Source organism: Pinus tabuliformis, chromosome 6, assembly GCF_031772625.1.
Source record: "Pinus tabuliformis cultivar Carrire ecotype Pingquan chromosome 6, CPIR1, whole genome shotgun sequence".
Lineage (NCBI taxonomy): Eukaryota > Viridiplantae > Streptophyta > Pinopsida > Pinales > Pinaceae > Pinus > Pinus tabuliformis.
The window spans coordinates 461534668-461606756 of NC_142292.1; the positions used below are offsets into that span (position 1 = coordinate 461534668).

The 72089-nt window shown below is 36.4% G+C and overlaps 1 pseudogene; it reads right to left on the bottom strand.

The window, feature by feature from the left end:
- Positions 1–2070: 2070 nt before the first annotated feature.
- LOC149259304 (uncharacterized) lies at positions 2071–59015 on the bottom strand (annotated as a pseudogene).
- Positions 59016–72089: the final 13074 nt, after the last annotated feature.

Sequence of the window (72089 nt, forward strand, 5' to 3'; positions counted from 1 at the left end):
CCCTATTTCCTTGTGTTGTTTCCTTAGGAATTATCCCCTATTAATTAGGGAAATCCTCAATTGGAATTGCGAAATACATCATATGCCTTCCTCTGACTGCATGCACCACCTGTATAATTTGGATTTTCTACACATTTGGACTCTACACATTTTCTACCTTGCTACTCAGTGCAGTGCAAGCATCCACCTCAAGTTTGTAGAGATTCTTCACTCTAAATCCAATCTATTTCACCTTCCTGTAGCTACATGCTTCATAAAAGCTTTGCCCTTGCTAAACACAATATTATAACCTCTATCCTCCAATACAACTATAGAAATCAAATTCTTCTTCAGCCCAAGTACATAAATAACATCTTTTAGTTGAATATGTGACCTTGAATCCCTCTCAAAGGTGATACTACCAATTCATTTATTACTATCCCATCATCTCCAAGTTATATGCACATATGGAGATCCTTCTCCTCTAGGCTATTGAAGAATTATTTGCATCCTTTCATATGGAATAAGGCACCAGAATCTAGATACCACACACTCCCTATTACAGTGATTTTCATGCATGCAATTAGGGTGAAGTCTAATTCTAATTCTGAGGCAAGTTCTTCACCTCATGCTGCCCCTGAGGTCTTCTTGTTAGACTTTTTGTGTGGACACTTTGTTGAATAGTGCCCATATTCGTGGTAGTGAAAACATTTTATCTTGCTGAGGTTCTTCTTCTTGCCATTGTTTTGGTTGGTCTCCAACTTGCCTTGGGACTTCTTGACCTTGGTCTTCTTTCCCTTTCCTTCCAAGGAAAAACTTTTTTCCTCCTCAACTTTGGATGTTACTCCATCTCTAGTGTTCCTTCAAATTTCTTCCTGAAACAAATCGGACCAAAGTATCTCCCAATTTGAAAATTTATCCCTTCCATTTACAAAGTCTCGGTATTTATGCCAAGAAAAGGCACATTGTAATCTTAAATTGTATACTAGTTGAGTGTGCAAGCTTGGCCTCTCACACCCTCCAAGGTGATCCTATTGGATTTTATGGTCCTTCTTCCACTAGGCTAACTGTTGTTTATCTGATGTTGTTGGTTTGGAATCTTAATTTAGGTGTATTCCAACACTCCATTATCATCAAGTACAACTTCCATATTTTCCTTCCAAGCTATGAAATTCGAGGCTCCCTCCAAGGCATACTCCAATCTCAATCTGTTGAAATACATTTTCCTAACAAGGAAGAAAAACCACTTATCTGAAGGAGAAGTTCTAATGATTGGCTTCTATTGTGATTTCAAGAGCTCTGATACCATGTAAAAATTAATATAAATTTGTTGCTACTGATGAATTCGAAATGAAAACAAGAGATTATAATTTTTCTCCACAAATTTTCAGAATGGAAATCACAATTTAGAAACACATGCAATAGCATGCAACCATCAAAATGACAAGCACACAATGATTTACAGGGGAACCCAACTAGGAAAAACCCCTATGTTGCTTTTCATTAATTATATGAGTCTTGCTTCAACTCTAAATCACACCTTTCTCTGTATACAATTGATGATTACAATGTGCCTTTTCCTCCACTCCAACTAGGAAATTGGAATTCCATGCATTTCTAAGCTATTTTTAGTTGATTGGCTAGTTTAACTGGGAGAAAAATGAGTTAACAATAGTTCTACTAGTAAACTAACCTTCAACTAACCCAACTAGTAACTATAACTAAGTTAACTGAGTTCAACTGAAAATAACTGATCTAGATTACTAAATTTTAGCAATCGTTACATGCACAACTTTATTCCAAGCCTACAAAAGTTGAATTTGTTGATCTAACTAAGTGACAGGGCCATGTCGCTCAATCTAAATGCAATCTGTGTCATCCAAATGATGTGGAAAATCAAATTACTCAATTTGACTAAGGCACAAGTCAAATCGAACCTGTCCTGATACAATTTCTAACAATCATCTAATTAAAATGTAGACAGCTCTATCAAACTCATGCAATTGCCCATTTTTTTTATTCCCCTAACATTATATAAGAAACAAATCCCTCCCATGACTCATCCAACAATACATATTTAGGCCTAGGGTTCTATGCTCTTCCACAACAAATGCCAGAAAATAATGTAGGAAAACTTCATCCCACTGATTGGTTTCCATGATCATGGGATTCTCTAATCAGAATCCTTCTTGAAACAAAATCCCCAGAGAAACATTTAGTTAACCAAGAATGGTTAGATTCATCCTGAATCATGTCAATGTTGGAAGGTTGTTGTCTGGAATGGGAAAAGTGAGGAGGGATAATTTGACCTTGATATAAGAGTAAATTTCGAGTTGCAAAATCATGGCCAACTGTAAAGTCATCATACATGATATTAATGTACATTACTTCTCCTATGTTTGATCAATTTTTTCTTCTTTCCTCTTCTAGGAATTGCTCAAGTGAAGGATTGATGTTTCTGTGGCAGTCATGGTTATCAGAATCTCTGCATAATCTGCACCAACTCTTAAGTTCCTTCGGCCTTGCAATCCGTGTACTCCTGGGTGCCTCAAATTCTCTATAGGGAATTTCTTGCCTGGGAACAACAACTCTTGGAGATATCACAACATCATATTTAAGAGCCATAAATATTCCTAAAGTGATTATCTTATCATAGAAGAAGCAACTTGTTGACTACAATACAAAACTGAAAATAGATTATGAATGTCTGAAATATGCATCTAAGTTGAATTCAAGGGAGAAGGATAATGTACACTAAATTTTTCCCTTGGGGACATCACTAATTGGAGGAAGGAAGAATGACCAATATCAAAAGAACATGATTTGGGTGATGAAATAATGGTGATCAATGATAAAATTATTTATCAGGGCTACTATTAAAATAAAACCCATCAAAAAAACCTTCAATATTCATAACTAATGAATAAAATCTCTATGAGTCTCACAAGAACAATGAAAAATCACAATCATAGGAAAAATATATCATTGTAATCCATCAATAACGATGTAAGTGACAAGAATCTACACATATTTCTCATCAATAACAACAACAATGAATCCCCATACCCAATAAACCTTCATCAACAACAATGAAATCACAAGAAATATATGAGAAAAATATTCATTTGGGTTATCATAAGTTCAATAAAAGAAGCATTTTAGCAATCATTAACCACAGTCAAGAAACACGATCAATAGGAATTCAAAAATGTCAGTGGGCAAGTTGGGTCACCTCATGGTATCCAAAAAATTGGGCTCTGCAACTATAAGATTCTCTATGACTCAACTCTCAAACTAGAGTGCTAGAAACCTAAAAAACCAAATCAAATTCCCACCATTGATATCAACCCATCAAATATGTTTTTTAGTCAATTTTTGTAGATCGCCAAATGACTGTTGGATATGCTCGATGGGCCTATTATTGGGGAATGTGTTGTGGAAGGAAATTTGGTTATCATTACACTATAAGTTATACATATTTTGAAGGACCTAGACTCTCTTGTTATGGAAGATCTGGTGCATTTGAAAAAAATTGTTTGGCTTCTTAATATCATAGCTGGGCTTGTCAAAGAACCCTGTCTCTGTCAGAATTTGAGGCTTTTCTATTCAAATTCCAATTCTTCTCTTTCAGATTTGTTATTTTTTTCTTGGGATTGAATTAATTTAAATTCCCATTTTATCCTTTTATGATTTTTTGTCTTCTCTTTTTCATTGTATGTGTTTTTCCACTCCCAGTTTACATGACATTTCTCATTAATTAACATTCAGTGTTTCACTTATAATTTTAGCTTATGTAGTTTGTGAGTCTTTTGAAAGTGGTGTTCCCATGTCTTAACAATCATAGGAGAAATGTCTGTTAAACATATAACAGATATTTGAAACCTACCTGACCATAAGAAAACATTTATCCCTCATATCTTGAATTTTATAAAAATTTATAAATTACTTTTTTTTAATTAATAAACAAAGTAAAATTTAAAAAATCATTTACACATTTTACAATTTTAATATATTATCAAATACTAAGAAAAAATCCTACCATTTGAAGTTTTAATTATTAACTATATTCTACATTTGTTTCTCTTATGACATTTGACTCAGAAGCAAACGAAGTTAATTGCTTTCCTTACATTAGAATTAGTCCATCAAAAACTAAACTTGAACATGGTAATTTGGACAAGAGGCATGAAAAACCTAGATTTTTGGTGCAATACATGAAGGATATCCATGCACCTTCTACGATATGGGTGGCACTGGGAGGAACCAATAACCTTCTACAAAGTTTCTTTTATTATTATTAAATCAAGAGAGGGGCATATTCTCTTAATCATGTGTTTTTTAATAATCATTAGTTGTTGATTATTCGACAGTTAAAATTTTAAGCAACCATCGGATATCTGACAATGATTTGAAGAAACCAACCATCGGATATCCGACAATGATCCGAAGAAACCAACCATCGTATCTATAAAAAATTTGTCACACTGAATTGCTAGTCGTTGTTGGATATCTAATGGTTGTAAGAAAGAACCAATATTTGGATCCATAAAACATTCACACGTGAAAATGCTATCTGACTTAACCAACCGTCAGATTTTTATATTCAAATTGTCTCTTTCTCATCCAAGTGAATACACCTCTAAATAGGTTAAACACATACCCACTTGTAGATATTCTCTGATCCATACCTCTAGCCCAATCTGCATCAACAAAGCCATGCATGTCCAACAATGTCCAATCTTGGTCTTCCTTGGTAGCAGAGACCATAATCATTGTTGCCACATAGATAACTAAAAACCCACTTTACTGTTGTCCAATGCTCCTTCCTTGGTTTTGACATAAACCTGCTCAATAATCCCATTGCATGTGCAATGTATGTTCTCATACAGATCATTTCATACATCAAATAACCAATTTCACTCACATATGGAACACATGACATGTCTCTTTTGTGGAGCACTTGGAAGGTATGCTTTTGACAAGCAATCTAGTGGTTTTTCAATAATAATTCTAACCTTTTCTGCATTATGAGTTCAAAGAAGATAAAGGGTTTTGATAAAATGTGCAACAATAGATAAAGGAAGCTCAAGTGCTAATAATTGATGTTTTCTATGCAGGAAGACATGGGAACAAAGGATCAGCGATTGAAAGCAAGAAGCAAAGGGAAAATAACTACTATCCCTCCAACGGGGAACCGGATGCGGACAAGATCAAGTAAAATTAGAGCCGAATAGCCCAGAGAAAGAATGCAGGATACTGAGTCGGAGAACGCAAGAAGGGAAAGAGAAGAATCGAACGATTAGCGAATCCCTCGGGATCTTTGATCCTGAGGGATCGCTGCTTTGACTTATCTTTTGATTATCTAGATACCTCCGTCATTTCTGTTATATAAATGCACCACGCCATTGAGCGGGAAAAAGGATTGTTTTTTGTAATTCTAAGTTTCAGAACCAACTGTGATCATTGAGTCTCGCTAAGACCTGACTTTGTTATACTTTTGTTGATGCGATTAATATAGAAGACTTGGTGTTCATTTCGTCTCTGCATCTGGAGTAACTTAAGGCAGTGTTACATTGGCAGCCAAGGGCCCAGCTCCGAAGGACACTTGCTTTTGTATTATTATACTGTGATTTGTGTGTGGTTTGTTTATTTCCATTATTTAAGTAATCTGATACATCTTTTATGTGATATACTATGCTTCATTATAATTGATATCTGAATGAGTTCTTTATCTCATGTCTCTGCATTGTATAAGTGGATCTATTCGAATTGCATCTCTCAGCTATTTCTGTAGCGGAATGTTGGTATGAATGTTATTGATATTAGATCCATGTGAAATAGTATTTGTAAGACTTGAAAGCGATATTACTTCGTTCAGAAACATAGTCATATCATCCATTACTCTCAGATTGCTATAGTAGTATAGAACGTGTACATACGGTTGAGGATTGCTGTTCCATTTCATTACTGTTGTTCCATTTCTAGACTGTTGTTCCATTTTACTTTCCGCTGTTTGATTTACCTGCCTTTGTTGTTCTTAGTGTGAGAGCAGGCCTAAGGCTGTAGTGAGCCTCAGCAAGACGCTGCTTAGCCCCAGACCTATAAGTCCATGCTCTGATTTCCTTTCTTTATCAGTTTCTAAAGGGATGGGTTATTGCTTCCGTACCCTTGACTGATCAACCGCCTTGTGTGATTCTATCTTTTGGGTTAGTTTAGTTACAGCTTAGCATCTGTTTCCTTTCAAATCATTAGAACACTATACTACCGAGCATTACTCGGACAAATAGCCTCGGATTGAGCTACTCCTTGCAATAACAAAACGTTCCCGGATTGACTTATTAATGTGGGATAATTAGTGGTGTGAGAGACCCTAGTTACAGCTCTACATTTTGGCGCCGTTGCCGGGGAGGAATAATAGCCATTTGCCCTTTACAGAGTAGTGCGCAAATCTGCTAGGGGGGAGTTGGATTTTAAAAACGGAAGGTAAGAACCTATGTACGGAGCATGTAAAAGCCCTGCTCCACCGTCCCCTCTCTTAGTAGAATTACTGGTTGATAGGATTTAGTAGTTTTTAGAGTGCATGACTAAGCAGAAAAAGCTAGAAAAGAATATCAAACCCCCAGCCAAACCTGAAAAAGCCAAAGGACCGGTGACCCTTGGCTGAACAACCTTCATAGACGAAATCTATAAGAAAACTGAATCTCAGCCGTCAGTAGGCCTCAGAAAGATTCATTCTAAGCAGCCTACTAGTTCCCTTCACGCTACAGCATCACCATCTGGAGCCTACGCTGAGGTGCATAGTCAGACTGATGAACAAGACTTCCAAGAAATTGAAAATCCTGTGTCAGAACGGCTGCAAGAAGGGAACTTAAGCAACCTTTGTGAAGGAGAAGGGGAAACAGGGGAAATAGAGGAACCAAAATCTCCTTCTAGGATAATCCAGCTGTTAAACAGCCCAGATAAGGGGAGCGCGGCTAGAATTAATACTGAAGGCACCCCATTCCTTCAGATAGAAATCCCAGATAAGGGAAGTGTCATTAAAACAGCCCCTGCCAAGGCCGCCCCTTCTCAACCTAGGAACACCCTCCTAGAAATTCCGGAAGGTTATTGGCACATATTCGATCCCATGGCGCAGAATCAGCCAAATACCCAAACTTCTACATTGCAATATCCTATAGTAGATTCTGCTGCAAATGCCCCCATGAAGGCGATTCCTCTTCAACACATCCCAACGTTTCACGGACTCACATCAGAAGACCCTGATGCATTCTTATTTGAATTCGATGTGTTATGTAGAGGGTATGATTACACCACTGACCCCCAGAAATTAAAGTTGTTCCCCTCTACTTTGAAGGGAGCAGCTGTGAAATGGTTTATGGGTCTAGGTGGTGGAGTCATAAACAATTGGGAGCAAATGAAAGAGTCCTTTCTCAAGAAATATCAGGATTACTGTAGGTCAAGAGAACTGAAAGATGAAATTTTCCAAATGACGGCCAGACCAAATGAAACTCTAGAGGAATATGTAGAACGCTTCCAGTATAATTTACAGAGATCCCCCTATGCATCATTACCTCTGCCTGATAATGTGTTGAAAACTGCATTAATTAGAGGTATGAAAGAACAGTGGATTGAAACATTGAATATCATGGGAAAAGGGGATATTTACCAAGAGAATTTGGCTGATATCATTAATTTATGCATTAGGAGTTCAAGAGGTAGCACAAGGATAAAACCAACAGAATATGATAGGTTTGTTAGAGATAACAAAATATCAACAGAAGGAGTAACACGTGTAGAACTTGGGAATTTATTAGAAAATTTTAAAACTGATATTCTAGGGACATTAACTACACAGCTTGATATTGTGCAGGCTAAACAAAAGCAAATGGAGACGGAGCAAAATCTGGCAATTTTCTGCCCCCGATGCAGAAGAAAACACAGCCACAAGGAATGTCCGCTAGATACAGTTCAAGCATGTGCTATCTGTACGAAAGACCACCTTACTGAGAGCTGCCCCTCACTTCCTGGATTGAAGGCAGTATACAAGGAAGCAGAAGAAGAATCAGAACCAGCATACTTTGTTAACCAACATCGCCAATGGCAACCTAGGCAATCAGGTATGTTTTCGGACCCAGCTTCTTCTTTTCAACCTCCACAGTATAATGCTCAGCAATATGGTATGTGGCAAAACCAATCTACACCCCCAGTCCCGAATTGGTCATCACAGCCGTTTCCTTCTTCGAATCCATGGATGAATCAGACAGGCCAATTCGGTTGGCCAAATTTTCCTTATACCCCACCATATTGGCAGAATAATTCATATCCTCCGCAATGGATTCCCCCTACTTCACAAGGTTCACCCTGGCAGACCAATTGGCCAAGATCGACATATCAGTCAACAGGAACTATTCCACTCCCTCAACCAACTCTGCCAGCCTTACAACAAAACCCCCAGTCTAATCTGAGACCGCAACTCCCAGCCCAACCCAATCCCAATCCTAATAATAGACCAGTCCAATCCATCCAAATCATAGACACATCAGAAATTAGACCTGACCTAAGGGAGTGCAATGATCTTCAGTTACGATCTGGACATATAATAGAAACAGAGGGAGACAAAACAGTTCACATTGAAGATCAGTTACCAATAGAACAACCGCTACAACAAAAGGATGAAAATAAAGAGCAGACCCATCAACAAGCAAGTACATCCTCTCCTCCTTTCCCAGAACGATTAGTCATACCACGACCAGTACAAACTCCAGACTTTGACATTCTGGGAGAGTTACAAAATCTGTACATAAAGATTCCATTCCTCCAAGCCATTCAAGATATTCCTATATACGCAAAAACTATAAAAGAACTGTGCATAAAAAAATCAAGGAGGAATATAACTACTAATCCTAGAGTCCAAGTAGTTGGTACTTTATCCGACCTGTTATCAGGAAAAGAGACACCTATCAAATACGAAGATCTCGGGAACCCAATTGTAACTGTCCAAATCTATGGTCAAACCCTGACTAACGCTTTAGTCGACTTGGGAGCTGCAATCAATATTTTGACAACTTCCACCTGCCAAAATCTTGGCATCACATCAGTAGAACCTACTTCTACTTTGTTAGAATTGGCAGATCGATCTGTAGTTCAACCCGAAGGTACTCTATATGATGTCATGGTTTCCGTAGATTCCTGGGAATATCCAACTGATTTCCTGGTAATTAATCCAAAAACCCGACTAGATGGACATCCGCTAATACTGGGAAGACCTTGGCTTGCTACTGCCGATGCCTACATTGGTTGCCGGCAGGGAAACATGACCATAACTAAAGGACCAGACGTTAAAAATCTAGTTCTACATCCTCCAACACAGCCAAGCCTGCCGATGATTAAAACTAGTCACTATCCCATGTCATATCTTACTAACAATATCAGATCTCCATTGACTGTACAGAAGGCTTTAGATTTTAAAGATCAAATAGAAGATGACGCCATCAACAACTTCATTAGTCAAACTGAATCTAGAACGCATATGCAATGTTTCATGATAGAAGCAGCGTTTGATAGCGAGCTAGAAGAAGACCCTTTAAAAGATCCACATGACCAAACAATACCAGTAACTGTTGTTGCCAATAGTAAAGTAGTGGAAATTGAACCTGGTAAGACTCTAAATATTAACGCCAACCTTACACCAGATCAAGAAATGAAGCTTGTTAATCTGTTACAAAAATATAAGGGAGCATTTGCGTGGGATTACCCTGACATGAAGGGGATTGATCCTCAATTATGCACCCACCACATTTATATAGAGAAGGATGCAAGACCTGTTCGTCAGCCACAAAGAAGACTCAACCCCCATCTAAAAGAAATAGTAAAAGCCGAACTTCAGAAACTTTTAGATGTTAATTTTATTTACCCCATCTCTGACAGTAAATGGGTCTCTCCCCTAGTGGTGGTACCCAAGAAAAATGGGAAATGGAGGATTTGCGTGGATTACAGGGAGTTAAATAAGGCCACACAGAAGGATCACTTTCCCCTCCCATTTATAGATCAAGTATTGGACACTTTGGCAGGGAAGAAATTTTTTTCTTTCCTGGATGGCTTCAGCGGATATAACCAAATCCAAATTGCCCCTGAAGACCAGGATAAAACTACCTTTACTTGCCCCTGGGGAACGTTTGCCTATCGAGTACTACCCTTCGGCCTATGCAATGCCCCTGCTACATTCCAAAGGGCTATTCTAAGCATCTTTGCAGACCTAATAAACGATGGACTTGAGGTGTACATGGATGACTTTACACCATATGGAGATGATTTTGACCCAGCTCTGGATACCCTGGAAAAAGTTCTACAACGTTGTATCGCTACCAGACTTTGCCTGAGCCACGAAAAATGTTACATGATGATGACGGAAGGGCTCATTCTAGGGCACTATATTTCAGCAGCTGGCATCCAGGTAGACCCTGCCAAAATTCAGATTCTTTTGCTCATCCCTACTCCCACTACTCAAACAGAGGTACGCAGTTTCCTTGGATTTTCTGGATATTACAGACGATTTATAGAACATTATTCACGCATTGTTGCACCTCTATATGCTCTAACTGGTAATGTTGATTTCTTGTGGACAGAGCAATGTGATCAGGCTTTTAAGGAATTGAAAAAGCTGGTATCAACAACCCCAGTCCTTCGAGGACCAAACTGGAATTTGCCATTTCAAATCTCATCTGATGCCTCGGATACAGCAATTGGTGCAGTCCTGGGGCAAGAAGAGGATAAGAAGCCATATGCTATTTACTATATCAACAAAAATTTATCCTCTGCCAAACTCAATTATACTGTTACTGAAAAGGAATTCCTGGCTGTAATACATGCTGTTAACAAATTTAGACATTATATTACAGGCTATCCTGTTGTGTTATATACAGATCATTCTGCTATCAAATATTTGGCAAATAAACCTGTTACGAATGCTAGAATAACCAGGTGGTTGATCTTATTGCAGGAGTTCGACATCATAATCAAGGATCGACCTGGCAAGGAGAACCCTGTAGCTGATTTCCTCTCACGAATACCGAAAGCAATTGAAACAGCAGCAGTGGAGGATCAATTTCCTGACGAGCACCTGTTTGCTGTTGCTATTCGAACACCCTGGTATGCTGATGTCGCCAATTACCTCGCAGTCGGTAAGCTACCAAAACACTTAACCCCTCAGGAGCGCAAGCAGATTGTTCAGAAGAGCACTCGGTTTTCATGGATTGGAGGCCATTTGTTCCATACAGGGGCAGACATGCAAATCAGAAGGTGTATTCGAGAAGACGAAATCTTCGACATTCTAAAAGCTTGCCGTGACGGGCCATGCGGGGGACATTTCGCTGAAAAACGAACAGCACATAAAGTATTGCAAACGGGATACTATTGGCCTACAATTTTCAAGGATGCGAAAAAATTTGCACAAGCTTGTGACAGCTGCCAGCGAGCAGGAAAACCTGGCCAAGCCGATGAAATGCCTCTGAGACCACAATTGGTCATTGAGCCATTTGAACGATGGGCTCTGGACTTCGTTGGGCCCATCAATCCATCATCAAATCAGAGGACATACATTCTGGTGGCGACAGACTATGTTACTAAATGGGTCGAGGCCGAATCATTACCTAGGGCTACAGAAGACTCTGTGATACAATTCTTGTTCCATTTGTTTATACGTTATGGACTTCCGAGAGAATTAATCACCGATGGTGGACCACAATTTGTTGGAAATAAATTAGCTGCAACACTTAACAATTATCATGTCCAACATAAGATCATTATCCCATACCATCCGCAGGCAAATGGGCAAGTAGAAAGTAGTAATAAGGTAATAGAATCAATTTTAACAAAGACCATTGCATCGCATAGGCGTAATTGGGCTACTCGACTACCCGAGGCACTGTGGGCCTACAGAACCACATGGAGAAGTACTACAGGCTATTCACCTTATCAATTAGTGTTTGGAAAGCAGCCAATTTTCCCCATAGAATTCGAAATCCGAACGCTACGAACTGCACAGGAAGTCGGCCTAGACCTGAGTGAGGCACAAATCAATCGATTACAGTAGATTAATGAATTGGACGAAATCAGGCTCTCTGCATTACAAAATACAGCATTGATTCAACAGCAGCGAGCTAAATGGCACGATGCACTTATCAAGAATAAAGTCTTTCATGAAGGAGACTGGGCTCTGTTATACGACTCTCGGTTTCAGGATTTCCCGGGGAAACTCCAGACTCGATGGTTAGGACCATACGAAATCCAGAAGGTACATGATAATGGGACCCTTACCCTGATCACAATTGACGGTTCTGGATATGCATTCAAAGTAAATGGCCACCGAGTTCGCCTTTATCGAAAGCCACTCACTCGGGAATCCTTCTGTCAGCAGCTGCGACAAGATACTGATATGGAAATCTTAGGAGAGGAAGCGAAATCTTCCTCACCTATAATTTAAGAAATTCATTTTTATAATTTGTACATAACATCTTGTATATATGTTTCCTTGATTTTATTTTTATTTTTTACTTGTATTCCAAGTGTTTTTGCTATTCCTTTGTGAAAAGGAACAGCACTTGGGTGTTTTTGTTGTTCCTTTGTGAAAAGGAACAGCAATTGTGCTTTTTGCTGTTCCTTTGCGAAAAGGAACAGCACTTGTGTGATTTTGCTGTTCCTTTTCAAAAGGAACAGCCTTTGAGTGTTTTTGTTGTTCCTTTGCGAAAAGGAACAACACTTGTGTGATTTTGCTGTTCCTTTTCAAAAGGAACAGCCTTTGAGTGTTTTTGCTGTTCCTTTGCGAAAAGGAACAGCACTTGTGTGTTTTTGTTGTTCCTTTGTGAAAAGGAACAGCACTTGTGCTTTTTGTTGTTCCTTTGTGAAAAGGAACAGCACTTGTGTGTTTTTGTTGTTCCTTTGCGAAAAGGAACAGCACTTGTGTGTTTTTGCTGTTCCTTTGCGAAAAGGAACAGCACTTGTGTGTTTTTGTTGTTCCTTTGTGAAAAGGAACAGCACTTGTGTGTTTTTGTTGTTCCTTTGCGAAAAGGAACAGCACTTGTGTGTCTTTGTTGTTCCTTTGCGAAAAGGAACAGCACTTGAGTGTGTCTGCTGTTCCTTTTCAAAAGGAACAGCATTTGAGTGTCTTTGTTGTTCCCTTCTCAAAAGGAATACCATTTGCGATTTTCCGTTGTTCCTCTCAAAGAAATGGTATCCTACGAATGAATTCTTCTCTCAGGAATGCCATTGACATGTTTTTGCCCTTATGGAGGATGCTTTGCGACCATGGTCTCCTCAATCTTTTAGATACAGCAATGAACTTATGCGGTGAACATAAACCATGATATACCGAAATCAGCACATCATAAATCGCTATCACTATGAAGCCAGTATGTATAAAAGGACAAGAGGAGGGACGTGAACTTTTCATCTTCGCTGTCATTATCATTTACCGGTGCCATTGTCATTGGTGATCTTTATCATGACGATTCCCCTAAAAATCTTTTTTGATCATTACTTGGGAGTAAGAACGAACAATTTATATCTATCTGTTGGGATCGTAAGACTTCTTCCACCATTCCCCGCTCTTAAGGAGTGTGGAACCACCCTTATGTGAAAATAAACAAGAGAGGTGCTCTGCAAAAGAAAACAAAAACAAAATATGAAAGTTGTCAAATGCAGGATAGGGGGTCTCATTAAGAGCCGGCCTACCATGATCATAAGGATGGAAGCGAAGTGGCATTCCCATAACGGCCACCACACCAGGGATATGGTCCGAAGGTAAATTAACAAGCAAACCTTGGAACAGGGGGTCTCATCGCGAGCCGGCTTGACCACGTTTCGCGCCTACCTTGTGAATGGCATTATGGCTATCTGGTCACCAAGCCAGCATAATGGCCTGCATTTTGACAAAGCACTCTTTCGAATATACACAAAGGATCATGGTTCCGGAGGGTGAAATAAACAACTCTGCCAAGGTTATGAACACCTGTTGGCAGCAGAGCTCTGTTAATGGCATAGAAGTCGTAATATTTACACCAACAGGTATGATATTAAATCTTTCTGTCTCTTATATCCTTTGCATGTATCGTATGTCACACCTCGATATATCTATTGCATGAATATTACCACCGATCATGGCAACGGAACTGACAATGACTACTGGAGACTTCGTACAGTTGACAGACGTCCAATCCCCCGGTTCCTCATTATATCACGCAGGCTTATATAAAACACGATCCACCTTTTTGCCTCGGTTTCAGCATTTCGTTGTTTTTTACAACATGGCATAATTTCATATGCTGTACTTGATGATTGCACTCCCGACTGGCTGCTGCTCCTCTCTTTGACGGCTGTGGGCAGCCTATCAGATCGCGGGGGGGGAAGTAACCTCATTACTCCATGGATTACGTGGCTGCATACCATTCGGGCAAAATAATGTACGAAGGAATGGCATGGTTTAACGGTATGATGATTCCATCCCACAGAGACTGCCGTCCACGATCTTTTCTTTTTGTTGCATGCTCTGTGTGATCCTTTCCAAAATTGGCATCGATCATCCTCTCTGCGTCGCAAATACCACAAACAGTTGCTGTTCCATTTCTGAGTTCCATTTCTGAGTTGAATCATGGGCGGAAAGACGGTCCGAAGCGAACCTCACAAGCTGACAGTTTCCGCTGCTGCTCGCAAAATCCTGGAAAACGCAGGATGGTTGAATTACTTCAACCGCCTGCAAGAATCAAACGAAGCAGTAGCGTTGGAATTCCTGCAGAATTTGCAGGAAAACTACTCCGTAGTAGGAGGAAAGCGGATAGAGGTTACAGAGGATATCATCGCAGAAGTCTCAGGATTACCAGCTGCTGGACCCATATGGACGCCGAAGAAGGAAAGATTACAAAAAGCTATGGAAATTTTCCAGGACGAAGGCCAAAGCTTGACAGTCAAAGGGAAAGGAGTTCTGCCGGCAACACTAGGGGAACCCTGGACCGAGCTAGCGAAGACAGTACAAAGCTATATCACCTGCGAAGGGAGAAAAGACGTGGTAAGACCTCGTCACCTGAAACTTTTAGCTGTTTTAAAAGGAAAATGTTCTGTAAATCTCCCTGCACTTTTAAATTCGCTACTACATGACGCGGCCCAAAGCCTGAAAAAGGCCCAGCACATAGATACAGTCGTTAGCCACCATGGGCTGATTCGGTTGATAGTGAGCCACGGTCTCACTCAACAGCAAAGCACTTGGGAGGAACTGGTCGCAATAGTCGAAGGAGGATCGGCTGCACCACCCCCAAAGCCTGAACAGTCCTCTAGCACGCCGGAACGATTAGAGAAACGCAAGAAGTCAGCAGCAGAGAGACATGCCGCTTCAAAACGGAAACAACCTCCCGATACGCCAGAACAACCAGAGGAACCCACAGAACCTGCTGGTACACCCGACCAACCTGAGAGGCCAAGGAAGTCAGCTCGGCTGGCCCGGATACGAGGAAGGTTGGAAAGAATTCAGGGAACAACGGCCCAGCCAATTGAAATTGCGGATGAACCTCCAGAATCAGAGGGAGGACCCTCCGAAGGAAATGCTGAGCAATCGGAGGCCGAGACTGACCAGCCGGAAGGAGAAATTGAAAAAGGACATGAGCACTCTGAGGAAGAAATGGCCACCGAACAAAGCAACCAAGGAGATGAACACTCTGAGGGAGAAGAGGCCACCAAGCAGGGCAATCAGGAAGAAGAAATTGCACAGCCAGGGGGTAGCCCGTTGCAAGACCCTCCAGGTGAGGAGGAATTGGCAGCAGTTCTGGCCAATATGGGAGAATATGGCCAGGCCTCCAGCACAGGAGGTGTCCCTGACGGTCCCACAGAAGAAGAATTACCCGAGGAAATGCATGCAGAAGAGGCAGGGGAAGAAAACCTGCCTGGTTATGATAATGAAATGGAAGATAACAATCTGGGACAATCTGTCCCCAAGATGCCGGAAGATATCCCAGATAAAGAAGAAGCAAGCTTGAGAACCAAACCCTCTGCCGAGACAAGGGAAATTGAGAAATTAAGAAAGAAGTAGCAGAGGTTGCTGGGCACTATAGCCAGACTCCGGCAGCAAATTCGAATGTTGAAAGCCAGTCTGAGAATACAAAAGACTGCAGGGAAAAGGAGGAGGACCACGGTAGCAAGAACCCTAAGGACAAGAATTCGTTTTGATGGTCGAAACCCCATCGGGAGACCTACTGCTGAGGAACAGTCTGCTGTTCCAAATAATAATGAGGAACAGGGTGCTGTTCCAAATGACATGGAGGAACAAACTGCTGTTCCAAATAGCGCAGAGGGACAGACTGCTGTTCCATCTGGCCTTGAAGAACGAATGGATATTCCAATGGAACAGCAAGAGGCTCCGATGGCAGGAAGACCACAGCAACCCTTCGTTCACATTAAGAAGGAAACAGAAAGCAAAGAAGTCCAAACAGAAGCACCACCTTCAGGCGTAATTCGGGTCCTAAACTCCAAGCAACGTAATAGGAAGGTCCAGGTTAAACTTCCAGCCTCTACGGCTTTGTGGAAGAAAGACCCAAAAACCAGAACCTTGCATAAAATGATGAAGGAAGCCCAGCAGGAAGCCGAGCAGTTGCGAGAACAGACAGTCCCCAAGGAAAGATACGAAGAGCTCCAACAGCAACTTCGAGACATCAGTCAGTCTGAGAGCCAGGCCTTTGAAGGATGGCAGAAGGAGCAGGAAAAGGTTGCTAAGGTAACTCGTCGATTAGATAGTGTTGTTAAGCAGATGGACACCGTGTGTTCCTTATATAATGACGTTTTGACTTGTAGGGCCCCTGCTAAAAATTATGCTTTATTTTTGCTTGAACGATATCTGAGATTAAAAATAAAAGCCGTTAGGGCAGGAGCACCTATCCATATCAACACTGTTAATAATTTTATAGACTGTTGCAAGCACTATGGAGTTAAATTTCAAAGGTTATTATGCGAGTTTTACCTGCACAATCTTGTGCTAGACCAGGAAACTGATTTAAATCCTGGCCCTTTTGTTGGCGATATACAATTCCAAGCCTTTATCTCATTTGGGGTTAATCAGCTGAAGTGGCTCAAAGCTTACAACACCTTCCAGAGGCAAGAGAATAGCTTAGATTTATGGGTACGAGCTGAACCTAGAGACCCAGTGACGCTATGGAGAGAGCATAGGAGTCTGATGAGGATCCCAGGTGTCAAGGAGATATTAGGTCCCATGCATGAAGACTTGATCCGAAATAGTCTGGAATATTTCCTGACTATTAAAGATCTTGCCCTCTATGCTGCAAAATTTCGATATCGGACCTCTAACCCAAATATCCAGCTCAGGGAACCCTTTAGATATGAGAATTTTGAGCTAGCTGCTAGCCGATTGAGTCTCTATGGGGAACGGATTCTGCGAGCAGGGCCATCCTGGTTGGGATATCGATTTCGCAGTCCAATTATTTGGCACCCTGCACCCGGATATCAGGCCTTATATGAGATGCCTGCAGATCAAATAGATCAGTTCTTTGACCATCTAGTTGCTCATCACGGTTGCCGGCCTCCTCGCGAGATCCCTTCTCCAGCCTATTCTCTCACCGCCTTGCATGTCAACTATAACGTTTTCATGAGGCCATGAAACAGGGTAAGCAGGGGGGTGTGTGGAGCACTTGGAAGGTATGCTTTTGACAAGCAATCTAGTGGTTTTTCAATAATAATTCTAACCTTTTCTGCATTATGAGTTCAAAGAAGATAAAGGGTTTTGATAAAATGTGCAACAATAGATAAAGGAAGCTCAAGTGCTAATAATTGACGTTTTCTATGCAGGAAGACATGGGAACAAAGGATCGATGATTGAAAGCAAGAAGCAAAGGGAAAATAACTACTGTCCCTCCAACGGGGAACCAGATGCGAACAAGATCAAGTAAAATTAGAGCCGAATAGCCCAGAGAAAGAATGCAAGATACTGAGTCGAAGAACGCAAGAAGGGAAAGAGAAGAATCGAACGATTAGCGAATCCCTCAGGATCAAAGATCCTGAGGGATCGCTGCTTTGACTTATCTTTTGATTATCTAGATACCTCCGTCATTTCTGTTATATAAAGGCACCACGCCATTGAGCAGGAAAAAGGACTGTTTTTTGTAATTCTAAGTTTCAGAACCAACTGTGATCATTGAGTCTCGCTGAGACCTGACTTTGTTATACTTTTGTTGATGCGATTAATATAGAAGACTTGGTGTTCATTTCGTCTCTGCATCTGGAGTAACTTAAGGCAGTGTTCCATTGGCAGCCAAGGGCCCAGCTCCGAAGGACACTTGCTTTTGTATTATTATACTGTGATTTGTGTGTGGTTTGTTTATTTCCATTATTTAAGTAATCTGATACATCTTTTATGTGATATACTATGCTTCATTATAATTGATATCTGAATGAGTTCTTTATCTCATGTCTCTGCATTGTATAAGTGGATCTATTCGAATTGCATCTCTCAGCTATTTCTGTAGCGGAATGTTGGTATGAATGTTATTGATATTAGATCCATGTGAAATAGTATTTGTAAGACTTGAAAGCGATATTACTTCATTCAGAAACATAGTCATATCATCCATTACTCTCAGATTGCTATAGTAGTATAGAACGTGTACATACGGTTGAGGATTGTTGTTCCATTTCATTACTACTGTTCCATTTCCAGACTACTGTTCCATTTTACTTTCCGCTGTTTGATTTACCTGCCTTTGTTGTTCTTAGTGTGAGAGTAGGCCTAAGGCTATAGTGAGCCTCAGTAAGACGCTGCTTAGCCCCAGACCTATAAGTCCATGCTCTGATTTCCTTTCTTTATCAGTTTCTAAAGGGATGGGTTATTGCTTCCGTACCCTTGACTGATCAACCGCCTTGTGTGATTCTATCTTTTGGGTTAGTTTAGTTACAGCTTAGCATCTGTTTCCTTTCAAATCATTAGAACACTATACTACCGAGCATTACTCGGACAAATAGCCTCGGATTGAGCTACTCCTTGCAATAACAAAACGTTCCCGGATTGACTTATTAATGTGGGATAATTAGTGGTGTGAGAGACCCTAGTTACAGCTCTACATCTTTCTCTTCCTATGTCTTGGGACAATGTTAATCAAATAAAATTTACACCTACATGAATGTAAACCTTCACCATTTTACTATCCTGCATATTAAACCTCTATAATATTGTCTTGACATACTTCCTCTAGTTTAACCAGGGCTTCCTCTTTTCCCAATCTCACTTAATTTCCATCCCCAAAATGAAGTTTACAATGCCAAGATCCTTCATGTCGATTTAGAGGACAATTAGGTCTTCACATACTGGATAATTTCTTTGTCATTTCTAATCAACGATATATCATCCACATACAAGACCAAATAAAGAACATGATCACCAACTAATTTATATATATGCATCAATTTTTAATACCACATCCTTAGTGATTGCTTTAACCCATACAAAGACTTCCTTAACCTATACACCAGTTCTTTCTTATGCTTCACTCTAACGCCTTCTAGTTGTTTCATGTAGATATCTTCTTCCAAAACCCATCTAAGAATGTTGTTTTCACATTCATATGTTATACCTCAAAATTGAAAGAAACAATAACATATGGGAGTAATCTAATAGAGGATAACTTGGAAAAAGGAGAAAAAATATCACCAAAATCAATTCCTGACACCTAGGAATAACCTTTTACTGGTAAACAAGGTTTTTATTTCTCCACTTTTCCTTTTGCATTCATATTCTTCTTAAACACCCATTTTCTACCAATGGGTTTTCTTCTAGCCGGTAATTCTACTAGATCCCAAGCTTCATTCTTGTTCAAGGTTTCCATTTCTTCAACAATCGCCTTTTTCCAAAGTTTTCCATCCTTTAAATCAATTGCTTCCGTGACAGTTCTAGGAGCATAATAAGTAATAGATAAAGATAAATTTGAACATAAATCAAATGGAATATACCTCTTTATCTTCCTTCTTTCTTGAACTGATCTCCTCAAAATCAGAGTGTGTTGTTCTTATCCTTCTGATTCATGTTATTTTTTAGAGTTTGATTCATCATCCTTCAGTTCAAACTCTATCTTCTTTGATTCCTTTTCTCTTGGTAGGAATTCTTGTTTCATGACATCTTTCACTTCTCTAAATACCACATCTTGAATGTACACTACCTTCGTTGTTTCTTGGTTCCAAATCTTGTAACCTTTTAAACCATCTTTATACCCAATAAATATGCACATTTTAGATTTACTATCCAACTTGGTTCTTTTGTCCTTTAGAAAATGTACATATGCATCACATCCAAATACCCTGATAATTGTGAGAGAGAGAGGGTTTCTTACCAATCCATACCTCATCTGGATTCTTATCCTCCAAGGCTAATGAAGGTGATATGTTAAACAGAAAACGTGGAAAATCCACTGCCTCTTCCTAGAATTCTTTCCTTAATCTAGCATCAATAAGCATGCTTCTTTCCTTTTCCATCAACATCATGTAATTCTTTCTACAACTCCATTATATTGAGGTGTGTATGGAGTAGTATTTTAATGTGATATACCACACTTCTTACGGAACTCTTTGAATTCTTTCTTGTAGAACTCTCCACTATTATCTGTCCTCAACACCTTAATCTTCTTCTTTGTTTGATTTCCCACTGGGGCCTTAAATTATTTAAGTCTATTAAATACTTCAAATTTCTTCCTGAGAAAATATATCCATTTATTCCTCGAGAATTCATATATAAAGGAAACGTAGTACCCACATTTTCCTAGCGATGGAATCGAGAAAGGTCCAAACACATCATTGTGCACAAGCTCTAATATTCCTTCTTCCCTCTTAGCAACACAGGAAAATCTCACCCAATTATACTTCCGGTATACATAATATTCACAAAAATCAAAATCCAGAGAGAAATTAGACATACCTTCTACCATGCCATTACCATGTAGTATCCATAGGCCCTTCTCTTCAATATGTCCCAGTCTTTGATGCCACAACATAGCCTTTTCACCAAAGACTACAAGATTTTCTGCTCCACTTTCAAGAACAAAAAAATTATTAAACCCATCAATAACGATGCTTCCCATAATCTTGTACAGAGTTCCAATTTAACTCCCCTCATCAATATGAGTGATCCTTGAACCATCTTGTAGTCTGTCTCTTTAGCAAACAATGTCTTTACACTTGCATCATCTATCTTGCTTATAGAAATTAGATTTATGCCCACTCCTGGAATGTGCAAAACTCCAAGAAGTGTTCACCTAGGAAGACATCACCACCATCATATTTATCATATTCATAGAATCACACCCTATGGGGAGTCATATGAAAGGATGCACCTGATTAAATCAACCATGCCTGATGATCTACATGTATACTCGAAAAACCCAAGTACACATCCCCACCTTCAACTGAGGTTGTTTTCACTTCTATAGAAGGAGCATCATTAGGTCCCTTTCCTTTCTTAAGAGTTTTAGATTTATAATATTTCTTGTAGTACCTTTCTTTTCACATTTCTAGCATACCTTTACAAATTTTCCTAGAGATTTAGATCTCTCTTTATATTTAGATCTCCCACTTGAGGACTTATTCTTATTTATAGTCTGAGAGCATCCTCTTATAGACGAGGCATCTCCATTTTGGTTCTCCATGTTTTTCCATTTCATCTCCTTTAACATCAAGGATGAGATTATTTCATCAAATTTAAAGGTAGTTATATTGTTACCTATGGTAACAACTAGATTATCCCCCGAGTCTGGTAGAGAACACAACAAATTGATACACTTATCTTCATCTAAAATTTTAATATCAACCAAAAATAACTAACTTACCACTATATTGTAGCCATTCTAAGCTCTATCATTGAGTCTCCATCCCTCATCCTTAGACTATATAGCTTCTTCTGCATGAACAATTTCTTTACCAGGGACTTAGACTAATACAAACTCCCTAACTTGTCCCAAAAATCTTTTGCTATAGCTTCTCTTGAAACATTCAATAACACTGAATATAATACACACAACCGTATTGTGCTCGTTGCCTTCCGATCCAACTTATTCCAATCCTCTGTCAACATTGTTGTTGGTTTGGTACTTGGATCCACCATGATCCATTGATCTTTATCCACCAACAAATCCTCCATCTTGAGCTTCCACAACTTAAAATTGTGTTCATTGAATTTCTCAATCTCTATCTTTCTATTGTTCGCCATTTCCTTTCACCACAAAAATTGATCCCATAGATCTCCCACTATAATATGGTCTACCACGGGCCCGAGAAAAACCCCTCTGCTGCAATGGTGTCCTCTTGAAGACAAAAAATACTCTGATACCAAGTGAAGATTTTAACTCTTTATAGAAATTATGGCAATGGAGAAAATGACAAGGCTATGGCATCCCTCTTTTCCTAGTCACACTTTTGCAAACTCCCATGCACTTTATTTTTTTTCAAAGTTTCGAGAATAAAATCAATAATTTTAGCTCCAACTTTTAGTTTTCGAAACAATAACTTTTTCCAATGGCACTTTGCATGTAAATCTTCAAAATTAGAACAACAATGTACTTAACTTGTTGCTATTATAAATCATAACGACCTAATTTACATTAACACCATATCAGAAATTTAAGTTGCATTGTTCACATGTTTTTCTTCACTATAACACACTTAGAGTTGAACTTAATAACACAAGATAATGTAATCAGCTACCCCTAATCAAATCCATCTCTACCACTCAAAACAATTTACACCAAATTTAATCACATAATAACTATCTTTAATAGCATTGTATTTATTAAAATATAAACTAAATTCTTCACTATAATAACACTTGTTTTTATTTTTACTAAAAGATTTACAATAACAATTACATAAATAATTACAAACTTAACAACCATAATTTACTCAAACTTATCCGAACCTTAAGTTCAAAAATATGCATGAGTCTCAAATTATCAATGTATTCCGACTTCACATGATTTTGAAAACTTTATCACTCTTAGAAAAATTTCACAAATTTTTATCACCCTTGAAAATTTTTACAAATTTTTAAAATCTCATTGACTTATTTAATTATATTATAAATAAATAGTATAAAAAAATAAAAATATTTCCTATTTTTTAAATCATTATAAAATTTATCTTAATAATTTTCTTTTATTTTCTGATATAAATTTATATAATTTTTGGAATGGAGAATGTTTTAATCACCCACATCACATATGTGTGAAAAGAATGGCTAGTTTCCTTTCGTCTTTCATTTAATTTATCTGGCTTTAAAGTAACTAACATATCTCAACGTCGGGATCGTTATCACTAATATGGGTTTTTTTGGTATACATGCTAAATACATGTATTAATTTTGGTTTTGTTCCCTTGAAATTTAAGTGATATTTATTTTTTGTTTTATTTTTTATTTTTGTTTTTCTGAATTTAAATTTAGCGTTTTAATTTTTAATAATATTATAATTTTTTATTATTTATATTATATTTTTAAATATAAAAATTAAAATAATATTATAAAAATAAAATATTTAAATTATATAATTTTAATAAATTTAAATAAACTTAATTAAAAATAACTTTAAAAAAAAATTAAATAAATATATTTTTCACTTTGACAATGGTTAAGAAAAGCCTTAATCGCAGGAAGAAATATTAACTTCAAAGCTTGTTGTGTCGTTTGATTGGTATATTTAACGAAGAAGGTCAGAGAGTTATGATAGGTTTTCCACCTGTATAAAGGTGAGGATATCCACCTCCTAAAATTGTTTTGGGGTTTGAAATTAATTACACAAGACCCAAAGGTATTTAGTTCAAGTGAAATCTTGTCCCCTTACCTATTACAAATTGGTAATTTTAGATGGCTTATTTTTTTAAATAAACAGTAATAATTAAAATTGCATTCGCTGATAACAACCAATAATAATTATGATGATGATGATGATGATGATCGTTAACGTCCGCTGAGACCAAACATTGGTCTATCGGACCCAAAGAAACAAATTATTTATTTTGATTTAAGATTTTATTCCTATGCTCAAAAAGCTTGGAGTGAAGCCTCCCGAGCTCACTATAATTTTGACATTGTAAAAGGCTAGGAAGGTCAGTATTGTAAAAAAGATTGTGAAACTGAGATCTAATGTGGTTGTACGCGGGGCACTCTAAGAGGAAGTGGTTTTCATCGTCGATGTTCTTATTCTCACATATATGGCAGATCCTTTCCATCCATGGCGTTTTAGGAACTGCCCAACGACCTGTTTCACTATGGAGCTCATGAGAATTCGTTCTAATCTTTGTTATATTAATTTTCTTCTTTGAGCTAGTTAAAATAGAGAGATACTTTTGATCTTCTAGGGTGGGGTTGATGACCTTCTTATAATAACTTAATTTTCTTTTAGCCGCTAAATCTTTCTCACACCACATTTTTTCTTTGAACTTAGAAGTAACAATATCTTTAATGTTATTTATGCTTTGCAATGCATCATTCTCGTTGATCTCCCAATAGTTTAACCAGGCCCTTGTGTCTTTGTGCCACCCCCGATTGAGCCTTAGGTGGTTTTGGCTGGAATTTAAAGCTAGCTTAGGAAGTCTATGATCGTCTATGTTATTGAGTTTGTGCTTGTACAGCAGAAACCTAATCATAGCTAGGCTCTCAATAGGGGAAATACCTGCTTCTATAAGGAGGATAGGATAGGGTGTATTACTTTTAATTTTCAAGTTATAAGTTATAAAACGCTTCTGGATTTGCTCAATCTTTCTCCTTGATTCTCTGGAGATGCTGCAACCCCAAACCTCACAGCCATATAAGATAATAGGAGTGACTAAAGTTTCAAAGAGGAACTTCTTTTTATCCCACATTATAAGGTTTTTCGTTTTACAATTATTTTCAAGACCAAAATAAGCTTTCCACCCCCCATTAATCCTTTTTTCAATGATATGGTTACAGTTGAGCTTGTGATGAATATCAATTCCTAGGTACTTGTAAGAATACACTTCTTCCAAGTTATTATTGTCATACATAAAATTAGCGTAAGTGTCCTTCTTGGATTTGATAATCATAACTTTTGTTTTGTCAGTGTTAACAGTCATACCCATGGTAGAGTAGAAATCCTTAAGAAGCCTGAGTTGCTTATCAAGATCACATGGGCACCTTTCCAAAAGAACAATATCATCAGCATAGAGAAGAAGGATGACGAATATCCCAGCTAAGATCGTGCCATCACATCCTGCTTCCTCTAAATAGCCTTCGAGCTTATTGATGTAAATGCCAAATAGGGTAGGGGAGAGGGGGCAACCTTGTTTAACTCCGATGTTACACTTAATATCTTTCAACCACCCCTCATTGCTCTTTAGCTTGGCAATTACATTCTTGTATAACCTTATAGTGGCAGCTATCAACTCGAGAGGAACCTTTAGCTCTTCTAATCTATTCCAAAGGTTGTATCTAGGAACCGTATCAAAAGCCTTTCTAAAGTCCACAAAGCAACAAAATAAATTGAATTTATCATTACGACATTCCTCTGCAATTATCCTAAGCGTAACGAGGTGGTCTGTTGTTGAGTGATGCCTTCTGAAACATGCTTGGCCTTTAGCCCGCTTACCTTCACTTTCAAGCCATATGCTTAACTTCTTTTCCAAAATACTACCATATAACTTGGCTAAGAGAGGGCTGATCATAATTTTCCAATAATTAGAGGGGTTATTTGTATCCCCACTTTTAAAAATAGGGATAATGAGGCTCTCAATCCAAGGTTTAGGGAACCCTTGCTTGACTGCTTGATTGAAAAGCTTGTGGATGTGGGGGATGAGGACAGGACCTCCAATTTTTAAGATTCTTGCTTGGTAACCTTCAATGTCCTTAGCTTTCCCATTAGCGAGGCGATTAACCCCAAACTTAATGTCTTCCGAAGAGAAAACTTCTTTCATTGTGAGTAGGGTTTCCAAATTATCCATGACATTTGGAGATTCATAAAGCTTTTTAAAATAGGAATTCCAATCGTGAAGAGCAATTTTATTATTATCTTTAGTCTTCCTAGTCAGAATCTGCCTCCAAACTTTCTTAGGAGCTACCTTAGAGAGGTGTAAGAGATTCTCATGTCTTTGACGAATGTACTGCCTCTTTTTCCTTTTAGTTAGGGCTTTATATATTTTTATCTTGTCCATTTTAAGAGATTCATCAATAGCTTCCTTAATTGCTCTCCTCGCACTTTTACAATCTTTGTCATACCATGGATTGGTTTTGCTATTTCTTTTATTATTTGAAACTTCAATTGAGAACTTGTTAATAGAATATGAGAGGGTTGTAGTAAAATTATGATAGAGGTCTTCTATGTTGTCTATACTAGATAAAGGAAGCAAATTAGTTTTTAATTCATTTAGAAAGAGATCATTTTTATTTCTATCAAATATTAAGTTCTTTTGGCTGTAAGTATTATTTTCTGTGGGAACTCTATGCATGACAAAATTGAGAGTTATAAGTAAAGGCCTATGATCAGAGTCAAGTTCGTGGTCATTTAAGATGTCAAAATTTATTATTTCGTTGTATAATGGGAGATCAGAAATAACGTAGTCTACCACGCTGCTACCAAGTCCATGGATGCAGGTCATCTTGCTGGAATTGGGCCACTTCTTTAGACTGTTGCAAATTATGAGATCCTGAGCACTACAGAGCTTGACTAGCTCCGACCCAAACAAATTTTCCCCGAGGTCTTCAGAGCTCCTTTTGTACCTACTAGCCAGAGTAGGGTCTTCATCTAACCAAAGAGGATTAGGGTTGGAATGATTGCTTAGAATAATGGCTTGGTTGTTTGAAGTTCGAGCATTAAAGTCACCTATTAAAAGGATATTACCGTCATTCCTTAGGCTAGAAATATCATTCTCTAAACCATTGTAAGGGTTAGTTTTATCTAGATTCTTCTTCTTATAGAAGTTAGAATTGATGGGGGGAAATAACATATTGCTATGTAGGACTTTTTCTTATTAATATCTTTAATCTTTATCCAACAATATTGGTTGTGAGGGTCGTTTTTATAAATCCTAGCATGGGGGGAGATGTTCTTCTTAATGTAACAAGCTATTCCCCCAATGCCTCTACGGGAGGATCGCTTGTTCCAGGTGGACCATAGCGTAAATCCATCTATGTTAGGGACCTTAGATTCTTCGTGCTCCCAAGTTTCAACAAGCAAAATAATATCAACATCATTTGAAATCCAACTTGGCTTGGGGCCTTTATTCCATGGGAAGCCCCGATAGTTCCAAGAAAGGATCTGGAGCATGTTTAATTGCTATTTATTACTATCTTTTTGGTTTCTATCTCGAATAAAGGCTTTTCTATTTCTAATTATTGCCCATTTTCCTTCCTTTCTAGCTTCTTTTACCTTTTGAACCTCCTTTCTTAATTTTGTTTGATCTTCTGGAATGAGATCTTCATTTATGAATATTCTCGTTCCTTTTAGACATGAGGTTTTACTAAGTATGTTGTACTTATAATCAGTGGAGCTCACCTTTATGCTGATTAGTCTTCCTTTATTCTCGATTAATTTCCCCAACCTTGTTGCTTCTGTGAGACACACTATTTCAATTTGTAATCTATTATGTAATTCTGTTTGGGCTAAGGCTAAAGTAACCTCATCTACTTCCTATTTTAAGCCGAAGATTATAAGGTTCAAGGCACTTTTGTTACGTTCGTGGTCTAATTCTATTAATTTTTTCATTTCATCTTTAATTGGTTTGATATCTAACTTATCTACCACATTATTTAGGGTGAGGCAGCTATTAACTTTTTCTTCTAGTTCTTTAATCATGTCTTTCATTTTAAGACTATTTAAAGTATTAGCATCTCATTGCTGGGATGGTTGGTTAGTATCTTGGTTTTGTTTTTCTATAACCTGCAATCTAGCCTCCATTTTATTCTCCAGTAGTTCTATTTTAGTTTCTATTTGTTTTTGGATTGTATCTTCAAGAGATGCAAATTTATTTTCCAGCATGGCTTTTAACTCTTTTTGTAGCTTGGCTTCTCTTTCTTCTCTACGTTTCTTTAAAGACTCTATATACTCATAAAGGCCTTGTAGAGTAACTGTGCTAGGTCTGCCCTTGGTAATCTTTGGTAACTGTGGTGAAATATTCATACTTGAAATTATATGAGCAAATATGTATTAGAAAAAGAAAAAAAGAAAAAGATAAGGAATGTGTGCACCTGATATCAGCAAACCTGACTGCAGATTGCTCATGCCCACCCTAGCCCGCAGACCGAAGAATATATGCGAAGAAATATATAGAGTACGTTTTTAACTCTTTCACCGAGCCTCATAACTCTTTCACCGAAGAATGTATGTGAAGAATATATAAAGCATGTGTTTAACTTTTTCACCTAGCCTCAGAACTCTTTCACCAAAGTATATATATAGAGTACGTGTTTAATTCTTTTACTGAGCCTCAGAACTCTTTCACCGAAGAATATATGCGAAGAATATATAGAGTATGTTTTTAACTCTTTCACCGAGCCTCGGAACTCTTTCACCGAAGAATATATGCGAAGAATATATAGAGTATGTTTTTAACTCTTTCACTGAGCCTCAAAACTCTTTCATCGAAGAATATATGCGAAGAATATATATAGTAGGTGTTTAACTCTTTCACGGAGCCTCAGAACTCTTTCATCGAAGAATATATGTGAAGAATATATAGAGTATGTTTTTAACTCTTTCATCGAGCCTCAAAACTCTTTCATCGAAGAATATATGCGAAGAATATATAGAGTATGTTTTTAACTCTTTCACTTAGCCTCAGAACTCTTTCACCGAAAAATATATGCGAAGAATATATATAGTAGGTGTTTAACTCTTTCACCGAGCCTCAGAACTCTTTCACCGAAGAATATTATGTGAAGAAAATATAGAGTATGTTTTTAACTCTTTCACAGAACCTCAGAACTCTTTCACCGAAAAATATATGCGAAGAATATATAAAGTACGTGTTTAACTCTTTCACCGAAAAATATATGCAATGAATATATAAAGAAGAATATATGCAAAAAAAAATATATATATATATATAAAGTAAATGTATCCACCACCTAACTAAGCATTTTCCAAAACCAAGTCAATAAGTAAATGTATGTGCGGACGTGAGATACAAAATGCTTTTGAATCTTCAAGAAAGGCGGGCTTCTAGAACGAGCAAAAACGAGGATTGGCAAATGGGGTGACGATATCAATTTTTCTTTGATCAAAACAAATATTATCCTGAAAGCGGCCAAAACCCATCAACATCTCAATCATGTAGCTAACCAATTTTCTCCCTATGAATCTCCAGAATCATTGACTCCTTGATAGCCGTCAAAATCCATCTATAACTTTAACCTGTAGCTGCCGAATATTCTGACTAACAGAAACCAAAATAATTGACTCACTTATACCTGCCAAAAACCCACTAATAATTTAATCCTGTTGTTGCTCACTTTTCTTACAGAATAATTGACTCGTTGACGCGCAAACGATGCCCAATCCCACTGAGGTGAAGTACCATGGGCCTCCACAGCCTGCTTCGAGATAATTTGTTGAGTGGTCAAAGAAATGTGTGCCATGCAAATGGAAAACATCTATGGTTTTGTACTTTGTTCCTTTCTTTGAAATGTACTCTTTTTTATATTGTTCGTAATATTTTGTATGTTGTTCCTTTGTTTGTATAAATAAAAAAAATAATAATAATAAATATAATATTTATTGAATTAAAATTAATAAAAATAATAATTAAATTAAATTAAATTTATTATATTAAATTATAGTTTTATTTTTATTAATAATAAAACTAAAAAATAATAATAAGGAAAAAAATATAATAATAATAAAAACAAATAAACAAAATAATAAATAATAAATGATATTTAATTACTCTAAATAATAAAACTAAAAATAATAATAAGAAAATAAAACTAAAAATAATAATAAGAAAATAAAAGAACAAAATAAATAAAATATAAATCAAAATAATTAACATAATTTTATTATTTAAATCCAAAAAATAAAATCAAAATAATAAATTAACACAATGTTATTATTTAAATTCAATAAATAAAATAATGAAAAAATCAAAATAATGAGTTAACATAATTTTTTTATTTAAATCCAAAAAATAAAATCAAATAATAAATTAACACAATTTTATTATTTAAATTCAAAAATAAAATAATAAAGGAGTAAAAAAACCATTTGAAAAATTAAACTAAAAATAATTATTTAATTTTATAATTAAAATCAAACCAAAATCCCAATAAAAAATTACTAATAAGATCACTAAAACAAATAGTATCTCCGTGCGGAGACGTTAATCAACTAAACATTTACATCACATAACATAAACTTCATGCTGAATGTTCAATACACGTTTTTGAGAACCCACCATTTTTCATATGTTGCAATACATCTAGCTACCCACTACTACCAATGATCTGTCATTCTAAGTGGGTGAGTCAGAATTTCATAATAGCACTCATTAAATGAGTATACGGGCAACTTGTTTATTGTATACATAACACTAACAACAATATAAAATGCGCACTCAATACCATAATATTCCTTATGCCTGCCAATGCGTTATTAGCATTAAAATAACTATTGCATTTACATTATCTTTTTATAAAAATTATTGTATTTTTTTAATAATAATAAGCATGATGGTTTAGGTGGATTGTTTGTTTCGCTATCTAATCATTTTAATTTTTATAAGTTATAGGTTGATTTGATGTGATAAGGTTAGAAGCTTAGATACCTCATGGAATATAAATCCACTCTTAATGTTTTAAGAGTTCCCAAATCTAAGTCACAAATTATTGCTTACTATTGATCTTAGAATCTTTTACTAATTTATATTGAAATTAATTTTTGATTAATTAACAATAAATAAACATGATTCATGTAATGGATTCTTATAACTAATTTTCTTAAATTTCACTGACTTTTGATAATAGATAAGTAAACTTCAATCTCATTGAATTGTATTTTTATGAGCATTCAATTCAGTAACTTTTATACCTTGGTTATCAATTTGAATCCTACTACACTTTTCAAGGAATTTCTAATGGCATTTCCCTTTTGACTTTTCTACTGGACTTTGATTCAATCAGAGTTTAATCCCGACCTTTAATAGATTAGACCCCATACTTACTGGCCAAGCACTAAGTCAATTACTACTAGAAGCAATCCTTATAATGGATCATCATCACGTTTTGATGACTCAAAGGGCTTGATATGAAATTAAAGCTTGAAAATGTAGCTTATTCTAACTTTATAAATAAATTTTAATTGATCAATTAAAAATGTGTACATGCAAAACAAACAATAATAAGAAAGGTTATAAAAACAAGTTGATAATGAAGTTCATCCTTCATGGGCTACATCTCCAGATCCACTTTAAATGAGTAATCAATCCATTAAAATTATGCAAAAACTTGAAATGCTTTATTTCATCAACAATGATCTCCAATCTACATTAAAAATGCCTTCAAGAGCCCCATAGGAAGACTATAACATTGTTGGAATACTCTTCCCATCTACTTCCCACAAACAAAAAGTATTTATGGCCTTTATTTACCAAAATTTTGCTAGAAAATACACCTTAAAATAATTTTTACATAATATATTTCACAGTTTAAGCCACAATGCAATGGTAAAGCACAAGGTTGGTGTAGGAGAGGTTCTGAGTTTAATCCTCAATTGTCCATAAATTTTTGGATATAATATCATTTATTTGGCATAACCTCTAAAAATAATCTTATCAAAATGAATCCATAGAAAACTTAACACATTTGCAACCTTTGGTGCAATGGTAAGACTTGGGGTTGGCATTTGGGAGGTCAATGGTTTGAATTGTGTGGGTGTATATTTTGTGGAATTTCATTTTCAAAAAACAACATAAACAATATAACACTTTCCTGGTTTAACATGGCACACAAGTTAGCCTAGTGGTAAGGTGTAGAAATTGTGCCAACTAGGTTTAGCATTCAAATCTTGCAATTGCTACATTTTTGCAATACATAGTTGACATGCCATGCATCTAGTCCACGTAGACCTTCTAGAGGGTTCATGTGGTAGCCTCTAGTTGGTCCCCATGGTAACCTTTGGTTAGTCCACATGGTGTCATCTGTCAACCTCTAGGTGTGGCATGTGTCATCCTTGTGTGTCTCACCCTTGTCTTTCCTTCAACATTTGAAGGCCATAACTTTCAGATATGGTGTCCACTTGAGCTCATTCCATTTGTGTTGGAAAGCTCTTGATAGGCTCTTCGACATGAAACATTTTCATCATTTGAAACTATCAATTTGGATTAATTGTGAGAATCCTTCTGGATCAATCCTCCCTATTAAGAAGCTTTTAGACCAGTGTTTTTAAAACCAGCCTAACTAACCGGTTACCGGTCTAATAGGCCGGTCAGCAAGGCCACCGGTTGGAACCGGCTGAAAATCCCGGTCAAGAAGGCAATGTGGCAAAGTTTTGGCCTAACCGGTCCTAACCGGCCAGTTCAGTCTTAAACCAGACGGTTACCTGCCATGCCAGCCTCCACCATTTGTATCGCTGGTTTGTTTGTGGGGATCCTATCTCTGACATGATTGGAAGCTTGGAAATGAATTGTATGAGGATGACCAAAATTTTCTCTCATCACTTGAACCATATATGCATGAGATTTCAGATCCAAGGAAGAAAAGTGTGACGAAGGCCTTGTTGTAGCACCCCATGTTTATATTAAATAGTATGCATGTCATCATGTCTCAAATGAAGCACATTGTGATGATGAGATACAATTGCATGAAGGAAAGGGTTTGGTATGTCATATTCCCTTCCAAGTTCCTAAATTTAGTAATGATTCTTTTGATGATTTGGAGAGGGTATATTTTGTAGAATAACCCTGAAAATGAAAACCTTTTAGGTGTTATCATTCCCTCATGTAACGAAGAGCATGACGGCCAAGAGGATGAGGATTTGACACTTTTTTTTTTATTGTAAGGCATAAATGGCATTTGTATTACTGGTTTGTTTGTGGAGATCCTATCTCTGACATGGATATTGAGAGTTTAATAGAGAAATGTCTAATTGGCATACTCAATTACTCCAATTCCAATTAGCATCAAACACCATCTCATGAAGCATAGAGAAAGCATTGTAGGGTCTTTTATGATCTCAGAGAGCCAAACATGGTGGAGGTAGGTGAACCATTTTTCATTATTAATGAACAACCATATCTTTTCATCATGGTGATTCAGTGCAAGATAAAGGGTTTTTTTATGGCAATAAAATTGCAAACCAAACAAATTGTTTATTTGAGTCATTACTTATGTATTTTACTATTTTGTCGATGATATGTATTGCACTCGATTCCATTTTGATATATTCACCTTTACATGGTATATAATTGAGCAAACTTTGCATATTTTTGTCTCTATTGGCTTGGAATCATAGTTTTAAATCTTAAAAATAGTTTTGTTTCATTAAAAATTAATTATTTAATGTATTTTTCTAAAACCGGTTCGTTTAGACCTAACCAGTCCCGGTTCGACTAGTTCCGGTTAGTAAACTGGTTCATTAGGTGGACTGATCCGGTCACCGGTTTTGGTTTTAAAAACATTGTTTTAGACCACCAAACGTTTGATATTATTCAACAAGTAAGTGGGGGTATAGCTCTCTCACTTTTATGAGTTCCATCCATCGTGCTTTATTTGGATGAACTCTTTTTAAACCCATACAAATATATTCAACATCACCTTTTCATGAATTCATCACATTCATATTAAGAATAACATCTTCTTGCAAATCCTTGAGATATTTAATAGAAAAATCATCAACGAAAGGAACTTGAAAATTCTTATCTTGATCCATAATCATAGGGGGTTCATATAGTTTCAAGTTTCCAAAATTCACCACTGAATACATCTACATATATGGATGTAAATCTAACAAGAAGTCATTCTCACCGATCTTTTCCAAAATTGTAAATGGACTATACTTGATCGGTTTGAGCTTTTTGCCTTCAGCTCTAAGACATTCTTTATTGTTACATTAGAGAAACTGTAAGGTCAAAAATGGGCCTTGAAACAAAAATGTACAACCAAAATCAAATTTATAAGAACCAATAGAGTTGAAGATGATGATGTCAACCATGGGGGATGATTCACCATTTTTGGAGTAAAAAGGTAAAATAATAAAAAAAAATAAAAAATGAACAAACTACTTTTCAACATATCTCCCTGCGGTTTTACTCAAATTTTGAGCGGCAGAACTCATTGGATGCATAATTTAATTTTGCATATGATGAATACCCATGTTGAATGCTTTCGATGGAGCCCACTACACAAAAAATGAGAAATACATGAAAAACATGATTGCAATCATATTTTTTCATGTATTTCTCATTTTTTGTGTAGCAGGATCGATCGAAAGTGTAGAAATTTTGAATAATATGACACTTATTCACAGAGATTATCCCGATTATACACTATTGCGGAATACATGCATAATACATAACCTCCTCTACTTTGATCATCAATTTAGAATCATTAAAAACAATGAAACATCAATCGCATGCGCACATTAACACAATATGTAACCCAGGGAAAGCATACAGCTGAAAACCCCACACTATATGTATATTATAATGATTGAGAACATGTAACAATACATAGTACAATACTCCTCACAAGTACTCAATACTATCTCCACCTGCTACACACAAACTAGCTCCGATCTGAATCAAGTCACAGGTTCAAATCTCCTCCGCTACTTTGCCCTGCCTCCACTGCACAATCCTGCAAGAGAATCACGTAAGCACAAGCTACAATTGCCTTTGTATTGGCCCACACTGCGGAATCCTCATTGGCATTACTCAATCCATGCATGTGCAAATCTCATGCGCAACTGATAGTCACAACTCACCCTTCCACTTACCTCTAACACATGTCTCTGTTGAACTGTCCATGCACTGAGTTAACTGATGTATTCTTTAGTTTCTTTATGAGTTAATAATTAGTGAATTAATTAAAAATCAATTCACACGACTCATCACTAGTGTATTCTTTAGTTAGACTAAATACAACTAGTTCAACTAAGTCAAACTGAACACAACTCCATCAACTCCACCAAACTCAACCACATGAGTTCTAATTGAAGTCCTGCATGCAATAGCTCAACCGACCCACAAAGAAAGCGTATTTCCTTCTGACAGTTGCATGTGCCACATCTGTAGCTCAAACTGAAGTGCTCCAAGAGAATAAGATAATGTTTAGAGTCCAAATATTACTAAGGGCTAATAATATTTGACTGTTTCTATTTTTAGCCTGGCAGTCTAAAAGTAGACTCTGATCACTCCGCTGTGAACCAAAAATAGAAGTCCATCTATTTTTCCCAACATGACCAATCATCCATAAACAGCATCCTGCAACTCATAGACCATGATCCATTTGTCTAAAAATAGACTTTGCGCCAAAAATAGCCTGCGGGCCCACTTAGTGAAGGCGACTCCTTTCCACTAAGCTCCATCATCTTGTTGCGTTCTCAACAGAAAGTATTGAACATGGATACTCCTTGGATGTGAAATTGAATTCTACGTCCAATGAGTGCTCCCGATTGAAAATTGAGTAAAACCGAAGGAATATAAGTTGAAAATACAAGTTAAAAAAATATTTTTCTTTCTTCACTCCAAAATTTGATGAGGTAATCTAATCTTATTTTATTATTTCCACAATTATTTTATAATTTTCCTTGGGAGGCTCATTTTAAACTTAAAAAATTATCTAATGTATAGCCAAAATTAATCACGAACTTGGAAATGATGATTGACCTAATGCTTGTCATGCCTAGCTTTATACTTAGCTTGCCTCTTTACCATTTTTCTTGCACAACAAGCTTATTTGGATATACTATGGAGATTTGCAGGGGATCTAGATCAGTTAAGCCAAATGTCATAAAACCCTAATCATTACCTACAAATTTTTGGATAACCTTCTTGATCTTGCAAAGGATAGGTTTTCGCGGTTGGAAGCACAAGTTGCAGATATAAACCATAATGTGAATCTCTTCATGGTGGCCTTGACTAATAAGCTCATGATATTAAGGGAATATCAGGGTTTTAGCGTAAAGGTTTGATCAGAGGGAAGATCGAGAGATTGAAAAGAAATGGAGGAGGAGTCATTAAAAGAACCTAAAAATGATCAACCTAGTTTGAGTGTTGTGAACCATTCATAGTCCATGTTCAAAATGAAATCAAAGGTCGATATCAAGGAAAGATTGACGCTTATAAGCTAAATCATTAGTTGCATCAATTAGAATTTCATTTCAGTGTTCATCATATAGAGGAAGGAGAGAAGGCTTCATTTGTGTGGCTAAAATTAGAGGACCATGCCTTGGCCTGGTGGGAAAGCCACATAGAGACCTTAAGGTTGGAGGGAGATCCTCCAGTGACTAAGTGGGAGGAATTTGTAATATCCATTAATATTACTTAACTAAAAAATTCAAAAAATTGCTTCAAAAAAATACACCATAAATTTCTCCCCAAAGTCGCAATAAGGATTGCACAATTTCACACAATAGAAATTATCATCATGTCAAATAAAATTTACAAATGTAAAAAATTAGAAACTAGAAATATGTTGCAACTCCAGCTATATTTATTAATGTAATTCTATGAAGGAAATTTACATAAAATATTGAGACAAAATGTGATGAATAAACTCTTGAGAATGTTTTCCCCTAAACTTCTTAATAATTAATCCCCTCAACAAAATATTATAGCCTCTCTACAATATGCAACGCATGCCTTCTTGTCGATGTTTCGGCCCTCTAATAAGATAAATTCACCCCTCCTTGTCCATACAAATTCAGCCTTAGAATTTAGATAGCTTGGCTCCCCTGCTATGGATCAAATCAACCCCTTGGAGTAGAGTGATTCATCTTGTGGTTTTCTTAGGTAAATCAACCTCCAATTCAGGAAGGATATCCATGCACCTTCTGCGATATGGGTGGCACTAGGAGGAGCCAATAACCTTCTACAAAGTTTCCTTTATTATTATTAAATCGGGAAAGGGACATCTTCTCCTAATCATGTGTTTTTTTAATAATCATTAGTAATTGATTATTCAACAGTTAAAATTTTAAGCAACCATCGGATACTCGACAACGATCCGACGAAACCAACCATCGTATCTATAAAAAATTCGTCGCACGGAATTGCTAGTCATTGTTGGATATCTAATGGTTGTAAGAAGGAACCAATTCTTGGATCCATAAAACATTCATTACAGGAAAATGCTATCCGACAAAACCAACCATCCGATTTTTGCCCCATTCAATAGCATTAACTTCGAAATCTGACACTTTCTTCGTCAAATGTCAAATAGTTAAGATTTGGAGCGTTTTGGTGATCACGTTGGTTATCCAATGCCTAATGTCATACAAAATAGAGGAGAAGGTGTCTGAATATCCTACATTCAAGCATCAGATGATGGATGATATTTTTTATTTTTAATTTTAATTTTTTAATTTTTTCCAGTTTTTGCATTGGATATTTGAGGTCCATTCCATCACATTTCCAATGGATAGTAAAAAGTCACCCATTCGACACAACGCCACCGATGAAAATTATGACTCAAATGTGTCAGATTTCAGATGACCATGAGTCGAATAGCTGAAAAATACATGTCGTATTTTCGCCCCATTTGTACCAGTGGGAAAATTCAAAGTTGCAGTGATTTTTTAGTTATGTTAAAAATAAGCAACCAATTACCAAATTACACTAGATCACGTTATTCTAAGGGGGTTTAATGCTAAATTTATCCCATCTGATTAGATATGTAGCTAAATAGACCAACAAATCAATCTTTTGTAAGATCAATCATGATTTGTTTGGTAATTTTGGCGAAAATTATCTCAATTCGCCTTGTATAAATATTTGGGAAAAAGCGCAAATATTTGTTAGTTTACCATGTGCATGGTTTGAGTGTCATAAGCATTAATTTTTTTGGTAGATATATTTATGGAGATGACATATCACATTGTTTATTGGTGAATCATTGCATTATTGATGCATAGATTATTTCACTTTCATTGAAGATAATATGTTAAAAATTGTTCTATGCTTATGGTATGATCTCGTCTCATATCTGATAACAGATATCATGTATTAAATCTCATCTCTTATCTCCTATTCTATGATACATTGGTTTGGGAATGCACAATCTAAATGACCAAATCTAGGTTTGCATTTCAAGATCCTCTATTGTTGTACATTTTCAATAGTTTATGATAACTCTATTTTACATATGCAAGATTAGAAAGGATAGCTCTATAATATTCTATTTATATTTAATATCAGTACCTTGCTAACATTCACATAAAAGGATCATTCTTGTTAAATAATATCACTCAGTTTATGCACCTTGAATCCCTCTTTTTGTATCTTATTAGGTTGTGTGTTATCTGCAGCTTGTAAGCTAATTGATTTCAAGATCTGAGTTTGGAGTGATGTTAATACTCCATTCCTTTTCCTTATTCAAATAGTGATCCATGTATGTCATTTGAGGATTAATAATTTTTAGATTCGATTAATACTTATAATGGTTTGAAACGCAGCTTGATTTTTCTATTATAGGCTTCACTCTTGATTCTATTCATCCTACAGTTAAATCACCATATGATTATGTAGTAGTTGTACGCCCCATGGAAATTTAGGCTTATTCTTTTCTTCCTTTTACATATGTGACAACAACATTACCTAGTTGATAGGATATGCTTGTTATGCGTAGCTGATAGGAGTTGTTTTATCAAGCTTAAGCTTCCTATTCTGCCTTATGTTCATAGAATCCACAAAGAGACATATAGTCCTTTGTCCACTGGAGAACCAAGTGAGGCAATAGGTCAATCGATCTAGAGGGAGTAGCACTGGGAACTCAATGGTCCCTTAGTTAATATTTCTTGATTGAGTTAATTGAACCTGCCACCCAAGGTCTTTCGATCATTTGCAGTCTTAGAGATGACTCTCCAATGGACACTAATGTGGTGCAAGTTTTCTCTTATGCTACTTGTGTGAAATTTCTTTTAAGAAAATAGATATATATATTATTAGTTAGCAGGTCTCTATGGGTCCTATATCAACATAAACTGTCCAGTTCCTATATGTCTATGACTCATGGATTGACAAAGTAAATGTTGATTAATCAACTTGTCAATTATTCCACCCAACATTTCTTTGCCAAGAAAATTGCACTTTGGTTGTCGCAATCTATCATTATGGCTCACTGTACCAACCCCATACCTAAACACAATCTTTTCAACTAAATTGCTTCCTTTCTTTCATGAGTAACTATCATGTATTCAACCTCTATATTCAAATTGTCTTTTGCTCATCCAAGTGATTTCTCCTCTAAATAGGTTAAACCCATACCCGCTTGTAGATATTCTTTGATCCATATCTCTAGCCCAATATGCATCAACAAAGCCATGTATGCCAACACTCTATCCAATCTTGGTCTTCCTTGGTAGCACGCACCATAATCATTGTTGTCACACAGATAACTAAAAACCCACTTTACAGTTGTCCAATGCTCCTTCCTAGGTTTTGACATAAACTTGCTCAATAATCCCATTGCATGTGTAATGTATGTTCTCATACATATCATTTCATACATCAAATAACCAATTTCACTCACATATGGAACGTGTGACATGTCTCTTTCTCTTCCTATGTCTTGGGACAATGTTAATGAGATAAAATTTACACCTACATGAATGTAAACCTTCACCATTTTACTATCATGCATATTAAGCCTCTATAATATTGTCTCCACATACTTACTCTAGTTTAATCAAGGCTTTATCTTTTCACAATATCGCTTAATTTCCATGCCCAAAATGAAGTTTACAATGCCAAGATCCTTCATGTCGATTTAGAGGGTAATTAGGTCTTCACATACTGGATAATTTCTTTGTCATTTCTAATCAACGATATATCATCCCATACAAGACCAAATAAAGAACATGATCACCAACTAATTTATAATATACACAGTGATCTGCTTTATTAATTGTGAACCCAAGTCCTTATATATATGCATCAATTTTTAATACCATATCCTTGGTGTTTGCTTTAACCCATACAAAGACTTCCTTAACCTGTACACCATTTCTATCTTATCCTTCACTCTAACGCCTTCTAGTTGTTTCATGTAGATCTCTTCTTCCAATTCCCCATATAGGAATATTGTTTTCACATTCATATGTTCTACCTCAAAATCGAAAGAAACAATAACATGTGGGAGTAATCTAATAGAGTATAACTTGGAAAAAGGAGAGAAAATATCACCAAAATCAATTCCTAGCACCTAGGAATAATCTTTTGCTGGTAACCAAGCTTTGTATTTCTCCACTTTTGTTTTGCATTCATCTTCTTCTTAAACACCTATTTTCTACCAATGAGTTTTCTTCTAGCCGATAATTCTACTAGATCCCAAGCTTCATTCTTGTTCAAGGTTTCCATTTCTTCAACCATTGAATTTTTCCAAATTTTTCCATCCTTTAAATCCATTACTTCCCTAAAAGTTCTAGGAGCATCATAAATAATAGATAAAGCTAAATTTGAACATAAATCAAATGGAATATACCTCTCTAGCTTCCTTCTTTCTTGAACTGATCTCCTCAAAATCAGAGTGTGTTGTTCTTATCCTTCTGATTCATGTTATTTTGTAGAATTTGATTCAGCATCCTTCAATTTAAACTCTATCTTCTTTGATTCTTTTTCTCTTGGTAGGAATTCTTGTTTCACGACATCCTTCACTACTCTAAATACCATATCTTGATTGTACACCACCTTCATTGTTTCTTGGTTCCAAATCTTATAACCTTTTAAACCATCTTTATACCCAATAGATATGCACCTTTTAGATTTACTATCCAACTTGGTTCTTTTGTCCTTTAGAAAATGTACATATGCATCACATCCAAATACCCTGAGATGTGTGAGAGAGAGAGGGTTTCTTACCAATCCATACCTCATGTGGAGTCTTATCCTCCAATGCTAATGAAGGTGATATGTTAAACTGATAACATGCAATATCCACTGCCTCTTCCTAGAATTCTTGCCCTAATCTAGCATCACTAAGCATGCTTCTTTCCTTTTCCATCACCATCATGTCATTCTTTCTACAACTCCCTTATATTGAGGTGAGTATGGAGTAGTGTTTTACTATGATATACCACACTTTTTACAGAACTATTTGAATTCTTCCTTGTAGAACTCTCCACTATTATCTGTCCTCAACACCTTAATCTTCTTCTCTATCTGATTTCCCACTAGAGCCTTAAATTCTTTAAGTCTATTAAAGACTTCAAATTTCTTCCTGAGAAAATATATCCATTTATTCCTCGAGAATTCATATATAAAGGAAATGTAGTACACAAATTTTCCTAGTGATGGAATCAAGAAAGGTCCAAACAATCATTGTGCACAAGCTCTAATATTCCTTCTTCCCTCTTAGCAACTAAGGAAAAACTCACCTGATTCTACTTCCCATATGCATAATATTCACAAAAATCAAAATCCAAAAAGAAATTAGACATACCTTCTACCATACCATTACCATGTAGTATCTAAAGGACCTTCTCTTCAATATGTCCCAATCTTTGATGCCACAACATAGTCCTTTCACCAAAGACTACAAGATTTTCTGCTCCACTTTCAAGAACAACAAACATGTTACACCCATTAATAACAATGCTTCCCAAAATCTTGTACAGAGTTCCAATTGAACTCCCCTCATCAATATGAGTGATCCTCGAACCATCTTGCAGTCTGCATCTTTCACAAACAATGTCTTTACTCTTGCATCATCCATCTTGCTTATATAAATTATATTTGTGCCCACTCTTGGAATGTACAAAACTCCAGGAAGTGTTCACCTAGGAAGACATCACCACCATCATATTTCTCATATTCATAGAATCACACCCTATGGGGAGTCATATGAAAGGATGTACCTGATGAGATCAACCATGCCTCATGATCTACATGTATACTCAAAGAAGCCAAGTACACATCCCCACCTTCAACTGAGGTGGTTTTCACCTCTGTAGAAGGAGAACCATTAGGTGCCTTTCCTTTCTTAAGAGTTTTATATTTATAATCTTTCTTGTAGTACCCTTCTTTTCCCATTTCGAGTATACCTTTACAAATTTTCCTAGAGATTTAGATCTCCCTTTATATTTAGATCTCCCACTTGAGGACTTATTCCTATTTATGGTCTGAGAGAATCCTCTTATAGACAAGGAATCTACATTTTGGTTCTCCATGTTTTTCCATTTAATCTCCTCTAACATCAAGGATGAGATTATTTCATCAAATTTCAAGGTAGTTATATTGTTACCTATGGTAACAACTATATTATCCCATGAGTCTCGTAGAGAACACAACAAATTGATACACTTATCTTCATCTAAAAATTTAATATCAACAAAAAATAACTAACTTACCATAATATTGAAGCCACTGAGAAGCTTTATCACTGAGTCTCCATCCCTCATCCTTAGACTATATAGCTTCTTTTGCTTGAACAATTTCTTTACTAGGGACTTATACTAATACAAAATCCCTAACTTGTCCCACAAATCTTTCGCTGTAGATTCTCCTGAAACATTGAATAATACTAAATATCATACACACAACTATATTGTGCTCGTTGCCTTCTGATCCAACTTAGTCCAATCCTCTGTCAACGTTGTTGTTGGTTTGGTACTTGGATCCACCATGATCCATTGATCTTTATCCACCAACAGATCCTCCATCTTGAGCTTCCACAACTCAAAACTGTGTTCGTTGAATTTGTCGATCTCTATCTTTCTATTGTTCGCCATTTCCTTTCACCACAAAAATTGATCCCATAGATCTCCCACTATAATAGGGTCTACCACAGGCTCGAGAAAAACCCCTCTAGTGCAATGGTGTCCTCTTGAAGCCAAAAAATACTCTGATACCAACTGAAGATTTTAACTCTTTATAGAAATTACCTACAAACAAATTCTTGAAAAAAAACAAAAAAGATACAATGGTGAGAACAAAAATATACATAAATATTTTTCTCGTGGAACCCAAAACTAGGAAAAACTAGATTGATTTTTCATTATATTCATTTCAATGTTATAATACATTGTATACATGTTGAAGCATTCATAAACTCCCAATCCATTAACCTTGAATTAAAATATAATCATTGTTCCCTTAGCTGGATGTATAGTATACCAAGGGAAAAACCATCATGGTTAAAACTATGCACAAAACAATGGGTGGGTCAACCCCCCCAAAAAAAAAATGGGCCACTGCCCTGAATCCATGCAGCGGGGTTACCGCCCCCTTGAAAATCCCCATGCCTAACAGGGCATCTTTAAAAATGTGACAAAGTTTGTCATTATTATCCATACGTAAAGTCCTGTTGCGCCGTACGATTGGAGGCAAAGAAATTGTGACAAAGTTTATCATTATTATCCAACGTAAAGTCCTATTGTGTCGTTCGATTGGAGGCAGAGAAATTGTTCTAACGGGCAGAAATAGAAACAGAATTTAGATTGAAATAAGAGCGAGGTGCTCTCTCTTAAAAGCCAAGTGCTTTCTTCTCATTTTTTTTGGCTTTTATAAAAAATAATCCTAAATATTATTGACTGATTATTTATAATAAATGTAGTCTAAATGTCTTTTGGATAGTTCAATTGGGATTAAAAAAGATAATCAAATGTAGTTTAAAAGTCTTGGTCATAATTCAATTTGGATTAAAAAAATATAAGGTTGAAAATTTTTAATATACCTAATTTCTACGATCCAAATTATATATATATATATAATTTAATTAATAAATATTTTGAAGAAGTTTGATATCTTTTTTATAAAAGTTAGGATGGATATCGAAAGAGCTTGGAGTATGCTTTAAAATTGTTTTTGTCTGGCTAAGAGCTTCTTTTCTTAGGATTTAAGGAAACAGGGTAATTGTTTAAGACCTAAGGAAACATAGTCTAAGACCTAGAGGCATCTAGCAAGGAGTGAAAGCTTGCCCCCTTACAGACCACCAGGGGGTTATTCCAGGTTCCCTGGTTTTCCTTGAATAACAGTGATGAGTCAGCGTGCATTCGCGATTAGGGGGTTATTCCAGGTGGCCTGGTTTTCCTTGAATAATGGTGATGAGTCAGCCTGCATTCGCGGTTAGCAGCGAGAGACACTCCTGCCCCCCTTACAAACCACCAGCGGGTTATTCTAGGTGGCGTGGTTTTCTTTGAATAAAGGTGATGAGTCAGTCTGCATTCACGGTTAGCAGCGAGAGATAATTGTCCTCACTGTTGGTTTGACAACTGAGTTATGATAGGTTTTCCCAAGTGTATAAAGGTGAGGATATCCACCTCCTAAAACTATTTTGGGGTTTGAAAATAATTGCACAAGACCCAAAAGTATTTAGTTCAAGTGAAATCTTGTCCCCTTACCTATTACAAATTGGTAATTCCATGTAGCTAATTTTTTTTAATAAACAATAATAAGTAAAATTACATTAACTCATAATAACTCATAATAATTATATTCACTACTAATTTAACAACTAAACTATAGTAAATCGAAATATCCAGTGCCTAACTAAAGCCAAGTCAATGAGTAAATGTATGTGCGCACATGAGAAGCAAAATGCTTTTGTATCTTTAAGAGAGGCGGGCTTCTGGAATGAGGAAAAACTATGAATGGCCAATTGGGTGATGATATCAATTCTTCTTCCATCCACGGCATAACTTTATCCAAAAGCGGCCAAAACCCATCAACATCTTTATCATGGAGCTGCCCAATTTTCTTACTATGAATCTCTAGAATCATTGACTCCTTGATAGCTGCCAAAATCCATCAATAACTTTATTCTGTAGCTGTCCAATTTTCTAACTAACAGAATCCAAAAATAATTGACTCGCTGATAGCTACCAAAAACCCACTAATAATTTTATCGTGTTGCTGCTCACTTTTCTTACTGAATAATTGACTCGTTGACGCGCAAACGATGCCCAATCCATACAAGGGAAAACACTTTGTGATTATACGAGAATGTAATTGCCAAGCTAAAAAGCAATGAGTGGTGGTCGAAAGATATTAAGTGTAATATCGGAGTTAAACAAGGTTTCCCCCTCTCCCCTACCCTATTTGGCATTTACATTGACAAGCTCGAAGGTTATTTAGAGGAAGCGAGATGTGCTAGCATGATCTTAGCTGGGCTAGTCGTCATCCTTCTTCTCTATGCTGACGATATTGTTCTCCTCGTAAGGTGTCCATCAGATCTTGATAAGCAGCGTAGGCTTCTTAAGGATTTCTGCTCTACTATGGGTATCACTGTTAACACTGACAAAACAAAAGTTATGATTATCAAATCCAAGAAGGACACTTACGCTAATTTTATGTATGACAATAATAACTTGGAGGAAGTATATTCTTACAAGTACCTAGGAATTGATATTCATCACTAGCTCAACTGGAACTATAGCATTGATAAAATGATTAATAGGGGGTGGAAAGCTTACTTTGGTCTTGAAAATAATTGTAAAATGGCAAACCTCGTAATGTGGCATCAAAAGAAGTTCCTCTTTGAAACTTTAGCCACTCCTGTTATCTTATATGGATGTGAGGTTTGGGGTTGCAACATCTTTAGAGAATCCTGGAGAAAGATTGAGCAAATCCAGAAGCGCTTTATAACATATAACGTGAAAATTAAAAGCAATACACCCTACCCTTTTCTCCTTATAGAAGTAGGTCTTTCCCCTATCGAAAGCCTAGCTATGACTAGGCTTCTGTTGTACAAGCACAAGCTCAATAACATAGGAGATCATAGACTTCTCAAGCTAGCTTTAAATTCTAGCCAAAATCATCCAAGGCTCAAACGGGGGTGGTATAAAGACACGAGGGCCTGGATAAACCATTGGGAGACCAATGAGAACGATGCATTGCAAAACATTAATAACATTAAAAATATTGTTACTTCTAAGTTCAAAGAAAAATGTGGTGTGAGAAAGATTTAGCGACTAAAAGAAAATTGAGTTATTATAAGAAGGTCATCAACCCCACCCTAGAAGATCAAAAGTATCTCTCTGTTTTAGCTAGATCAAAGAAGAAAATTAGTTTAGCAAAGTTTAGAACGAAATCTCATGAGCGCCATAGTGAAACAGGTCGTTGGACTGTTCCTAAAACACCATGGACGGAAAGAATCTGCCATCTCTGTGATAATAGGAACATTGAGGATGAAAACCACTTCCTCTTAGAGTGCCCCGTGTACAACCACATTAGATCTCAGTTTCATAATCTTTGTCGCAATACTGACCTTCCTAGCCTTTTACGATGTCAAAATTATAGTGAGCTTGGGAGGCTTCTCTCCAAGCTTTTTGAGCATAGAAATAAAATCTTAAATCAAACTAAATAATTTGTTTCTTTAGGTTCGATAAACCAAAGTTTGGTCTCAGTGGACATTAACCATCATCATCATCATAAAATAGTTAAATAATAATTCATATTAGTAATTATTATGTTTCAAAACTTAGTACTTAAAATTATATATATATGAAAAATGTCAAATATATATATGTAATTATATGTATTATTAGAGTTTTAACAAAAATAAAAATAAAGAATATTTTTATATAGAGAGATATGAAATGAAGATAAATAAAAATAATATTATTAAATAGTATATAGCTATCTTAATTGAGAAAGCATCTAAATAAATCAAATCTCTTAAAATGTAAACTTTCTTCAAGTTTCACATTTCATAAAAAAAATGAATTTTGAAAAATTTTAAATATAATTATCTATAAAAAGCAATATTCTAGATATTAAAATTATTAATAATTTATGAATTCAGGTTTCTGTGATTCTTAATATTATTATTATTATTATTATTATCCCATTTTAAGCCACACTCCAAATTGGTGTATGCAACCCCCTTGTTTGTAGGACAAGGGACCTACCTCACCTCCGTGAAGCGATTTGACTGCTAAGTCTATGAAGACATATATACTCTACCCCCTCTGGTTTTGAACCTATGACCTCTTAGGAGGAAACACATGCTATTAACCATTATGAATGTTGAAATATTTTCGTAAAAATCACATTAAGAAACTTTAAGTGGACGTGTTTCGAACTATCTAGTGTGGTTCATCTTCAGGACAAGATGAAGAACCACATCATGGCATTAGATTAAATAGATGAAAAGAGAAGTTTTCTAGCCATTATAATATAATAGTTAGTTTTGACTAAAAAATTATTATTAATTAATAAACAATTTTTTTTTAATTAAAATTAAGAAATAGAATTAATTGTAAATAAAATATTAAATTAATTTTATTATTATTATTATTTTAATCAAAAATAAATTCTGTAAAAATAATCTCAAACTTAAATTATTCTAAACAATAAAACTAAATAATAATAATAATAATAAACAAATAAATAAACAAACAAAATAAAAATAATAAAGTGATATTTAATTATTCTAAATAATAAAACTAAACATAATTAAAAAAAAAACAAAATAAATAAAATATAAATCAAAATAATGAATTAACACAATTTTATTATTTAAATCCAAAAAATAAAATCAAAATAATGAATTAATACTATTTTATTATTTAAATTCAAAAAATAAAATAATAGATGAGTTAAAAACATTTGAAAAATAAAATTAAAAATAATTATTTAATCTAATAATTAAAATCAAACCTGAATCTCAATAAAAAATTACTAATACATCTAAGTGGGTGAGTCAGAATTTCATAATAGCACTCATTAAATGAGTATACGGGCAACTTGCTAATGTATACAAAACAATAAGAACAGTATAAAATGCGCACTCAATACCATAATAGTCCTTATGCTTGCCAATGTGTTATTAGCATTAAAATAATTATTGCATTTACATTATTTTTTATAAAAATTATTGTATTTTTTAATAATAATAAGCATAATAGTTTAGGTGGATTGTTTGTAAGTTATAGGTTGATTTGATGTGATAAGTTGATTTGATGCGATAAGGTTAGAATATAAATTCATTCTTAATGTTTTAAGAGGTCTGAGATCTAAGTCACAAATTATTGCTTACCTATTATTATTTATTCATCATAGAATATTTTAAAAATTCATATCAAAATTACTATTTCAATTTTGGTTAATTAACAATAAATAAAAATTTAATGACTCATATAATGGATACATTTTTGTAGGTAATTTTTTTAAATCCCATTGACTTTTAACAATAGATAAGTAAATTTCAATCCCATTGAATTGTATTTTTATGAGCATTCAATTGAGTGACTTTTATACCTTGATTATTAATTTGAATCTTATTACACTTTTCAAGGATATTTCTAATGGCATTCACTTTTTACTTTTCTATTAGACTATGATTCAACCAAAGTTTAATCTCAACCTTTAATAGATTAAACCTCATACTTACTGGCCAAGCACTAAGTCAATTACTACTAGAAATGATCATTATAATGGATCATCATCAGGTATTGATGACTCAAAGGATTTCAACTTGATATGAAATTGAAGCTTGAAATGCTTTTGTACGTTGAATGTAGCTTATTCTAACTTTATAAATGAAGTTTAATTGAGCAATTAAAAATATGTACATGCAAAACAAACAATAATAAGAAACGTTATAAAAACAAGTTGATAATGAAGTTCATTCTTCATGGGCTACATCTCCAGATCCACTTTAAATGAGTAATCAATCCATGAAAATTATGCAAAAGCTTGAAATGCTTTATTTCATCAACATTGATCTCCAACCTACATTAAAAATGCCTTCAAGAGCCCCATAGGAAGACTATAACATTGTTGGAACACTCTTCCCATCTACTTCCCACAAACAAAAAGTATTTATGACCTTTATTTACCAAAATTTTGCTAGAAAATACACCTTAAAATAATTTTTACATAATATATTTCACAATTTTAAGCCACAATGCAATGGTAAAGCAAGGTTGGTACCATGAATTTTGGGATATAATATCATTTATTTAGCATAACCTCTAAAAATAATCTTATCAAAATGAATCCATAGATAACTTAACATATTTGCAACCTTTGGTGCAGTGGTAAGACTTGGGGTTGGTATATGGGAGGTCAATGGTTTGAATTGTGTGGGTGCATATTTTGTGGAATCTCATTTTCAAAAAACAACATAAACAACATAACCTTTTCCTAGTTTAACATTGCACACAAGTTAGCCTAGTGGTAAGGTGTAACAATTGTGCCAACTAGGTTTGGCATTCAAATCTTGCAATTGCTACATTTTTGCAATACATAGTTGACATGTCGTGCATCTAGTCCATGTAGACCTTCTAGAGGGTTCATGTGGTAGCCTCTAGTTGGTCCCCATGGTAACCGTTGGTCAGTCCACATGGTGTCATCCGTCAACCTCTAGGTGTGGCATGTGTCACCCTTGTGTGTCTCACCCTTGTCTTTCCTTCAACATTTGAAGGCCACAACTTTCAGATATGGTGTCCACTTGAACTCATTCCAATTGTGTTGGAAAGCTCTTGACAAGCTCTTTGACATGAAACATTTTCATCATTTGAACCTATCAATTTGGATTAACTATGAGAATCCTTCCAAGACCAAAAGTTTGATTTTATTCAACAAGTAAGTGGTTGTGCTTTATTTGGATGCACTCTTTTTAAACCCATACAAAGGTATTCAACATCACCTTTTCATGAAATCCTCACATTCCTATTAAGAATAACATCTTCTTGCAAATCCTTGAGATATTTAAGAGAAAAATCATCAACGAAAGGAACTTGAAAATTCTTATCTTGATCCATAATCATAGGGGGCTCATATAGTTACAAGTTTCCAACAATCACCATTGAATACATCTACATATATGGATTTAAATCTAACCAAAATTCGTTCTCACTGATCTTTTCCAAAATTGTAAATGGAACATACTTGATCAGTTTGAGCTTTCTGCCTTCGCCTCTAAGACATTCTTGATTGTTACACTAGAGAAATTTTAAGGTAAAAAATGGGCCTTGAAACAAAAATGTACAACCAAAATCAAATTTATAAGACCCAATAGAGTTGAATATGATGATGTCAACCATGGCAGATGATTCACCATTTTTGGAGTAAAAAGGTAAAATGATAAAAAAAATAAAAAATGAACAAGATACTTTTCAATATATCTCCCTATTGTTTTACTCAAATTTCAAGCGGGAGCACTTATTGGATGCATAATTTAATTTTTCATCCGATGAGTACCCGTGTTGAATGCTTTCGATGGAGCCCACTACACAAAAAATGAGAAATACATGAAAAACATGATTGCAATCAGATTTTTTCATGTATTTCTCATTTTTTATGTAGCAGGATTGATCGAAAGTATTCAACATGGATACTCCTTGGATGTGAAATTAAATTCCACAGCTAATGAGTGCTCTCGATCAAAATTTGAGTAAAACTGAAGCAAGATAAGTTTAAAATACAAGTTGAAAAAATAGTTTTTCTTTTTTCACTCCAAAATTTGATGAGGTAATCTAATCTCATTTTATTATTTTCTATTATTTTATAATTTTCCTTAGGAGGCTCATTTTAGACTTAAAAAATTATCTAATGTATAGCCAAAATTAATCACGAACTTGGAAATGATGATTGATCTAATGCTTGTCATGCCTAGCTTTATACTTAGCTTGCCTCTTTTCCATTTTTCCTTGCACAACAAGTTTCTTTGGATATACTAGGGAGATTTGCAGGGGATCTAGATTAGTTAAGCCAAATGTCATAAAACCATAATCATTACCTACGGATTTGTGAATAACCTCCTTGGTCTTGCAAAGGAGAGGTTTTTGTGATTGGAAGCACAAGTTGCAGATATAAACCATAATGTGAATCTCTTCATGGTGGCCCTGACCAATAATCTCATGATATTAAGAGAATATCAGGGTTTTAGCGCAAAGGTTTGATCAGAGGGAGGATCGAGAGATTGAAAAGAAACAGAGGAGTCACAGAAAGAACCCAAAAATGATCAAACTAGTTTGAGTGTTGTGAACCATTCATAGTCCATGTTCAAAATGAAATCGAAGGTCGATATCAAGTCGTATCAAGGAAATATTGTCGCTTATAAGCTAAATCATTAGTTGCATCAGTTAGAATTTTATTTCATTGTTCATTATATAGAGGAAGAAGAGAAGGCTTCATTTGTGTGGCTAAAATCAGAGGATCATGCCCTAGCCTGGTGTGCAATCCACATAGAGACCTTAAGGTTGGAGGGAGATCCTCTAGTGACTAAGTGGGAGGAAATTGTAATATCCATTACTATTACTTAACTAAAAAAAAATTAAAAAATTGCTTCAAAAAAATATACCATAAATTTCTCCTCGATAACACAATAAGGATTGCACAATTTCACACAATAGAAATTATCATCATGTCAAATAAAATTTACAAATATAAAAACCTAGAAACTAGAAATATGTTGCAACTCTAGCTATATTTATTAATGTAATTCTATGAAGGAAATTTACATAAAATATTGAGACAAAATCTGATGAATAAACTCTTAAGAATGTTTGCCTCTAAACTTCTTAATAATTAATCCCCTCAAAAAAATATTTTTGCCTCTCTACAATACGCAATGCAGGCCTCCTTGTCAATGTTTAGGCGCTCTAATAAGATAAACTCAGTGTCGGGCGAACTTGTAGTGGTCTAAATGTTTAATTTAGATGTGGGCTTAACTAAAAAAAAAAATAGTAATATTGGTCTAAATTCACCCCTCCTTGTCCATACAAATTCAGCCTTAGAATTTAGATAGCTTGGCTCCCCTACTGATGGATCAAATCAACCCCTTGGAGAAGAGTGATTCAGCTTCTAGTTTTCTTAGGTAAATCAACCTCCAATTCGCTCAAGTTATTCAGCCTTCTTGGAAAACCGACCCTAGAAATTCAACAAAAATTCGACCTTTTGGATTACTATAATTTCCACAATAATTTCAACCTCCATAAATTCAATTATTTTGCCTCTCTAAGAAAATATGTGTAGCCCTCATGGGTTTACTAATTCGACCCTCTAAATTAAGAAATTTTGGCCTATCCATAGTTAATTGACTCACTCTCTTGGGAAGAAAATAATAACTCAACCCCTGTAATTACATTCTAATTCAACCTCCTATAATGCATTAAAATCAACCTTCTTCAATTGAAATTGATCCTCACTGCATAAATTAACCTCTTAATGTAACAATTTGATATCCCTACAAAAATCACAAATGATTGGCTAAGGTGGATTTACAACCACTGAAACAAACTGCCACTAGCTAGGGTGTATATTCAAACACTAAAATTGGGAAATATTGAGTTTTTCTCCCTCGCTTCGTAATCTACTCAAACTCTTGTTAATACAAAAATAATTCTTCTCCAATCCCCCTTTAAGTCTCCTTTTCTTTTTTATAATATTTTCCTCCTTTGAAAACCATGGATGGTAAGAAAAAGCCATGGGTCGCTTTATTTTTATAAAGTGATTTTTTACCACCTTTATTTAATTATTTATTATTTTATTCTATTGACCCCTTTTCTTCCTTAAATATCCCATGGGATCTAGATAGGCTATGACTCCAAACATTTCATGCTTCTATGGAGCGGAGAGGGTCATTACAATCCTACCTTCTCAAATTTGTTTGTCCTCAAGTAACTTCAAGTTGGGGTGTTGCAATACATATTCACCTTCCCATGTAGTATTTTCAACTCGAAATCCCTTCCATTAAATTAAATATTCTTGGATGACTCTACTCCTCAACTTCCTTTCCCTCATGTACATGACCTCCTCTAGAACGAGGACCAATTTCCCTTCCTCATCAAGCAATGGAAGCTTTGTTGTAGCCTTGACTTGTTGTCCAAGAACCTTTTACGGAAAGATACATGGAAAACATTGTGAATATTGCCTTCTTTTAGTAATTCCAATTCATAAGAAACCTCCTCAGTCTTCCTGATCACCTTGTAAGGCCAACAGAATAATGGCTTTAATTTCTTAGAGCCACCATTTTTCAAGGATGATTTCTTATATGGTTGAAGTCTTAGGAAAATAGGTCCACCCTCCTTAAAGCTATGCTCCACCATATGGAAATTCACATACATCTTCTACTAATTATGGGATACATGTAGCTTTTCCTTGAGGATTCTAAGAGTATGTTGTCCCTTACTGCAACCAATCCTTGGCCATCAGTGCCCTACTGTCTCCTAGTGCCATATCAAGGAATATGGGGGCATCATACCCATACAATTCTCTGAAGGGAGTCATCTTGAAAAACATATGGTAGGTGATGTTATAACAATGCTCACCCAAGCGCAATCACCTAATCCAAGTTTTATGCTACCCGACCACATAGTTCCTCAAATATCCATTCGCCCATTCATTAGTGATCTATGTCTAGTCGTTTGTCTGTGGATGATAACTATTACTTAGGGTTAGTTGTGTGTCGACTAATCTAAATAATTCCTACCAAAATTATCTGAGGAATCTACGATACCAGACATTGATAATGTGTTTGGAAACTCCATTCAATTTGAAAACCTCTTGAAATAATGTCTCTTCCACCTAGCCACTGAGCAGTCAAAAGATATGATCATGAAATGAGAAAATTTGTTAGTCTATCCACCACCACAAAGATACAGTCTCTTCCTTGTACCTTTAAAATCCATATAATTAAATCCATCAAAATGATTTCCCATTTTTTATGTAGGATTAACAACTATTGTAGTAGACCTGCCAAATGAGTCTTCTTAGTTTTATTCTACAATAAAAGAGCATATTTCTACATGTATCCAGCCAACCCCCTTGAGGCCCTTCTATGAAAATATCTCTCGTTCATGCATGTATGTTTTGAATAATCCTTGATGTTTGGCTAGGGATGAGTCATTGATGGCCCTAATGACCCTCTCTTTAAGCTAAGAACCAAGAATATCCTCCCTTTTTAAAAGATGATATCATTGACAACCTTGTACTTGTCATCCTAAATTACTACATCCATCAAGTTATATGACAAAATATTCTTTGAGTATTCATCTAGTAGAAGTGACTTTCAATCACTGTTGATATCAATGAGAGAGCATGCCACTAGTATCCGAGAGAGAGAATCGACCACCACATTATTCACCCCCTTCACATACTCGATGTTGAAGTCATATACCTTAATTCTACTAACCCATTTCTATTGCCTCGCATTGAGATAATTTTTATCCAAAAAGTATTTCAAGTTGTTGTGATTTGCCTTGAACATGAAACTTCCTCCCACTAAGTACGACTTGAAATTTTCTAGTGCATGCATTATGAACAATGTAAACTTTGAAACGGGAACTCATACTGTTACCCGTTTTGTAGAGAGAGCAAAAAAGTGACCCAATTTTGAAAATGGGTGATGTAGAACACACGTGTTTTTTAGAGCTTAGTTTTTGGCACTATAAATTTTTTTATGTACATTGCGTTTTAGAATGGTAGTGTTTTTTACGCTGATTTAAAAACGTGGTAATCCTACACTAGGCCCTTTTCTTAAAGGGATTTTTTTTTTTTTTTTTTTAATTTAATGTATGAAATGTAAATAATTATTTTGTAAATTTAATAATTTTTGAAGTGGTTTTTTTCTTCATATTTTCTTGTTTTTATTTTAATTTTATTTTTTTTGTAGTGAGGCTTTTATTGTTTTGCATATTTAAAGAAGAAGGTCGATATTTTGAATTTTCGATATTCTACATATTTATACATTGTTAATTAATTTTTAAATCCACAAGAAATATTTGTTTCTAAAAAACAATATTTTTTAATAATGGACATAAAAATAGCCATTTTTAACATAAATATTACTAAAAAACCACACGTTTTGATAATTTTTTGCAACAATTGACATGCGGAAATCACAATTTTTATACGAAAATTTTAACTAAAAATAGTTAAATAATAGTTTTTTTTTTTATGAATTTCATGTCAAAATAATAATAATAATCATTTTTTTTTCAAAAAATAATGATTAACTTAAAAATTAATGCTAAAATCACATATTATAAATATTGAATGCATAACAACCTTAATTGAGTGTATATTCTTCTCATAAAATGTCAAAGTCAAAACATTGCAAGTATAACAACTTAATAGTTACAAAAAATGAGCTTGATTTCCAAGCATAACTTAAATTTAATCAACAATGTCACGTACTCCAAACTCTTCATCCTCTAAAGTTTCATCATTGTCTTCTTCCACAATATTTTCTGCTTCCCTTTACTCGTTTTCGTCTTCTAATGGATCTTTGATGTTTGTGAATCTCCCAATGTATGTCTTTCCAAACATCCCATGTAATGGTGGTTGAGGTTCCTTTGCCTTTTTTGCCACACGTGATTCACTAAAGTCCCTTTTCTTCAACCCAATTTCTTGATTGCATTTGGAAGAAATTGAAGAGCATTAATTCTTTGCTGAATGAAATTGCACAGTAATGGATCTTTTTCAATTGCAATGCAATTTCTTCCTTTTTGAAGGCAGCATGCTAGTGTAGTACCTAATTATCAAGCACAAAAGAAATAATGAAGTAAATTAGTACAATGAAATATTAATTAAAAAATGACGTATTGAAATTCAATTCCATATAATAAAACTTACCTGAGCCAAAAAATAAATCCAGAACCCAATCTCTTTCATTTGAACATATGTCTATAAGATAACTAATCAACAATTGTGGTTTTTGATAAATGTTAACTATCTCTCCTTTTGCTTCTTTGTCTTCATATGTTAGTTTTCTCACAACAGCATCATAAGTCAGTATTTGGCTATGACTCTTTCCGTTTACCCGATTAAAAATCATAGACATATAGCTATCATCTTTTGCCCAACTATTAATATGAATGAACTCACAATCATTTATAAATACTTGATCTTCACGGTTAAGAAGATTTGACTTTTGCTTATGAAATAGTAAAAGTTCAAACAACTTGTACATAAATGAAATTTTCAACATTAATCAAATATACATTTTAAACGTCTTACCATGTAAGCTGCATCCTTGAATTTGTTTTCCCCTTGAAGCTTGACAATATCATTGCCAATTGTGTGTCTGAATGAAATGTCACAAATCTCCATAATGGTGATGATGTGACTTCTACAAATCCTGCAACCACTTTACTAAGAGCTTGATAAGTATAAGGGTCACTATCATAGTCAATGTTTGGAATATTGAAACCATGGGGAATATCTGCAATAACTAGGGCATACTCCCTTTTAGGTATGAGTTTAGCAATGTCTTCACAGTGGCCTTGTATTACTTGATATTAAATAATGTCTAGTCCATTCCAAATGAAATGAGTAAGAGTTGGATCAAGTTCTGCATTCTTAATACGTTGCTTCCTTAGTCTTTCAATCTTTATTTTTTCAATAAAGGTTCTGAAGCTAGTTGGCGCTCCATTATCATCCTTCTTCATCTTTTATAAAATAAACAAATATATGTGTGAGTTATAAATTAAAAATAGTACACAAATGAATAAAAATGAATGTGTAAATCAAGATACCTTTTTAAATGCAATATAAAAAGATTTTAATGTTGATGTAGAACTTGAATCTGAATAGTTGCGTACAACATCATCCCAATTATCTTCATTCAACAATTTAACCATTTGTTCTTGAATTTTCATGTAAACTTTGTGACTGCATAGATAAAGTAACAAAAAGTTAATATAATGGTATGTATAACAAATACTACCAAGAACAACATGTTTTATTTAAAAGAAAATTATAATCTAGAAATAAATAAAAACAATTCAACAAACTTACTTTTGAAATTCCTCAGACATTTCCTCCAATGATAAGTCCTCTCACTTCATACAAGATTATATTGTTTTGACAATATTTTCATCTTTCACTCTTTACATTGCTTTCCAAGGTGTGATAGTCATATCTTCTGGAAGTTGCTTCAATTCAGGAGCTAATTTACTGTCGCCACATATCAATGGCTTAGGGTTTTTGACCTTCTAGTTTTTAATGCCAATGTTTTCCCACATGCTAAAAATCTCATCAATCAACTTCCAAACATCTCTAGTTCTAAATGCCAATTGGAAAATGTTATCAACACCTATGAATATATCACTAGGAAGTTGTGTTTTCCACCTTTTGAATTGGGTTTCTCTTCAATTTGATACCCTATTTCCATACAACGTTCCCTTCGGAAATCTGTAGTAACATTTATCCTATCCCCACCACATTTTTCTTGAAATTCACTATGAATAAATCTAACCCTTTGAATGAAATTCATAGACATATTATATTCATTATTTGAATTATGATCCCATGCCACTAACTTTGCTTCTGTATCCAATAAACCAACATAAATGATACATTTCATTGTTTCAAAACGTGGGTTATTGGGATATTCCTCCATCAACTGTCTTTGAGCTTCTACAAAATGGTTCCCCCCAAGCACATAATAATTGTATTCAAAACATTTTGACTTATCAAATGCTTCTTTGCTGGGAACTTGAACTGGATCAACAAGAAGCACATAACTAACCACATGAGCATATGGATTGTATCTCATCAATGTCTTCAAGTTGTGAACATGCAGATGGTGTGGCTTTCTAACTTGATATTGACATTGTCCTTCACTTGCCTTATAGGTTTGTCTAACATTAAGCTGAAATGTATGACCACCATCAATTAAGTTTCTCTTTGTCAAATTCTGTCGAATGTCATTTTGTTTTGTTTTGATAATGCCATCCTCTAAATCAGCGCCTGGTGTAACGATTTCTCTGCTTTCTTTTGAAGTTTCACTAGGTTCTTGACTACTGGTAATGACTACTTCAAAATCTTCAACTTTACTTTTCTTTGTCATAACATTCTCAACAGATTTATTCTTGGGCATTGTTACTTTTGGTATTTTACGGCTCTTCTCAGTTCCAATGTCATCTTTAATAATGGCAACATATGCTTCACTGTCAGTTTCAACTTCATCGTCCTGAAAAGTAACTTGTCTACCCTTGCTAGATTTATCCACTAGAGGCCTTTTTTTCTGATCCTTTGGATGTAGTTTTGTAGCATTATCAATTACTACATTTTGCTTGTTTTCCATATCTTCTTCTGACACTAAGTAAAAACTGCTGACAACTTTCATGATATCATGCTTTATGAAATGAATGCCTCCCAACCTAATTGAACAACTTTCAACAAAATTCTGCCAAACAAAATATCATATGTCAATAAAAACAAAGTTAAAAAATATAGCTAGACACTTTCAAGAACGCAAAATGCAAATATAAATAACAATACTAATGATGTTTTCTTTCATCTCATTTACAATTTGTTTACACAACTTTGTAGATACCTCTCTCGTGTCATACAATGAATATGATAGTCGATATTTAATTCTTTCATGTGACTTGGGAGCTTTTGTAAGTATGTAAACAACTTCAGTGTCTGGTACCGAACACATATCTATGACTCTTCCCATCAGCTCAAAAATTCCATCATCATTCGATATATCAATATATAGATATATATTCACATTTTGGCTTTCTCTTTCTTTCACATACCAGATTCTTGATGGGAATTTCACCTCTTTTGAATTCTTCTAGTCTGAAATCATCTTCTTATGATTTGAGGCACTTGAAAGATTTGTAGCCATGAGCTCAGGTGGAGTTCGTTCACCAATGTTTTTTGAAGATGCACCTTTAAGAGTCTTTGGTCCAAAAAGATTCACATAAATCTTCTTTGATGTCATTTTCGTGAAAAATAGAAACACATAAATCAGCGAATAATGAAAACATATTAACTTAAATCCACAACAAAAATATATCATAAATTTTTAATTTGTATAATTAGATAATTGAAATTAAAAAAATATTAACACTAAGAAATGGCAAAAGCCCACTGACACCACCCCGTCCATCCGCGGAGTGGCGGGCGATTCCGAGAATCGTGCAACCTCCACGGGCGGACGGGCGAGCCGCCATGTTGGCATCGGATGGGGTTGTGGCAGTTCCTCACAGCACCCCCCAGGCGGCCCGACTACCCCTTTCGCCCCCACACCCCCTCCTTACACGCCGACCCCTCCCCCCTCCCTACACGGCCCCTTCACCCACCCCATCACGCCCACCCTAGGCACCCCCATCCTGTAATCGGCTGGCCAGCCGCCCCCTTCGCACACCCTACTGCCCCCCTCCCCAAACTCGACCACCCTGTCTCCACGTCCACTCCACCCCCCCTCTACCACCACTACCCCCTACCCCTTGCCCACCACCCGTTACCCTCCAACCACCCTGCCTTCCCCCCCTCATGCCCCTCCGAGGCACCCCACCCTAGCCCACAATCGGCCGACCACCCCACGCCACCCTTACCCCCCTTCCACCCCTACCCCCTACCCCTCGCCCCCAACCCCCCTCCCACCGCACCCTTACTCCCCTTCCCCCCTGTCCCATAATACGCGCCCCCAACCCCCATGCCACCCTACCCCTACCCCCCTTCCCTCCCTGTCCCTACCCTTCGCCCCCCAACCCCCCTCGCACCCCACCCCTACCCCCCTCACAGCCCACCCCCCTTCCACCCCTACACCCTACCCCCCACCTAGCCCTCGCCCCCCCTTCCCCCACCCCACCCAACCACCCACCTCTACCCCCTCCCTCACGCCCCCTCCACCAACCCCATCCCCTCCCTCACACACCCCTAACCTCACCCCCCCTCCCTCGGCCACCCCTAACCCCGTCCTTCCCCCCTCCCTCCTATCCCACCGCATCCCACCCTCCGCCCCCCTACCCCCACCCCACCCAACCAACCACCACCACCCCCCACCCCTCCCTCGCCCACCCATACCCCCGTTGTCCTCCCCCTCCCCGCACCACCCTAGTGGCCTGCCCACCTGGGGTGGCCGTCCGATTCCACCCCGCCACCCCGTGGCGCGGGCAGGCCGCCAGGGTGGCATGGGGTGGGACACCGCCGCCCACCCCGTGCCACCCTAGAGGCCCACTCGCCCACTCGGGTGGCCCGCTGATTCCCCACCCCGCGCCACCCCGGCAACCCGCCCGGGTGGCCGGCTGATTCCCCACCCCGGCGGCCTGCCTGCCCGCCCACCCCCGCCCAGGTGGCGCAGGGTGGGGTCGTGTGGCCATCCGATTCCAGGAATCGGACGACCACCCGGGCCGGCGGGCGGGCCGCTGAGGTGGCGCGGGTTGGGGGCGGAGGGTGGGTGGGGTGGGGCAGGGCGAGGGGGAGAGGGGGGAGGTCAGGGGTAGGGGTGGCCAAGGGAGGGAGGGAGGGAGGGAGGGTGGGTGTGGGGTGGAGTGGGATGGGGTGGAGGGCGGGGTGGGCGAGGGGGGGCGGGGTGGAAGGTGGGGTTAGGGGTGGGCGAGGGCAGGGTTAGGGCTGGGAAAGGGTGGCGGTGGGGTTAGTGGAGGGGGCGTGAGGGAAGGGGTAGGGGTGAGTGGTTGGGTGGAGAGGGGAAGGGCGGGCGCGTGGGGTGGTAGAGGGAGGGAAGGGGGTGGTGGGGGCGGGGGTTGGGGGGGCGGCCTGGGGTGGCAGAGGGAGGGAAGGGGGTGCGGGGGGCGGGTAAGGTGGGGTTGGGTGGGGTGGGGTGGAGGGCGGGGTTAGGGGTGGGCGAGGGAGAGAGGGGGTGGAGGGCGGAGTTAGGGGTGGGCAAGGGAGGGGATGCGGTTGGTGGAGGGGATGTGAGGGAGGGGGTGGGGATGTGAGGGAGGGGGTAGGGGTGGGAGGTTGGGTGGAGTAGGGGAAGGGGGTAGGGGGGTGTGGGGGGTAGGGGTGGGCTGGGCTGGGAAGGGGGGAAGGGGTGGGATGGTAGGGGGGTTAGGGGGAGGGGTTATGGGGGGTAGGGGTGGAAGGGAGGTTGGGGGGCGTCGGCTGGCCGTTTCATTGCGGGGCAGGGTGGGGTGGAATGGGGTGCGGAGGGCCGTGAGGGAGGGGGGGAGAGTGGCAGGGGGAAGGGTGGGGGTAAGGGGGTAGGGGGTAATGGTGGGAGACAGGGGGGTGGGGTGCAGTGGGGTGAGCGGGCGGACAGGGTGGAGGAGTTTGGGGAAGGGGCCGGTAGGGTATGTGGAGGGGGCGAGTTGTCGGCTGATTGCGGGATGGGGGTGCCCAGATTTGCTGGGCCCACCATGTTCACGACGAAAGTATTGGTTAATTTGGCTGACAAAAAGTATTAATCTTAAAAAAAAAATCTACCTCATTAAACTAATTTAATATGAAAATTTTCAAGGAAAAATATTTAACTGACCTTTCAATTGCGAGAATTCTTCGTTGAATATTTTGTTGATAGCAATGTAGCTGCTCCACAAATTTGCTCCAATTCTTTCAACGAACCTCATAAAACCTTGATGTAATGTGAGTAATAGTGATAATGGAATTTAGTATATAGGTGAAATTAAGGAGATGTTTTACCGTACGGTGAATGCGGGATTAATTAGTTTTAAAAAATTTTAACATGTTAATTTTTTTATAGTGATGAAGGAAAATATGATAAAGCAAATATTATGGAATTGTTTTACAACGAGGTGAATGTGGGATTAATTTGTTTCAGAATGTATTATAAAAATTAAAAAAAAAACATTCAATTGTTTAGTAAATATTATATACTTTGACTATTAAAATAATTTAGGTAAAAGTTGTAGTTTACAATTTTAACTTTAATGATTTATTTCATAAAAAAATTTAGTTTTCATTTTTCATTAAATTGTAGAATAAAATAATGAAGAGAAATAAATCTCACAAACTTTTAGGAGGGAAATATTTTCGCGAAACTTTTTGGGGGGGGAATTTTTGGAGGGAAAATTTCATTCTCTAAGCTATATAATATCTTTAGGAGACTCTCCATTTGTATCATTCAACATCTTCTATTTTAAAGGGATTGATTGTCCTGATAGCAAGTTTCGATTTATACAACATCAACATCTTCTTCGCGTAACAACTCTATTCATATGGATGAATATAGCGGGAATTCTTCCACTATGAATAGAAAGTCAATTCTTCCACTTAGTCCTGATCCTAAGGACTATGAGAGCAACACTGATGAAAGAGGGGATGGAGAATTTCAAATAAATAAAGAGTCACAGATTCCACTTAGTCCGAATCCGAAGGACTATGAAAGCAGTGGTGATGATGAGCTTGATGACAAATTTCAAAAGAATGGAGTGTCACGGTGTCCACTTAGTCCTAATTCTAAGGACTATGAGAGCAACAGTGATGAAGAGCATGATGGTGAAGTTCAAAAGAATGGAGTGTCATGGTGTCCACTTAGTCCTAATTCTAAGGACTATGAGAGCAACAATGTTGAAGAGCATGATGACGAATTTCAAAAGAATGGAGTGTCACGGTGTCCACTTAGTCCTAATTCTAAGGACTATGAGAGCAGCAGTGATGAAGAACGTGATAACGAATTTCAAAAGAATGGAGTGTCAAAGTGTCCACTTAATCCTAATTCTAAGGACTACGAGAGCAGCAGTGATGAAAAGCATGATGATGAATTTCAAAAGTATGGAGTGTCATGGTGTCTAGTTAGTCCTAATTCTAAGGACTATGAGAGCAGCTTTGATGAAGAGCGGGATGATGAATTTCAAAAGTATGGAGTGTCACGGTGTCCAGTTAGTCCTAATTCTAAGGACTATGACAGCAGCAGTGATGAAGAGCGGGAAGATGAATTTCAAAGGAATGGAATGTCACGCTGTCCACTTAGTCCTAATTCTAAGGACTATGAGAGAAACAGTGATGAAGAGCATGATGATGAATTTCAAAAGAATGGAGTGTCACAATGTCCTCTTAGTCCTAATTCTAAGGACTATGAGAGAAACAGTGATGAAGAGCATGATGATGAATTTCAAAAGAATGGAGTGTCACAATGTCCTCTTAGTCCTAATTCTAAGGACTATGAGAGCAACAGTGATGAAGGACATGATGGTGCACTTAGTCCTAATTCTAATGAGTATAAAGGTAGCAGCGATGAAGGATAGGATGATGCATTTAGTCCTAATTTTATGGACTATGAGAGCAGCACTAAAAATGCACATGAGGAAGAATATCCAATAAACATCGAGTCAAATTTTCCATTGAGTTCGAATTCTAAGGACTATGACAGTAGCACTGAAGAAGGGGAAGATGAAGAATATCCTCCAAGTCAGTATTTGAAAAGCACAGTTGATCATAGTGTGGATAAAATTCCTCTTAATGATGATGAAAATCCTTATACAAATGATGATCCAATGATGGAGATGTTGCCAAGAAATATTGTATCGAGGAGTAGGAGCAGACCTTTTTGTATCAATGCAAGATGTTCTAGTTATACAAGGGGTAGAGCAGAATATCTGACGAGAAGAAGTTCTATCAGTGCACTCATTTCAAGTGAATGTTGCCAAAAAGATTGCTTGAAACATATGGATTTCAAATTTGCATTAGAGAGCAGGAAGAGATATTTGTCAATGAATAAAAGCATGCAAAATTCATATTTAGTTAGGTGCATGAAATCTACATTGTCAGGTTATGAATATCATATGAGGACTTTATTTATCTGTAGGAAAGCTTTCAAAATGTTTCATTCAATTGGGAATTTTCATCTCTCGAGAATTCAAGAAAATTTGGAAAAGGATCCCACATTTTATTCTAAAGTACATCATAAAAGACAGTTTGGGCCATTATCAAATACTGCAATTTCATGGATGAAAGATTTCTTTTCAAAGCATGGAGATTGTATGCCAAATAGAGAGACAATACATATTCCAGATAATTTTTCAAGACGAGAAATCTACAACTTATACAAAGAATATGCAGAAGGTGCTGAGGGACATGGCCAATTTATTACATATCAATATTTTTTGAAGGTATGGAAGAAAGAATTCAACAATGTTCGTATTCCTAAGAAGACAAGGATGGGGATTTGTAGTACATGTGCTTCTCTTAAATAAAAAAGGGACAAATGTGAAGGGTCAGAAAGAGGTAATCATTCATAACTTTAACTTTTAAAATTGTATATTCATCAAGTATGAAAACATATTTCTTAATGGCTTTCTTTTATGTTGTGTAGATTCAATTGTCAAAGAACTTCAAGAGCATCGCGAACAACAAACAAATGAAAGGAAAAAGTTGTACAAGCATTGAAATAAGTGTTATGATAATCCAAATAAATATTTGGGTTTGATAATTGATGGTATGGACCAGAAGAAAACACTTTTACCACATTTTGTTCGCACACCCAAAAAATTACAGGAGGAAAATTTTATTCAGTATCACTTGGTCGGTTGTATGGTCCACAATGGGAAAATGTTGCCAAATGTGTACTTCACAGCTCCAAATATTCATAATGATGCAAATCTGACCATAACCATAATTCATGATGTGCTTTCTCATTGGTCTGGTAATCTTCCTGAAGTTTTGTATCTACAATTGGACAACACTTGCCGTGAAAACAAAAATCAGGTTGCTTTTTGATATCTAAACATGCTTGTTGAATTGAGAATTTTTCAGAAGGTAAAGGTTGGTTTCCTTCTTGTTGGGCACACTCATGACCATATTGATCATATGTTCAGTCATTTTTCAGTCACAATGAGGAGGAAGGAAGTTGGGAGCTTGCCATCATTAATTGAATGTATTAAGAAATCATACAAGCCAGAGCCTACTTTTGATGTGTTGGAAGAAATTGTTGACATGCGAAGGTTTATTATGGGATCATATGGTGAGGGGAAATGCATTGAACAACTTAATGACATTAGCTTCCAACATCAATTTCGTACCAAAAAAATTGATGGGAAAACACTAATATGGGGCAAGAAGTATTCAACTATTGCAGAATGGGCACCGTCATCAGGTTTGCAATTTTTGAAGTTCATTCCAGATCATCCAATATTTGCATCAAAAATATTGTTAGTACAATTAGTTGGTGAAGTTCATAATGCACGCAGACAAAATAGAGATATAACTTATTCATATTTCCTAGAAGAAATTAAAAAATGTATTAGATATACGTATGAGTACTTTGACATTGCTGATTCAGTTTGGTGGGAGTTATTTTTCAATGATCAAAGTGATATCATTTCAACAACAACAAATGAAGATATACCTTTGAAAAATCCATTTATTTGGCCACAAAATGTGTCGAATGCACATGAGGAAATAAACATTGTTGAACAGCAACAATCTCAAGGTACTATTAATTCTTCACGGGCAGAGGAAAGAGAGATGTATATTGGTTCTAGAAGATCTCGTGCACAACGTGAAGCCATGGAAGACCTTTACAGGGGTTCAGTACAGGATATTAAGGAGGGTTGCATGATCGCAGTGCTAGCAGATGGAGATCCCAATGGCTATCCATTCTGGGTTGCTAAAGTTATAAAGGTCTTTACATAAAATGATGATGTTACAAGTGTTGAAGTACATTGGTATGCCACAAATACACACCAATTCAATGGGGTGTATAAGCCAGAGATGGTAGTTGACAAAAAAATGGCGAAAAGAGAAAAAGAAAGGGTACAAATATAAATCGTCACCACACAGACATATTAAAATTGGAGGATGTTGACATACTTGTTTATGACTTCAATTTAACAAAGAGAGGAACTCTTCGCTTCAAGATGATAGAGATTCTGAAAAGGTTGTTACTAGAAGGAACAATGTTGAGATGGGAGTCTGCTGAAACCAGTCATAGATCTAGAAGAATTTTGAAACCTGAAATGATGGGCATGCATGTGGACTCAGATGGGGCACTAGTTGATGAAAGAGAAGAATATGGAACATCTTCGTCAGCATCCAATCACTCATCTGAAGATGTGAATTCTGATGGTGTGCAAGAAAATATGAGTGATTTTGAATAATTGTTTAAGACAATTTATCTAACTGATGTATGCATCGTATCTTGAAATAAAATTTTTGATTTCCATATGGTGTTAAATGAGAAGTTATGAGTCATTTTTATGTTGTTGGATCCTTTTACTAGCATTTTTTTTAAATTTTGAACATTGACCCTAAAAAAAAAATCATCGTTCTAGTATAATCACTTTTTCGTTTTCACGCTGTATTTTGCACGAAAAATTCATTTTCACTGCCATTTTTAAAACATGTTCAAAATTATCCCTAAAAAAAAGCCATTGTTCCAGTATACACACTTTTCGTTTTTAGCATTGTTTTTGATGTTTTTTTGGTGTTTTTTGGCCAGAGTTCCCGTTTTGAGTTTATAGTTCCCATTTCAAAGTTTACATTGTTTATGGCTAACATGTCCTTTTCATATATTGTGTAGAACCTCTTTATCTCCCTTAAATTTTGACTCTTGAAATCTATTAAATGCCCATCTTGAATCAATACTACTCTTATGTCTTCCCTTAAGGCATCACATTGTAAAACAAAGGGCCATGAGAAGTCTAGAAGTGTGAGAATGAGATAGGAAATAATTACCTCTTTGCACCTTTAAAAAGTTTGTTGTACTTCATCTATCCATTTTAAATCCCCTTTATTCATCAAGTATGTTAAGGGTGTCACCAATTAAGAGTAGCCCTTGAAAAAATGCTAATAATAATTGCATATCCCCATTAATCACATAAATTACGTAAGGTTTTTGGGTGTTGGCCATTCAATTATAGCTCAGATCTTTTCCTAGTGGACTTGAAATCCTCCTACATTAATGATGTTCCCAAGGTACAAATATTTTGTCATTCCAAACTAGCATTTGGACTCTTTAGCAAAGAGAGACTACTCCTTTAATATTCTTAGCAACTCCTTTAAGTGTGTCAAGTGCTCCTCCCAGTTCTATTGTAAATGAGGAGATAATTAAAGAAATTTAGCATAAACTTTCATAATTTCTTTTTGAATATAGATGACTCGAAGGTAGTTGGTGTGTTCATTAGTCCAAATGGCATGACGAGAAACTCATAGTGACCATATCGGCACCTGAAGGATGTTCTTTATAAGTCATGATATCAAACCCTGATCTTATGATAGCCTAAACCTAAATCACTTTTGGAGAAGTACACTACTTTATGCAACTCATGCAAGATCTCACCAATATGTGGTATTCGGTATCTGTTCTTTATCATCTTCTTATTGAGTGCTCTATAGTCCATGTACATCCTTATTGTCCCATATTTCTTATTAATTAGTACCAGAGAGGATGCAAATGGGCTAGTGTTGGGCCTTATGTTCCCCATATCCAGCAATTCCATAATGACCTTCTCGATGTCCTCCTTAGATATTTTGGGGTGCCTATATGGTGTGGTGATGAATAGCGTAGCCCCTCCTCTAATTCTATAATATGCTCAAAAACCCTGTATGGCGGTTTACTTGGCATAATCTTTTCGAAGACCTTAGGATAATGTTTATTCAAAAACTCCTAGATATCTATTAGGTAATTTGTATCCCCATGAAGTTCCTTTTGTTGCATTAATGTGCACTATGCAGCCCATGCTATGTCTCCATGCCAAAAAATAGCTTCCATTTCTAAATTATGACCACTCTTGGAGCATTGATGCTCATTCCTCTTAGAAGAACTCATTTTCCTTCTTACATGACCCACTCCATTTCCATGGTATGATAATCCTTCCAATTCCTTCGTATATTATTCAGTCATTGTATCCCCAACACCACATTGGTGTCAGCAAGTTCGACTACATAGAAGTCATCCATTAGGGAGCAATTTCACATCTTCAATTCTATCTGAGGAACCTTCCTCAAGCAAGTCATCCTTCGTCCTCCTGCTACCCCTACATCAAAAGACCTCAAATTATTTTATAACCAAGTTCATCCTAACTACCAAGGTTACATCAACGAAATTTTGAGTGGATCCCCCATCAATGAGGATCACGACTTGTTTCCCTTATATTACTCCTCTCACTCTAAAGGTGTTACAACTAGGAACACATGAGAGCTTGGCTATGGTGACCCCTTTGGTCTCTCTCCTTGGTGGCTCTTTATCGTTACTATTGCTGCTATGTTTATCCTCCTATGTTGCTACCTATTGTTCCTCCTCTTCAATTTATGAAATTACTTCTATATAATGGAACTTTCCAAACATCTATGTCCTAGGACCCAAGGTTCTTTGCATTTGTAGCAAAGATTATTTCTCCTTAGATCATCCCTAATTTCTTCCATCCATGGTTCTTCCCCTACCATGGCTTCTTCTCCTTATTCTTTGGTGGGGGGATGAATTTGGCTAGTTCCTTTTTAGCACTGCATCTTCCATATCCCTAGTTCTAGAAATAACATCCTGAAGTGTACTACGCTTAAAATCCTTAATTTGACCACTCAATGGATTTCTTATCCCTTCCAAAAATAACATCACCAATCAATCCTAGCATATATCCATCACCATCATGGCCAATCTCTGGAACTATGTGATGTAGCTATCTAGGCTCCCCATTTGCTTAAGTTGTGCTAGATCCTTGAAATGTAGCTTTACATGGTTCTTTTCAAATCCTTGGATTTTTCTATCAATTAACTTCAAATAGGAGGTTATTTTGGCATGCCATAGTATGGAAAACTTGTGGTACCACCATTCATGTGCTTTGCCATCCAAAAGTAGCGTGACATACCATCCTTTGATTCTCTCGTGGGGTTAAGCTAGAAATATGTACTCAGCTTTTATACCCATGCTCATTTGGAGAACGTTGAGGTAAAAATTGGGCCTCAAAATGAAAAATGTACAAAAAAATATCTTTACGAGAACCAATAGGATTCAAGATGATGATGTCATCATCACGGGACAATGTTTTAGGAGGGAAAAGAAAAAAACTATTTTTTTAATCATATTCCTTACTTATGTCCTTGTAGGTTTACTTAGATTTCAAGCGTGTACACTCATTAGATGTGGAATTATATTTTGAATCCAACAAGTACCCAGTTTGCATACTTTTACATAGATCTACACTAAGAAAAATTCAAAATATATGAAAAAACATGTTCAATCATGTTTTTACATGTTTTAAAATTTTTTCTCAATGTATATCTACTCAAAAGTATGTATAATGGGTACTCATTGGATGCAAAATCCAATTCTGCATCCAACGAGTGTAAACACTTGAAATTTGAGTAAAGTTACAAGGAGATAAGTCAAAAATACAATAAAAAAAATGTAGCTTTCTTTCTTCTCTTTTACAAATTCATAACTCTTATTTTATTATTTTTACTATTACTTTATTATTTTCCATAGGATGGCCATTTTAGAGCTCAAAATTCCCTTAATTCTAGCTATGCTACAGGAATTCCCATTGAAGTTTGGGATGCTTATCTTTCTTTCCTTTTTTGGGATCTCAATGTTCATCCACCACTTCTTATGATCCTTTGATTTATTCCTATGCTTGATGGTGTAGTAATTTTCGAGTGAAATTTGTGCATGAAACTTTTCCATGAGTGCCTCATACTCCCTTATATAGTCCAAGTGACTTTAATCTCGTCGTTGTCGGTTTTCTGTTGGTTCCTCCAAGAATTCGGTCAATAGCAGCCTTGATGTAGCTTTATTCACTGGTGGGGGAACTAGATTAGATGAATTGTTGGCCTCAACATGATGATTTCCATATCCTCCTAGCAAGCTATAATTTCTAATTAAGCCTTCTACTCCATTGTTGGGTTGATTCCCATGAAGGTTGACAATGGACTTAATGATTTTTTTCATAGTCTGGACCATATCATGCTATAATTTGGCTATCTCATGTAGTCCTTTAGCTAAATCATTTAGGGCATGCCTAATATTTCCCAAGGGTTGATACTCATGATCTCTCATTCTTCCTTCTTCTTACTCTAATTTTGGGTAGTGGTTCTCCTTTTCCTTCTTCCTCTTTTAAGTAACAAATTCTCAATCCCTTGGAGTCACCAACTGATGAGCACCAATATAGCAGCAAGAATGTTGGAACTCTTGGGGCTACCAACTTTACTTTATCAACCCAGGGTTCGTACAAACTTGGAGGTGACAATGTTGTATACACAAATAGATGCAATGGGTCCACTCTTTGTCATTGTTGAGCTGGAGATAGACCACTAGGGTTTCTCAAACAAACCTTCTATTGATTTAGAAGAAGTTTGATTACCAATGGAGAAAGGGGGCTTTTACCCTAATTGATAGAATTGAAATATTGTCTACTGCATTAATGAAAGACCGAAATAAATGCTTTAAACACACCACTCATCTAACTACTTGTTAAGAGATCTTGCTTCAGAAGAATCCTAAGCTAATATTTGTGTAATCCTAACTATCCTAGGCATGCAATATGAGATAATCAAACACTTTACTACTGTGCATATGAATGAACATAATAACATTTTTCCTTTTCTTCCTTTTTGGTGAAAATATGAATGCTAATTCTTCTTGGTGTATGGCAGGTGGGTTAGAGATGGTTGTGAAAGGTTAGATGGCTTGGGAGGCAAGTAGGGGTCTTCTCTTATCTTCCTAGGTGCTTTTTCCACAAATCGGCTTCAAAACATGCCACTACAGGTTGTCCTACAGGATGTCCTAATGCACCTACAGGATGTCCTAATCCTCCTACAGGATCCGGCCGAAAGAAATAGGATTGATTTGGAAGTTGGTATAGGGCTTAGGGAAGGTGAATGATGGAATAAATGAGGCAAGGGATTGGCTAGGACTTCCTCAAAACTCAAACCAAAGTTTGTAAGATGGTTGGATTTGATCAACAAATATGGAAAGTTGTTCTTATGGAATGATAAATTGGTTGTTGGACTTCATGCTTTTACTGATCATGGATGGATGAGGTTAGGCTGGGGCTACTGACATGAGATCTTCTTGCATTATTGAAACTACTGCAATACACACATCATTGGAATTTATCCATGAATCATGTCAAACAAGAAATATTTCCAATCAACATAAGAAAACAAAACTCCATTATTTAATTTCCTAGTTCATGCATGGAAATATTTGCGGAATTTTGTGAAACACCATGTGACATAATAAAAGTTTGGAGATATCAAAGATAAAAATTGAAACCTATTGTTGAAACTGAAAAGTTGTTGGCCTAATTAGCAGAAAACTCTAAATTCCATAAGAAATCAGAATTTTGTTTTTTTTGGGACTGAATAAGAGTTTTTCCTCAAACCATGGTCCCTGAAGGGAGGAGTGAGGCCAAATCCGCCTTTTATCAGCCTTTTTGATATTCCTTTATCTCTCTAAAGCTACTACTAAAGCTATGCACAAATGCAAGAAAACTAATCAAATTCACCACTACTTGCAATGAAATAATGCTAAAATCAATTCAACAATTAATATATGAAATAGCCTAAGCATACAAGTACAATGAGAGGAACCACTGCTACTAGGGTTGGGACCTAACCCAAGAGCTTCATCCCTCTGATTCAACTTAGTGCTGGATCAAGGAAGTGCTCATTCTCATTATCAAATCAAAAAATTACATAACAATGTTTTTCCACAATCCTTTAACTCGAAAATGCTTAGTGCTCTTACACAAAAAATCTGAATCCTAATGAGGCTCTGGGCCTCCTTATTTATACAACTGAAGTTTCCAAAAACTTCCTTAAATCTAGGGAGGCTTGGCTCCCAAACTCAAGATGAATTGGTTCTTAACTATCATTGGCTCGACTGCCCATGATCTCCATGACTCGGCTGTTTGCAACTCTGAGCTAGTGTGATTTGATTTAGGGATATTCGAATGAGTGAGGATTTAATGAGGAAGATCCATCCCCTATAATCTCTCCTTCTTGTCTCATTCAAGTTCTTTCACCTTAATTAGCCAAAATTGCCATGATTTGCTCACAAAAACCTGTAATCAATTCACATTAGCCCACTAGACATAACATCTTACTTTTACTCATCTCATGAAGAAAAATATAATTAAAAAATGTAAGGAGTTATGAGAAGAGTTGATTTTAGTAAGCTTGGAGGTGCATTAAGGTCCATATAGTTACCCAATGATTAGGCTCATCATCACACCCTACTGAAAGTTTTTCTTCTTGTAGACCTTCAATCTATATCCATTGACAAGTAAAGGGATAGTCTCTGCATCAATGGTTCTTATCTGTACCGAACCATTATCATGACATTTTCTATGACATAAGGCCCTAACCATCTAGTCCTTAACTTTCCT